The sequence below is a fragment of the Myotis myotis genome, unplaced genomic scaffold, assembly GCF_014108235.1.
Source record: "Myotis myotis isolate mMyoMyo1 unplaced genomic scaffold, mMyoMyo1.p scaffold_m19_p_4, whole genome shotgun sequence".
In the NCBI taxonomy this organism is placed as follows: domain Eukaryota; kingdom Metazoa; phylum Chordata; class Mammalia; order Chiroptera; family Vespertilionidae; genus Myotis; species Myotis myotis.
This window is the reverse complement of record NW_023416346.1, coordinates 42,060,547-42,132,635: the sequence shown is the minus strand read 5'-3', so window position 1 is coordinate 42,132,635 and position 72,089 is coordinate 42,060,547. Positions and strand designations below refer to the sequence as shown.

Here is a 72,089-nt window from a genome sequence, read left to right as displayed (position 1 = left end):
ATCACTGCTCTAGAGAAAGGGACGTCTGAAAGTGAGCTTTTATGAAGTGCTGCTAAGTCTTTTCCACAACAGGTTCAGAGAGTCAATTTCAACACTAGGTGTTTTTAGTGCCCTCCAAAATCAATAAGGACCACTTTGCCACATAGCCTCTCAATCCAAGAATGTAGTCATAAAAAATGGACAGGCTGCCCAGCCAGTGTGGCTCAGTGATTGTGTCAACCTATGAACCAAGAAGTCATGGTTCAATTCCTAGTCAAGGCACATGCCCAGGTTGTGGGCTCGATCCCCAGCGGGGGTGTGCAGGAGCAGATGATCAATGATTCTCTCTCATCATTGATGTTTCTATGTCTCCTTCTCCCTTCCTCTCTTATAAATAAATAAAAAATATATTAGAAAAGAAAAGGAAAGAACTCACCCTTATGAGGCTGCTTCTAAATAAAAAACAAAAAACGACAGACTTCCAGGCTCCAGAGACAGCTTTTTTTTTTTCTTTTTCTTTTTTTTTTCCCCAGGACAAAACTTTGGTAACAGTTCATACACACAAAACAGGCAAGATCAGTGCCAATGTTTTAATTGTTCCAGATGTAGTCATTAATGAACTATTGTGTGGGTGCTTCTGAAGTATCCCCATGTGTTCCAAATGCAAAAAGTAGAAGCACATAAATGTTGAAGATAAGGCATAGGCTCAACAACCTCATTCTTCATCCTAATGATGCCCTAATGTGCTGTGCCAGTCTTCCCCAACTTGTTATTGCAGGGCACCTGCTGTAATCTACTCTTCACAACAGACTACAGCCATGTAGTAGAAAAAATGCTATAGTACCGATGAGGGGCCTGTACAAGTTTTCCTCTGATAACTGCATGGATACTTTTTAAATCCAGTTACTTACACATCCATTTGTCCAGTAATTTACACTATATCTTTGGGATAGTAGTAGGAAGATTGTGGACTTTTCTGTAATAGGGGAATTACAAAATTGTTGTGGAATGATATTTAAAATTGAACAGACCCTTAAAAACCATCTAGCCCAATGTCCTCATTTTTTTTTTAAGTGAATAAACTAAGGTCCAGCGAGATTTTTCACTTACCCAAGGCCATTATGTGTATTTTGTGGCAGAATTAGAACTATAATCTAGGACTCTTGACATCCAGTTCAGTGATTTTCCCAGGACAGTATGCTACTTTCTATTGTAATGACATTTGTTTTACCTTAAATAATAAAAGCAAATACTTATTGACCACTTCCTATGTGCCAGCAATTGTGCTAAGCATTTAAGTGTATTATTGTATTTAATCCACAAAACAATGTAAGAGGTAGAGACTTACCAGTATATTTTCCCAACTTTATAGACAAAGAGATAGAGGCTTACAGAGGTCAAGTAACTGAGCCAAGATTACACATGACACCATATAACTCCTTTAATATTTAATTTACTGCTAACTGGCATGGCTCAGTGGTTGAACGTTGAACCATGAACCAAGAGTTCGCTGGTTCAATTCCCGGTCAGGGCACATGCCCGGGTTGTGGGCTCAATCCCCAATAGAGGTGTGCAAGAGGCAGCCAATTGATGATTCTCTCTCGTCATTGATGTTTCTATCTCTCCCTCTCCCTTCCTCTCTGAAATCAATAAAAATATTTTTTTAAAATTTTAATTTACTAAGCTAATCAATCCAATCCAAATAGAAGAGTTCTCAGACTACAGGGGATATGTACATTGACCAGAATCCATAAGGTAGAATGTCAGGATTATATGTACATTTGTTTATTTTTATACTGAGAAGGTAATTTTCTGCATGAACAATTAAAAATTTATTTCTGGGGGGTTATTCCCTTTTCTCAATGCTCTTACTGGCATTCACCATAATGTTCAGGAATGGTAATATGATGAACCTTTGCAAATGTGCGCAGGTTGGAATTAAAAAGGGGAAGGTGGTTTCCAGGGGCTGGGGCTGGGGCAAATGAGAAGTTACTTATCAATGGGCATAAGGTTTTTTAAACAAAATGAATAATCTCTAGAGATCTGCTATACAACATTGCACCTACAGAAGATAAATAAAATTTTGTTAATGCCCTAGCTGGTTTGGCTCAGTGAATAGAGCGTTGGACTGTAGACTGAAGGGTCCTGGGTTTGATTCCAGTCAAGGGCACATCCCCAGGTTGCAGGCTTGATGCTCAGTAGGGGAAAGGCGGGAGGCAGCCAATCAATGAATCAATATCATCATTGATATTTCTATCTCTCTCTGCCTCTCCCTTCTTCTCTGAAATTAAAAAATATATATATTAAAAAATTGTTAAGCCCAGCTGGTGTGGCTTAGTGGTTGAGTGTTGCCCGATTAACCAGAAAGTCATGGTTTGATTCCCAGTCAGGGCACATGCTCAGGTTATGGGCTCAATCTTCAGTGGGGGGCATGCAAGAGGCAGCAGATCAATAATTCTCTCTTATTGTTTCTCTCTCTCTCTCTCTCTCTCTCTCTCTCTCTCTCTCTCTCTCTCTCTTTCCCTGAAATCAATTAAAATATATTAAAAATAAAAATAAAATAAATAAAAACCACACTGTAAAAAAACATACTGTATGAACATAGGGGTCTCTATATATTTTCAAATTAGTGTTGTCATTTTCCTATTATAAATACCCAAAAGTGGAATTGCTGGGTCATATTGTAGATCTATTTTTAATTTTTTGAGGAACATCCATACTGTTTTCCAAGGTGGCTGCACCAGTTTACAAACCCATCAATTTACAATGCACAAGGGTTTTTTTTTCTCCACATCCTTGCCAACACTTGTTGTTTGTTGATTTATTGATGAGAGCCATTCTGACAGGTGTAAGGTGGTATCTCATTATAGTTTTGATTTGCATTTTTCTGATAATTAGTAATGTTGAGCATTTTTTTTCGTGTCAGTTGCCTATCTATGTCTTTGTAATAGCAACGATATGGAAGCGATCTAGGTATTCAGTGTAGGTGAATTGATGACAAAATCACACATATATATGTGATGTCAAAGAAAAACAACAACAACCCACAACAGGCATACAAAACAAAACAAAAACAGACTCATAGAAGCAGAGACCACAGAAATTATTGTCAGAGGATAGGGAGATAAGGGGATGGGTGAAAAAGTTGAAGGGGAATATAGTCAATAATGTTGTGATAGGTTTGCATGGTGACAGGTGATTACTAGAATTAGTGGGGTGATTACATTGTAAGGTATAAAAATGTCAAATCACTATATTGTACATTGAAAGTAATATAATATTGTATACCAACTATAGTTAAATTTAAAAAACCACACTGTATGGAATCCTATGTATAATATGTTAAAAAAATGAAACCACAAAGAAATGCTTGGGAACAAAGTATATGAAATGTTATATATAAAAATAAATATATAACCAAACACCCATAAGAGTGGCTAAAATCAAATATAGTGACAACAAAGAATGATGGTGAGGATGAATATCAGTCACTTGTAACAGGTGGGGATTTGAAGATATCAGTGATACAGAAATTCTCCCTGGAAGCCCTTCAAACCAGAAGTTGCCAACCTTTACATGCCTATGATTCTATGATTTTCCCAAATGTGGGAAAAATTATATTTGATTTGTGTAGACAACTGCTTGGCAACACTTCCCAGGAGAGCTGGGATTGCAGTAAAAAGCAAACACTTCTAGCTCTGTTTTGGGAACATCCTGGGTTGACTCCAATGGCCCTAAAGGAACATTGCACAACCCGCTTAAAATTAATTACTTATCCAAATTTAATTTATACTGAAGATAAATTAAACCATGAAATCCCCCCAAAAGAACTTTCATTTTACCTTCCCTTCTTCCTCCACAAACCCTCCCTATGCTCCCCTGACCCACGGTGAGCTCTTGCTGTGAAATTTCTCTGCATTCATGGAATAAGTTAATGTGACATTAGAAGAACTATGTCATTTAGCACATTCTTCTGTGTCCATGTTCTTGTTCTGCTTGTAATGATTTGCTGTCTCCAGGTCAGGTTGTACACTCCTTGAGAATAAGATTAGTGTCATATGCTTTAGTTATACCACCTCTTCTACCCCCTCAGTAGGTTAGCAGTTTGGCATAAAATGATGCTTCATGAGCATCAATTGCAATTTTTTCCTGAAAATTGTATTTAACCAGCTTGAAATTTGGACTCATCTTCCATGGGCCTTAAGCCAGAGATTACAGAAAAATACCAGCCTTGGATGTCTTACTGGGAAATGGAAAGACACTGTTCAGGTGTTGGTTGTAGAAACAGCAGCAGATAGGAGTCGGATTATCTCTGTAACTGAAGTGTGATCAGAAAAAAAGGAAAGTACTATGCACAGTGAATTGTAGGATTGTGATTTGTTGCTGAAAGAAGTCTTTTTTCTGTTCCTACAGCATCCAGTGAGTGCCTCTATCATTTCATTTGTTTAAGGTGAGCTGCTTCTGTGTCAGACATTTCTGGAATTATTTCTGAATTCTTAAAATGAAGCTAAGTGGTGGGTCTGTATCTGTAGCCCTCAATTACTGTAATGATAATGTCAATGTCCTTTAGCCAAAGACTACCAGGAACAAACATGCAGTGGATCAGGCCGGTTTTATTGCTTGTTGCAGTGAGGAAGACAGACACCATGGAGAACTGTAAGGCATCTAATGAAAAGGTTGTTAAAAAGACTTATAGGAATCAAGCTTGGGTTGGGTGACTTGAGGAAGGGTCAAAGGAAGACGCAGTTCACTCTAGGTTGGGTGCCATCAGAAAGCAGAGCAATTCTGTGATTGAGTATTTCAATAAATTTTATCTAGGTTGGGAGACAGAAGCTATAATTGGTAAAGAAGCAGTGGTTGTCATATTAGCTGGGAGAGAGAGATAATGGGTCATTTTTGTGGTTTGGACAATGTTTTTATTTTGTCTGGGTTCAAACACTGTGGGGTTGTTTTGTGTTTGCCTTGATCCATCATAGTCCCCAGCTTATTTGTCTGATAATGATGTCCTGTGAAGTTGCTTACGTTCAACAGAGCATCAAGCCTTAGTTTGGTGTTGTTATTGATGTCAAGTCTGCTTCTAGCAACACCAAGGCCTAGCTGTTAGGATAGGACTAGCTCTAGATGTTAGGAGATGATATTCTCTTAATTTAGTGTTTTACCAGACAAGTATGTGCAAGGGGCTTCCTTAAGTGCATTTCAAATAAGTTTGACCTCCCACTCCATGTCACAGGCATTTCCCTTGCCTCTACTGTATTACTATATCTCCACCTACCCAGCCCCTGGCATATTTCTGGGGCCTACCCCAAGTCCTAAATCTTTCATGAAAACATCTCTGATCACTCCACCTCAAAGGACTTTCTCGCTGTTCTGATCTTGGTGCCTTTATTGGTAGCTCTACTTTTTTGGCACTTTCAGTTTATATCAAGACTGTCTTTCTAACTATCATATCTTAGGGCCTAACACTACATGCAACCTATGCGTATAGTGATACATGGTGACATGCACTATTGCCTTTTACTGCATGAATCTTATCTATCCAATTGAACGCTAAGCTACTTGAAGGCAGGAATTGTGTGTTGATATGTCATATGTTATTTATGTCCCAGGCTCTGTTCTAACTTTTTACCTGTATTAACTCATTCAGTATTCACAACAAGCCTATGAAGTAAGTACTATTACCTCCATTTTCCAGATGAAAACAAAACAGCTCTTCCTAGCCTCTTCTGCTACCACATTTGCCCCTTCCCATTCAATTCACTCAGAAACTGGTTAATGATGTATTACAGCAAAAGACAAAAAAGCAGTGAATGTGGAGATTTCTCCCCCAAATACTATTCATGTATAATTTACTTTACATAATGCATGTTTCTGGAAATAGGCATTAGTAAAACTGCTTGCTTAGCTTTGGCTGGTGTTGCTCTGCGGTTAGACTGTCAGCCCACACACCATAGGGTTGCAGATTCAATTCCCAGTCAAGGGCGTATACCTGGGTTGCAGGTTCAATCCCCGGCCCTGGTCAGGGTGCATGTGGGAGGCAACCAAAAGGTGTGTCTCGCCCACATCAGTGTTTCTCTCTATATATATCACTCTCTCTCTCTTTTCTCCCTCCCCCTCATTTCTACTCTCTCTAAAAGTCAATGGAAAAAATATCCTCAAATGAGGATTTAAAGAGACAAAAACAAAAAATCTGTCCTTGCTTAAACAAAGCAGCTACCACTACTATGTAGATCAAGGTAGCATTGTTGTGAGGGTCTACCAAGATACCATATGCCAATTTGGCAGATAGTATTGGGCTCTCACAACAATGTTACCCTTATCTTCATTTTACAAGTATGAAAACCAAGACACAGCGTGGTTCCTAGAAAAAAAAAGAGGAAGACAGGATAAAGAGGTAAAAGAGAAGAGAAAGAAAAGCAGAGTTTCAAATTCAGTGCAATCCCTATTAAAATTACAGGGACATTTTTCCTTAAAAATAGAACAAATAATCCCAAGAATTGTGTGGAACCATAAAAGACCCTGAATGGTCTATGCAACCTGAGAAAGAACAAAGTTGGAGGCATCACACTTCCTGATGTCAACCTATATTACAGTAATCAAAATTATGGTACCAGCATAAAACAAGCACATAGATCAGTGAAACAGAAAAGAGAGCCCAGAAAAAAAACCACATCATATACAGTCAACTAATATTAGACACTGGAGCCAAGGTCACTCAATGAAGAAATGATAGTCTCTTCAATAAAAAGTTTTGGGAAGCACTAGCCGGTTTCGTTCAGTCGGCCTATAGACTCAATGGTCCCAGGTTAGATTCTGATCAAGGGCATGTGGCTGGGTTGCAGGCTCGATCCCCAGTGGGGGTCGTGCAGGACGCAGCTGGTCAATGATTCTCTCTTATCATTGATATTTCTATCTCCCACTCTCTTCCTCTCTGAAATCAATAAAAAAAATATTAAAAAAAAATTTTAAAAGTTTTGGGAAAACTGAATATTTACATGCAAGAGAATGAAATTGTACCCTTATCTTACACCTTTGAGAAAAATTAACTCAAAATGGATTAGAGACTTCAATGTAAGACCTAAAAATGTAAAACTCCTAGAAGAAAACGGGGAAAGTACCTTGACATTGGTGTTTGCAATGATTTTTTGTATGTGACATCAAAGCACAAGCAACAAAAACAAAAGTTAACAAATGGGACTACAACAAACTTTTTAATGCTTCTGAACAGCTAAGGAAACAATTTTTTAAAATGGAAAAGGCAACCCTATCTGGTTTGGCTCAGAGTGTTGGCCTGTGGACTGAGGGTCCTGGATTCGATTCAGGTCAAGGGCATGTACCTTGGTTGCAGGCTTGATTCCCAGCCCTGGTTGGGGTGTGTGCAGGAGGAAACCAATCAACGTGTCTCTCTCATATTGATGTTTCTCTCTGTCTCTCCCCCTCCCTTCCACTCTCTCTAAAAAAAAATGGAGAAAATATCTTCATGTGAGGATTAACAACGAAAGAGAGAAAGAAAGAAAGAAAGAAAGAAAGAAAGAAAGAAAGAAAGAAAGAAAGAAAGAAAGAAGGAAGGAAGGAAGGAAGGAAGGAAGGAAGGAAGGAAGGAAGGAAGGAAGGAAGGAAAGAAGGAAGGAAGGAAGAAAGGGCAACATATGGAATAAGAGAAAAATATTTAAAAACTATATATCTGATAAGGAGTTAATATCCAAAATACATAAGTAACCCATACAGCTCAATAGAAAAACAACAACAATGAACAATTTAATTTTAAAATGGGCAAAGGACCTGAATATACACTTCTCCAACGAGGACATATAGATGGACAATGGACATGAAAAGATGTGGAACATCACTAATTATCAGAGAAATGCAAGTTAAAACCACAATGAGATATCATCTCACTCCTGTTAGAATGGCTATCATTAAAAAAAAAAGACAAGCGATGACAAGTGCTGGTGAGGATGCAGAAAAAAAGAGAACCCTCATGCATTATTGGTGGAACTGCAAATTGAAACAGCCACTATGGAACACAGTATGGAGGTTCCTCAAAAAAATTAAAATAGAACCACCATTTGATCCAGCAATCCTACTTCTGAATATACACCGAGTGTCCAGATTATTATGGCCACCTGATGTTTGTAGGCAAATTAGCTATAATTTTGCACTGAAGTTGCTAGAGGGCCAGACCATTATAAATAAGGAAGCAGGTTGTTTACCACGACAGTAGAAGTGATTTTTTTCTGAAGATATGGGTAAACAACGCGATTTAACAGCCATTGAACGTGGTATATATTTGAATGTGAGTGGCCAGATTATTATGACCACCCCACCAGTACTTCATTGGCCCACCTTTTGCCTTCAATACTGTGGCGATTCTTCTTGGCATTGACTCCACTAGATGTTGAAAGGTGATGCGAGGAATCTGACACCATGCCTGATGAATAGCACTGTCCAGTTCTGTGAGATTTGATGGTTGTGGAACCAGCTGCCTGATGGCTTTTTTAACTTTGTCCCACAAATGCTCAATTGGATTGAGATCTGGTGATTGTGGGGGCCACCTAAGCAAGGTAATGTCTCCCTCATGTTCTTGAAACCACTCCTGCACAATACGAGCACCGTGGCATGGCGCATTGTCTTGTTGGAAGAAGCCATCTCCATTAGGATACACCATCAACATGATAGGATGAACTTGATCAGCAACGATACTTAGGTATGTTGTGCTATTCAGACGTTGTTCCACATGAATTAAAGGGCCCAAATCATGCCAGGAAAACATGCCCAAACCATAACACTGCCCCCACCAGCTTGAAGGGTTGTACTCATACATGTGGGGGGTGCATGCTTTCATGCTGTTTCCGCCAAATTCTCACGCTGCCATCTGCATGATGCAACTGGAAACGTGATTCATTAGACCACATGACTTTTTTCCAATGCTCGACTGTCCAATCCTTGTGTTCCTGTGCGAATTGGAGACGTTTTATCTTGGTAACTGCAGACAACAAAGGTGTTCGAGCAGGCCTTCAGCTTCCATATCCCATAAGATGCAGTGTACGGCTAATTTGCCTACAAATGTCAGGTGGTCATAATAATCTGGCCACTCACGTTCAAATATATCCCACGTTCAATGGCTGTTAAATCGCGTTGTTTACCCATATCTTCAGAAAAAATCACTTCTACTGTTGTGGTAAACAACCTGCTTCCTTATTTATAATGGTCTGGCCCTCTAGCAACTTCAGTGCAAAATTATAGCTAATTTGCCTACAAACATCAGGTGGTCATAATAATCTGGACACTCAGTATATCCAAAGGAAGTGAAATCACTAACTCAAAGAGATATCTATACTCCTATATTCAAAGCAGCATTATTCAGAACAGCCAAGACATGAAAAAAACCTAAATGTCCATTGATGGATGAATGGATTAAAACATGTGATTATATATGTATTAGCAGAATATTATTCAACAATAAAAAAATAAGAAAATCTTTCCATTTGTGACAACATGGATGGATTTCCTTGAGGGCATATGTTAAGTGAAATGAGTCAGACAGAGAAAGACAAACACTGTATGACCTCACTTATATGTGAAATCTTAAAAAGCCATTTAACTCATAGAAACAGATAATAGAATAGTGGTTATCAGTGCTGGGGGATGCAGGTAACAGGGAGATGTTCATTAAAGGGTACAAACTTCCAGCTACAAGATGAATAAATTTTAGGGATGTAATGTATAACATGGTGACTATAGTTAACAATATTATATGCTTGAAAGTTGACAAAAGAGTAGATTTTAAATATCATCATCACAAAAAATGGTAATTATATGACATGATAAAGATGCTAACTAACCTTATTACATAATCATATCACAATAGATACATGTCAAACCATCACTGTTATATACCTTAAGTTTACACACTCTTATATGTGGAAAAGAGTAGAGAGAAGGGTTGGAGCTGAGAGGATGGTGGCAGAGCTTTGTGGAAGTGGGTTAGAAGAAGTAAGGGAAACTTTAGGCAGGTGTTTTTTTATTGAGTACCTGGAGGAATAAGGAAAAGAAATCAGGACTGGAACTTTCTTTGAGGCACTGCCCAGCCAATTCTCCTAGAATGAGAAGATCTGAAGTCAGAATTGTCAAAACATATGTCTGAGATTTTGCTGCCTGTGGATTCCTCTAATATTTTTATGGTTTCCCATCTTATGTTTAAGTCCTTTATCCATTTTGAGTTTATTTGTAAGTTGGTGGTCTAGTTTCATTTTTTTTAATGTATCTGTCCAATTTTCCCAGCACCATTTATTGAAGAGACTGTCTGGACTCCATTGTATGTTCATCCCTCCTTTGTCGAATATTAATTGAGCATAGCGGTTTGGGTCTACTTCTGGGTTCTCTATTCTATTCCATTGATCTATATGTCTGTTCTTGTGCCAGTACCAGGCTGTTTTGAGAACAGTGGCTTTGTAATACAGCTTGATATCTGGTATTGAGATCCCACCTACTTTGTTCTGCTTTCTCAGGATTGCTGCAGCTATTTGGGGTCTTTTTTTATTCCAGATGAATTTTTGGAAATTTTGTTCTAGGTCTGTGAAATATGCCATTGGTATTTTAATGGGGAGTGCATTGAATCTATAGATTGCAAGAAACTAGAAACACCAATCAGAAAGGATATATGCACCCCCTATGTTCATAGCAGCACAATTCATCATAGCTAAGATTTGGAAACAGCCTAAGTACCCATCAGTAGATGAGTGGCTAAAAAACTGTGGTACATCTACACAATGGAATACTACCCTGCGGTAAAAAAAGAAGGAGTTCTAACCATTTACAACAGCATGGATGGAACTGGAGAGCATTATGCTAAGTGAAATAAGCCAGTCAGAGAAAGATAAATATCACATGATCTCACTCATTTGTGGAATATAATGAACAACATAAACTGATGAACAAAAACAGATCCAGAGACAAGAGAAGCATTGATCAGACTGTCAAACCTCAAAAGAAAGGTAGGGGAGGGTGGGGGTAAGGGAAAGAGATCAACCAAAGGACTTGTATGCAAGCATATAGGCCTAACCAATGGACACAGACAACAGGGAGGGTGAGGGCATGAGTGGGGGTGATGGGGGGTAATGTGGGGATAAGGACACATATGTAATAACTTAATCAATAAAAAAAGTTTTTGTATGCATGCATATAAGCCAAACCAATGGACAGGGACAACAGGGAGATGAGAGTATGAGTGCGGGCCGGGGGGGGGGAGGTTGGGGGTTAATGGAGGGATGAGGACACATTTGTAATACCTTAACCAATGAAGAAATTAAAATAAATAAATAAATAAATTTTTTAAAAAAGAATTGTCAAAACAACTATCTATAACAGTGATGGCGAACCTACGACACGCGTGTCAGAGGTGACATGCGAACTCATTTTTTTGGTTGATTTTTCTTTGTTAAATGGCATTTAAAGATATAAAATAAATATCAAAAATATAAGTCTTTGTTTTACTATGGTTGCAAATATCAAAAAATTTCTATATGTGACACGGCACCAGAGTTAAGTTAGGGTTTTTCAAAATGCTGACATGCCGAGCTCAAAAGGTTCGCCATCACTGATCTACAAGAATAAAAGTGTAATATGCTAATTAGACCAGACAACCTTCCTGACAAAGCAGGGGCTGCAAGGGAAGCCCCGGTCCCGGGTGCCAGAGGGAAGCCGGCGCCGGCAGCCAGGGAAAGGAAGGCCTACTCTTGTATGAATTTTATGCATTGGACCTCTACTAAAATCATAAAAGCTTGTAATTTATCTTTCTGTAGCAAAGCCTGGTTTCTATTGTAAAACACAATCACACTGCTCCACCCAGTGGCAGATGTAGTGCACTGAGAATGTCTGCCAGAGCCCCAGACGAAATGAAACCTTGACCTGATGGGGAGGAGTGACTACCACACCTTTTTTTTTTTTTTTTAATTCCCAGGGAATTCTGATGTGCTGCTGTATTTGAGAATGGCTGGCTGAACTTGGGACTTTCCTTATGAAATGAAGACTTTTTGTGATGCCAATCAGGATGGCAAGAGGCACCTGAGCAAGGTGCTAAGCTAGACCCTTCTCTTTATTTTTGCATTCTCTCCTCAGGAGTTTTTTTTTTTTCTCATCAACTGACACTTCTCAGGGGGTGATTGTGTATTAGGTGCTGGAAATACAGCATCCCACAAGACAAACAAGGTCTCTGTTCTCATGGAACTTACAGTGAGAAAGACAGACAAGCAAATCTATATTTAGAGATGGTGATACGTTCTATGAAGGAAATAGACATGGTGTTGAGATAGAAAATGACTGAGGTCAGAGAAGGCCTCTTTGATAAGGTGACATTGAAGTTGAGACTCAAAGAATGAGAAGTCAGCTATGGGAAGAGTTGAAGCAGGGCCTCTGCCAGTCCTCAGAGTGCCTTTGTTCTGAAAGAAAAATTTACTCCCCTCTCAACATACATAGTCCTTGTACTGAGTGCTCACTGGCAAGAGATTTCTTTCTCCAGAAAATTATAGCCTCAAACCAGGGTGCAAAGCTTTGACAGCAGATTGTTAGATTTCATCGCACTTTACCATTGTGTTGAAAATAATTCACACAAGTTTACATAGAAGTAGGGGCTAAGGATTCCGGTAAAACTCTTCCCAAGGCTGACTTCAAGCATATGGAATCCCATGGGTAGGAAAGAACTTCATGTGTTCTAGAAACTATGAGACCAGTGGCAGACAGAGGCCAGATTACACAGGGTCTTATATGGTAAAAGAAGGAATATTTTAGTTGTATTTCCAGTTTGGTCCTGGGAGAATGTCACTGTAGCTTCCACTTACTCTGTCACAATTTTTTAAGACTCTCTTTTTTTCTTGACGAGTCTAGTTAAAGGCTCATCATTCTTGTTTATCTTTTCAAAGAACCAAATCTTGGTTTCATTGATCTTTGGTACTGTTTTCTAGACTCTATTTCATTTATTTCTTCTCTGATCTTTATTATTTTCTCTGTTCTACTCATTTTGGGTTTTGTTTATTTTTTCTTATTTAGTACCTTTAAGTGCAAAGTTAGATTGTTTATTTGAGAATTTATTTCTTGAAGTAGGCCTGTAATACTATGAATTTCTTTCTTAGGGTTGCTTTTGTGTCCCATAGATTTTGGGTTGCTGGATTCTCATTTTCATTTGTTACAAGGTATCTTTTTATTTCTTTCTTGATCTCATTGTTAACCCATTCATTCATTATTTAGTAGCATGTTACTTAGCCTCCAGGTGTCTGAGTGTTTTTCAGGTGTTTTTTTTTCCCTTGTGATTGACTTCTAGTTTCATACTATTATGGTCAAAGTATATGCTTGTTATCATTTCAATCATCTTAAATTTATTGAGATTTGTTTTGTGCCCTAACATGTGGTCTATCCTAGAAAATGTTCCATATGCACTTGAAAAGAATGTATATTCTGATGCTTTTGGATGAAATGCTCTGAAGATATCAATTAAATACATCTGGTTTAGTGTGTCATTTAAGTCATAGCCATAGTTTTTCATTGGCAGCTTCCTAATGAGCTTTTTCTTGGGATGCCAAGTGGCAGAGCTATGGACTTACTTCACGAGATTTGAGAGACATCCAATTAGAACTTTTATTTTCTTTGGGAAAGCTGAGTCTCAAGACTTGCCTGAGATTGTCCTGGTAATACTTGCACTGCCTAGAAAAAATTTCATACTTGTTATCCCAGGAATTTGGTGGTGACAGGAATGAGGAGACCAGGACTGAGAGGTGGGTAATGAGTTTAAAGTGACTGAAGAATTAGTATCTATGAATAGTCTGCATGGATCTACTCTGGGGAGAATATTTTTTAAGAAATTGGAAAATAACTGAGTGTAACCTGAATTGGTATCTGCTAAGATGTGTTAAAACTGATGGTAGTACAAATATGTGTGGAGCAGAAAAAGGTTCATGAACAAATATACAAAACGTGTGAAAATGTAAGGTATTTAACTATTATGATTATTAATTGTATTATTTATCAGCAGTTGCATTGCAGACAATATTTGAATCTCTCATGTGTTATCCAACCAATAGTATCAATGGGAAGCTTCTTTCACTTTCATGAACTTAACTACCAAAGTTCTGTGAACTTCTGTCAGGAATAGAAGCTGAATATTCTTACTTGCCCTATCACAGAGCAATTATATTGCTTTATAGTGGTAAAGCTGTGTGTGTGTGTGTGTGTGTGTGTGTGTGTGTGTGTGTGTGTGTGTGATATTTTTTAGCTCAAGGTGGAGAATGAATTATTTAATTGACAAAATCCCCTTCACATATTATCATGTATAACTGAATGACTTTAGAAATAAGCTTTTATTGTAGGTTTGATAATATTTCTTAATCAATTCAACCCACAATTACAAGGCAAAGAGTGCTTATATACAAAAGTTATACTGTGGTAGAGTCATTTCAATGACAACTAAAATCATTCAAATTAAAGTACTGTCAGGTTGTTTTATATGCTTCGCATGCTGCCAGAAGTTAAAATAAGGAGCGAGATCTCTATTTCCACCCATAGTTGCAGTGGATATATATCCAAGCTCAGACAATAGTTCCAGCAGCTTTTTTCAGACCTCTATGAAAGTGCAAAGGAAATTTCCATATTTCACACTCACCTAACTGTGCAATTGAGCAGCTTCCACATAAACTTCAATTGGAAGTGACTAATCCTATCTAATAAAAGAGAAACATGGTAATTGGCGTACGACCACTACACTTCCCATTGGCTAATCAGGGCAATATGCAAATTAACTGCCAGCCAAGATGGCGGCCGTCAGCCAGGCAGTTTGAAACTAACATGAGGCTTGCTTGCTTCAGTGACGGAGGACTCCAACATTCCCCGCCTGCCGCTGCAGGCCTGTGAGCTGCAAGCAACTATGTAACAAACATAGAAGCTAAACAAAACCCCAGGAACCTGCCGGGCTTCAGCCAGCAGGATCGCAACATTGTAAGCAAAGGCCAGAAACCTACTTTCAGCAGTGGAGGCCTAAGAGCTGGAGCCAAGCCTCAAAGCTAAAGCTGGCCCAGAATAAAAAAGAAAAAAGAAAAAAAGGAGCAGTTGGGAGCTTCAGTCACCCCCAGCCTGAAAACAGCCCTCAGCTCCTCACCCAGACTGGCCAGGCACCCCAGTGGGGACCCCCACCCTGAAGTGTGTGTGATCAGCTGCAAACAGCCATCATCCCCTCACCCAGGCTGGCCAGGCACCCCAGTGGGGACCCCCACCCTGAAAGATGTGTGACTAGCTGCAAACAGCCATCATCCCCTCACCCAGGCTGGCCAGGCACCCCAGTGGGGACCCCCACCCTGATCCAGGACACCCTTCAGGGCAAACCAGCAGGCACCCACCCATGCACCAGGCCTCTACCCTATATAGTAAAAGGGTAATATGCCTCCTAGCACCGGGATCAGTGGAGCCGCGAGGCCTCCCGGCACCGGGATCAACATGAGAGGGGGCAGCGCCCAAACCCCTGATCACCCTGCGGCTCTGTGTGACAGGCTGCGGTGCCCCAACCCCCTGATCGGTCCTGCTCTGTGTGTGATAGGGTGCAGCGCCCCAACCCCCACCCCCACGGGCCCTGCTCTGTGTGTGACGGGGTAGAGCCATAACCTCCCCATCAGCCCTGCCCTGAGTGTGAGAGTGGTGGCACCCCAACCCCCTGATCGGCCCTGCTCTGTGGGTGATAGAGGGCAGCGCCCCAACCCCCTGATTGGCCCTGCTCTGTGCGTGACAGGGTACAGAGCCCCAACCCCCCTGATGGGCCCTGCTCTGTGAGTGACAGGAGGAAATGCCCCAACCCCCTGATTGACCCTGCTCTGTGCATGACAGGGGGTGGCACCGCAACCTCCCCATTGACCCTGCCTTGAGTGTGACAAGGGGATGGTACCCCAACCCCCCAATCGGCCCTACCCTGAGGGTGACTGAGGGTGGCATTGCAACCTCCCGATCGCCCTGCTCTGTGCATGACAGGGGGCGGCGCCCCAACTCCCCAATTGGCCCTGCTCTGAGCCCGACCAGGGGCTGCACCTAGGGATTGGGCCTGCCCTCTGCCACCCGGGAGCAGGCCTAAGCCAGCAGGTTGTTATCTCCTGAGTGGTCCCAGACTGCGAGAGGGCACAGGCGGGCTGAGGGACCCCCCTCCCCCCCAAGTGCACAAATTTTTGTGCACTGGGCCTCTAGTCCTATATAATAATAGACAAACATGGTAATTAACCGTAGCTCCGACACACTTCCCATTGGCTAATCAGGGCGATATGCAAATTAACTGCCAACTAAGATGGCGGCCAGCAGCCAGGCAGCTGAAGTGAACAGGAGGCTTGCTTGCTCCAGTGATGGAGGAAGCCAAGGTTCCCCACCTGCCGCTGCCGGCCTCTGAGCTTGCACTCTAAGAAACAATGTTGCAATTATAGAAGTTAAACAAAACCCAGAAACCTGCTTCTGGCCAGCCGGGCTTCAGCCAGCAGGATCACAACAGTGTTTCAATTATAGAACCCAAACAAACCCATATCCCTGCTTTCAGCAGCCGAGGTCTCAGAGCTGCAGCCGGGCCTCAGAGCTAAAGCTGGCTTTCAGCTCCAGTGACAGCCATAGAAGGTAAATAAATCCCAGAATAAAAGAAAGAAGAAAAAAAGGAGAAGTTGGGAGCTTCAGTCACCCGCCAGCCTGAAAAAGGCCCTCAGCCCCTCACCCAGACTGGCCAGGCACCCCAGTGGGGACCCCCACCCTGAACGGGGTGTGACCAGCTGCAAACAGCCATCAGCCCCTCATCCAGACTGGCCAGGCACCCCATGGGGACCCCCACCCTGAAGCAACAAGATGGTGGCTAATTTGCATACTGAAGGCGGGCGGCAGAGGGCAAGGCTGTCCACAGTCCGGGACCAGATCTGTGACCCTGCCAGGCGGGGGGCAGCGCTTGAGGCTGTCCATGGTCCGGGACCCGGATCTGTGACCTGGCGGGCGGGGGGCAGTGCTTGAGGCTGTCCACGGTCCGGGACCGGATCTGTGACCCTGCCAGGCGGGCGGCAGCGCTTTAGGCTGTCCGCGGTCTGGGACCCGGATCGTGACCTGGCTGGCTGGGGGCAGCGCTTGAGGCTGTCCACGGTCCAGGACCGGATCTGTGACCCTGCCAGGTGGGGGGCAGCGCTTTAGGCTGTCCGTGGTCTGGGACCCGGATCCGTGACCTGGCGGGCGGGAGGCAGCGCTTGAGGCTGTCCACGGGACCAAGACATGGATTTGTGACCCTGGCGGGTGGGGGCAGTGCTTGAGGCTGTCTGCAGTCCCAGGACCCGGATCTGTGACCCTGCCGGGCGGGGGGCAGTGCTTGAGGCTGTCCGCGGTCCCGGGACCCGGATTTGTGACCCTTCCCGGCGGGGCAGCAGCTCGCACAGGAGCAGATCGGCCCGGGTTGGGCAGGGGAGGACGCCTGGCTTCCGCCCAGCCCCAGTCACTCTGGGCAGGTGAGCAGCGCAGAGAGCCTCTGGACAGGGGAGGCAGGCTGGAGGAGGGCAGCCTGTACTCCCCACACGGCGGTGGTGACAGCTGTGAGCGCGCCAAGCGGAGCCTGCAGGCTGAGCTGAAGTAGCGCCTGCAGGCTATCAGCGCCCAGGAGTGGCTGTGCAAGATCCGCCTCCTGGCCCAGAAGGTGCAGGATCGCAGGAACAGCCACCGTGGCGGGCCAGACTGACGTCCTCCTGGCCACACCACGGGGGTTTGCAGATCTGCAAAGCCAGTGGTCTCCTGTGTGCACATCCCCCCCTGGCTTGCGAACATCCCCCAGCACACTGTCACCCTCCCACGCCTGCAACAGTTCCAAACCAAGGCGTGCACAAGTTCCCCCCGCCTCTCCACCGCACTTCCATCAACCCGGCATGCCTAACACCCCCACAGGATGTACACACATCCCCTCTGATGCGCTCACATCCTTTGGAGAGTGTCTGGGTGTTCTGGGTGCTGAGGGTGGGCGCCTGTGAGATGACAGTGAGAGGGCAGAGTGGTGATGCCCTGTTCCCACGGAGGCCAGTGCAGCTACGAGATCACCTCTGGGGGGTTAATGCAGGTGCTGAGGCGGGAGCAGATGCAGACAGACACACCTGGTGGGCCCAGGCAGCCCTCGTTGAGGTGCCTTCGGTCAGCATTCAAGATCAAGAACCCAGAGGTGGAGAGGAATTCCGTCCTCTCCGTGAAACAGTGGGATAGTCGGGGCGACTGTAAAGGAGGAATGTGCACTTTGGGTGCCAGCACCCATGAGCGAAGGCTGCCCTAACTGAGCCTCACTTGCTTGGGGCCTAGCGCACTCCTGCTGGGCAGCGGGTGACAGGACGTGCTTGTCCGAAGTAATGAGAGAAAACGTTGATTCTCCTGCTGCCACGAAGGTGGAAAGTGAAGTGGGGAGACATGTGGGGAGTGAGCGAGGTTCCCTGTCTGGGGGTTCCAAATCTGCTGCTGGTTTCTTTCACTGCTGACTAGAGAGATACAGGGTGTCCCCACCAAAATGTATACACACTTTGAATACCTACTAATTCCAATGGTTTTAAGCATAAGAAAGAAACAACAATGGAGCTGTTATCTGTTAAAAGTGTGGGCACAAACAGGTAGTTGGACATTCCCTGAGGGGTCTCAGATTGAAGAGGGTGAAGGCCAGACTGAGGGCCCCTCCCCCCCCACCCCAGTGCACTAATTTTGTGCACCGGGCTACTAGTCCTATATAATAAAAGCCAAATATGCAAATTGTTCTACTGGGAATTTGACTGCTCACTATGACAGGCACTGACCACCAGGGGGTGACAATGCAGCACTGGCAGTGGGCAGCAGTAGAGGCACTGCCTGCTCTGATGGGCCCCGACGAGAGTGGGACCATGGGGGGGGGGGGGGATGGTGGAGCAGGTGAGCAGGCGGCACCTGGCTAAGGCAAGTGCAAGCACGGCCCCATTTGCCCCTCCAATAGTGACCAGTGGTGGCAGTGGGGAGGTGGGGCTGCCACCCAGCACCAACTGATCACCCCACAGATGGCGACCAGCAGCAGCAGCAGGGGTCAGGGCCACCACCCGGCTCCCAGGTGCTGAGGGAGCTGGGCGGGGGGCCCGGCCCTGACCAATCGTCCCGTAGAAGGAGACCAGTGGCCGGCAGGCCCTGATCGCCAGATTGAGACTGGACCCTGGGCTGGGACAGGGAACTGGGGGTGGGTGGCTGGTGACCAACCTCCTACAGCTCCTGGGCAGGGGGCTGACACCTCTTGCCGGCTACCTGGGGGCAGGAATAACTGGGACAGATGTGCGGTGAGAATGTGAGATGTCCACTGAGATCACTCTCAATCTCCCTGGAACCCTCTCCAGGGAGGCCAGGGCTTGCATCAGAGAAGCCCCTGTGCTCAGGTGCTGGGTGCCTGCGAGGAGCCCACCCCACACCTGTGTGGCCTGTTCTAGGTGAGCCAGGCCGCAGCTGCTGGGACCACAGGGGCTGGTCGGACTCCTGGTGGGTTTGCGCAGGAGCCAATCTGCGAGGCTGGCCAAGAGAGAGTGAGCTGCCTGCCTGGCTTCTGTGCAGAGCCGCTGGGCAGCCCAGAGGCCCACGCTGCACCCCAGCCCACAGCGTCCAGCTGTGTTCACTGCATCTCCATGTGGGGACTTGGGTGCCAGGACTCAGGCAAAGGGGGGCATGTGGGGGCCCAGGGGCCCAGGTGCTGCCCAGGGCCTAGAGGTCAGCTGAGACCTGCCCTTCCATACCAGACGCTCACGCTTTGATCACTGGCCAGGCCTAGGGACCACACCCATGCATGAATTTCGTGCACTAGGCCTCTAGTCTATAATATAATGACATGCTAAAAGGCAAATATTGAGAGAAAAATCTAACAGAATTCTATAAATGTTTTCCAAGATATAAATATGCTCAATTAAAATCACATGCTTGTGTTAAGTGAGATAAGTCAGTCAGTGAAAGATAAATATATGATTTCATTTACATGTTGAATCTAAAGTACAAAACAAACAAACAAACAGAACAGAAATAAACTCATAAATACAGAGAACAGACTCATAGTTGCCAGAAGGGGACTGGGTGAAATAGGAAAAGGGATTAAGAAGTGGAGATTGATAGTTACAAAATAGTCATGAGAATATAAAACACAGCATAGGGAATAGAGTCAAAATATTGTAATAACTATGTATGGTGTCAGGTGGGTAGTGGAAATATCAGGAGGAACACTTTGTAAAATATATTTTACATGACCTAACCACTATGCTGTGCACCTTAAACTAATAACAAATAATATTGAATGTAAACTGTAATTGAAAAATAAAATTAAAAAAAAACATATGCTTGGAAATACCTAGCTCATGGATTGATATCAATATTTGCCAACATCTGTGTGAAAAAGATATTTGCAAGATAAAGTATGTAAACCCCTTCTACATGGTCACATTGAGCTAGTGCTGCAGCCTGGAAATAGGCTGAAGCCTCAGCCTCACCTGTGGCCTTCCTCAGCTTCATGACCATAGACCTGTGCAAAGTGAGGGAGCTTTGGGCCTGGGTGTAAATGTGTAAGCAGGATCCAAGCATTCTGCATACTGAGGAAATGCCTTCTTGGGGGAGTGGATGAGCAGCATGGGGAGGTGTAAAGTACTACCTGTTACTCATAAAACTAAATCAGAGGAAAATATTAAGAAGGAAAAAACAGATAGTAAGAAGGTAGCAGAAAATGTAAAATCAGAGGAAACATTAAGTGAGAAAAATGATCTCGGAATGACCATGAAGGTGTGATTGAACCCAATTCTGATGCCTCTCAAGAAATGAGAGATGAAAGTGTAGAGATAACTGAGGCCATGATGGATCAGGCAAATGATAAAAGTGTGGCTGCCATTGATGCCCTAAGTAATGGTGAACTACAGAAAGCCATTGACTTGTTCACAGATGCCATCAAGCTGAATCCTCTCTTGGCCATTCTGTATGCCAAGACAGCCAGTGTCTTCATCAAATTACAGAAGCCAAATGCTGCCATTGGAGACTGACAGAGTTATTGAAATAAATCATTATTTAGCTCAGCCTTACAAATGGCGAGGCAGAGCACACAGACTTCTGGACCACTGGGAAGAAGCAGTCCATTATATTGACCTTGTGTGTAAATTGGATTATGAAGATGCTAGTGCAATGATGAAAGAAGTTCAACCAAGGGTCCAGAAAATTGCAGAACATTGGAGGAAATATGAGTGGAAACCTGAAGAGTGAGAGGTCAAAGAAAGAATGGAAAGGGTTAAGAAGACTCCTAACAAAATGAGAGAGCCAAGAGGGAGGAAGAAGCCAGAGGACAATCAGGAGCTCTGTATGGCTCATTTCCAGCTAGCTTTCCTTGAAGAATGCCTGGTAATTTTTTTCTGGAGGAATGCCTGGATTGGGAAGAGGCATGCCTGAATAGTAGGAATGCCTGGGCTCAATGAAATTATTTGTGATCCAGAGGTTATTGAATCCATGCAGGATCCAGAAGTTATAGTGGCCTTTCAGGATGTGGCCCAGAACCTGGCAAATATGTCAAAATATCAGAGCAACCCAGAGGTTGTTAATCTCATCAGTAACTTGTCAGCCAAATTTGGCGGTCAAGTGTAATGCCCTTCTTACAAATAAAATCCTTGCTGGAGGAAAAGCAACCTAAATCTCCCAAATGGATGTTGCAAAATACAAACCAGTGTACCTCTGAACTTCTCATGAAGAAAGCTTTGAAGAGAATCCTTACCTCTCTGCCCAACATAAAGCTGTAATATTTTATAGTGATTTTCCATTAGAATGTTCATTCAGATAATGTTCTCCTACTAGGAATTACAAACTTTAAACACTTTTAAACTTTAATATTTCAAAACAAATAAAAAGGGTGTGTTAGCCCGGTTAGTGTGGCTCAGTGGTTGAGCGTCAACCTATGAATCAAGAGGTCTCGATTCAATTCCCAAACAGGGCACATGCCCAGGTTGTGGGCTTGATCCCCAGTAGGGGGTGTGCAGGTGGCAGCTGATCAATGATACTCTCTCATCATCGATGTTTCTCTCTCTCTCCCTTTCTCTCTGAAAATCAGTAAAAAATATATTTTAAAAAACCCTACATTTTTGTTTACTAATTATTTTGGTGTTTTCCTTTGAATTAATTGGGCAAAGAAGATACTTCAGAATGGAAAATTTATTGCTCAGTTTGAGTAAAATAAAGGCTTATTAGTGGGAAGAAAAATGTAACATTTAAATAGATAAAATTTGATTTGAATACAAAGTTACTGAGGCATTTTGATTTGTCTTTTTAAATGCTTTATATTTAAAAATGATTTATTTTCATAAAACTACTGGAACCACCAGTATTGTAGTAGGAACTAGGTAGGGGCAGAAATTACTTGGCAGGGCAGCAGCAATCTTACTACATTTTAAATAACGTATCCTTATACAGAAGCATGTAAATCTTACACTGTGGTGAAGAGCTGGTTTATATTTTATTTGTTTTTTAACTTTAAACAAATTTTATTACACAAAGTTTCACATAATTGGATATTTCTCTATTTTTTACACAATTATTCTTACTCTCCACAGAAAGACTGCTTCTTAACTTCTCATCAGGTGATGGCAAGCACTAAAATCCTGATTTTAACAGAATAGTAGTAAAAATGACTCACTGATTTAAACTGAAAACAGTTCATTGGTATATGACTCTTGCATTTATTGGGAATGTACAAATGTATTTTTATTCAAAAAATACAAAATAAGATTTCCAGTCAAGATGGTGGAATAGGTAAAAAATGCTTCCTCTCACAACCACATCAAAATTACAACTAAACTACAGAATAATCATAATTCAGAACCACCTGAAATAGAGCTGAATGGAAGGCCTACAACTAGGGAATTAAAGGAGAAGCCACATAAAGACTGGTAGGAAGGGTGGAGGCATGGAACAGGTTGGTTCTACACTGACATGTGTTGGATAAAAATCAGGAAGGATATCTTGACTGTGGAGGTCCCCTCTGAGGAGTGAGGTGTTCCAGTCCCACACCAGGCCCCCCAGCCCAGGGTTCCAGTCCCAGGAAGAGAAGTCCCCATAACTTCTGACTGTAAAAACCAGTGGGAATTGAGGCTGAGGGAGGCTGAGGCTACTGGAGTCCCAGACACTTCCTCTTAAAGGGCCCCTGTACAGATTTACTTGAACTCACTTGCTCTTAGCTACAGTGTGGGGATAGCAGCTTGAAAGGCACCAGAGACATATGGGGAGAAACTGAATTGTTTGGCATCAGGGCGAGAGCTGGAGGGACAGCTTTCTCCCAGACAGAAGTTTAGGCAGAAGCCACTGTTCTTTGATGAGCCCTTCCCCTACAGAACCAGCAGGCAGGGGCCATATGAGACTCCATCAACCTGATCACACTGTCTGCCCCCACGTGATTATTCCCTGAGATCCTGCCTCTCCCACCTTTGGAGCCCACCCAAGCTGTTTCCAGTGGCTTTACCATAGGAATGGCCTGTCTAGGCTCATGTAAACTTCAGATTTTCCGAAAATCTCTCAAACAAGCAGCATTTGGCCTCAGCAAGCCCCATACCTCTTACTAAGTGGCCCCAGGCCCAGCATTAGCAGCAGCCAACCATGGTTAACAGCTTGGCCTCCCCTGGCCATCTCCAAGCCCAACACAAGAAGCATCCATCTGCAGATCACTTTGTAGCTTATGCCTGGTGGTCCTGGGCAGAACACAGGCAGTGACTGACCTTGGCCTGGGTAAATCCTTCCCATTGACATCAAGTTGCTATAAGAGTGTATACAGACCACACAGGTATGCACCTTGAGTGTCCAGCTCTGGTGATTGGGGAGGCTGTGCCACTGGATCCTACAGGATGTCTACTATATTAGGCCACACTACCAAGCCTGGAAGATGCAGCAGCTCTACCTAGTACATAGAAACAAACACAGGGAGGTGGCCAAAATGAGGAGACAAAGAAACACGGCCCAAATGAAAGAACAGACCAAAACTTCAGGAAAAAATGAAACAAAATTGAGACAATCAATCCAATAGATGCAGAGTTCAAACATTGGTTATAAGGATGCTCAAGGAACTTAGTGAGAACAACAGTATAAAAAAGAACCAGTCATAAATGGAGGGTACACTAACTGAAATAAAGAATAATTTACTGTGAATCAACAGAATAGGTGATGCTAAGAATCAAATCAGCAATTTGAAATATGAGGAAGCAAACAAACAAAACATCTAATCAGACCAGCAAAAGAAAGAGGAATTTTTAAAAATGAAGATAGTGTAAGGAAACTCTGGTACAACTTCAAGCATACCAATATTTGCATCATGGGGGTGCCAGAAGGAGAAGAGAGAAAGCAAAAAATTGAAAACGTGTTTGAAAAAATAATGACAGAAAATTTCCCTAACTTAGTAAAGGAAACAGACATACACATCCAGGAAGCCCAGAGTCCCAAACAAGATGAACCCAAGGGGCCCACACCAAAACACTTCATAATTAAAATGCAAAAGGGAAAAAACAAACAGAGAATCTTAAAAGCAGCAAGAGAAAAGCAGTAAGTTACCTACAAGGGAACTACCATAAGACTGTTAGCTTATTTTTCAAAAGAAACTTTGCTGCCCAGAAGGGAATGGCAAGAGATATTCACAGTGATGAAAATCAAGGACCTACAATGAATATTACCCTACAAAGTATCATTTAGAATTGAAGGACAGATAAAGAGCTTTACATACATGAAAAATCTAAAGTTCATCACCACCAAACCAGTATTATATGAAATGTTAAAGGGTCTTATTTAAGAAGATAAAAATATGAACAATAAGATGGCAATAAATACCTATCTGTCAACAGTTGAATCTACAAACAAAATGAACAAGCAGAACAGAAAGACTCATATATACAGAGGACTTTTTGTTGGTTGCTACATGGGAGGGGGATTGGGAGGATGGGTGAAAAAGGTGAAGAGATTACGAAGTACAAATTGGTTGTTACAGAATAGTCATGGGTATATATAGTACAGCATAGAAAATGTAGTCAATAATAGTCTAATAACTAAGTGTGGTGCTGGATGGTTTCAGGATTTATTGGGATGGTTAAGTATTAAATTATATAATTTCTGGTCACTGGGGTGCATACCTAAAACTAATGTAATGATGTATATCAACTGTAATTGAAAATGAAAAATTAAATAAATAAAACAAAAATACAAAAATTATCGGTAGGCATGGACAATGACAGCAGTAGACCATTGTACATTGTCAACTGAAAGCAGTAGCTGATGGTTATAGTAATTTTCTTAAGCATCAGCCAGCCTTGTCTTCAGTCATTTCCTTCAACCTACTTCTCTGAAGTTATAGGTGAGGAGCACTGCCTTGAGCTTCCTTTCACAGTTCTCATTAATGATGGTAAAGCACTATTCTAGGATTAGAACTTGCCATTTCTCATACCACCTCCCATTCTCATGCATTCCAGGGTCTTTCTCTTCTTTAGGAATTTCTGTGACTAAAGCTTCTGCTGTTGTTAACAGAGAGGCCACTCCAGCAGTGTCCAATAAAGCAGTTCTTATAGCCTTTGTTGGATAAATTATTCCTTTTCCACCAAATTCACAATCTCCAAGCATAGTATCATAACTAACTTCTGAGGAACCTTGCATAATTTGCTCAACTATCAGTGATCCCTTGACACCTGCATTCTTAGCAATAGTCATTGCAGAATTTTTGAATGATTTATAAATAACTTCTATACCAATTTTTAAAACCTTCATTAGCTGGAATTAATGAGTCCAAGGCCAGATGCACCAAAGCAGGGCACAAGCCCTTCCAGGAACAATGCCTTCTGCAACAGCAGCTTATGTAGCATTGAGGGCACACATCTGTTATTCGTTCTTTTCATTCACTTCAACATCACTTGTCCCACCAACCTTCAGCCCAGCTACTCCATCTGAGAGTTTTACCAGACATTCATTTAGGTTTTCCCTTTTCATATTCATTAGTTGTGATATTTAACTGATCAATGATTTCTTGAGTATGTTTTCCCCTATTTGAGCCTTGTTACCTTTTCCTTTCAAGAGCATGGCATCACCTTTGATCACAATGACCTCTCCAACTTTTCCCAAGTCATGAAACTGAACATCTTTAAGATTTCGAGTCAATCCTTCTTCTCCAAACACTGCTCCACCAATATCAATAGACATGACTTTAAGCTGGTTCTTTCTATTGTCACCCAAACCTGGAGCTTTGACTGCTACAACGTGAAGGCCAACTCTTAGTCTATTCAAAATGAGTGTACTTAGAGCTTCTCCATCAACATCTTCAGCAATTATGACTAAGGGCTCATGGTGAGCATTGGGAGTTTCAAGAGCAGGTACAAATTGTCTGAATACTAGAAATTTTCTTTTCCCTAGATATAACATAGGCATCTTAGAATTCACTTTTTTGACTTTTTGGTGTATTAATAAAGTATGGAGAAATATAACCCACATCAAACTTCATGTCGTCAATAATTTCTAATTCATCATTCAGTGTTTTACCATCCTTTACTGTGATGACACCCTTTCTTCCAACCTTTTTCATCACATCAGAAATGATGTCGCCAATTTCTTTGTCTCTGTTTGCAGAAAGTGTAGCAATCTGAGCTATTTCTTCAGGGGTTGTCACAGGTTTAGACTGCTTTTTAAGTTTAGAAATTATAGCACCAACAGCTAACATCACATCACTCCTGATCTCCACTGGATTAGCACAGTCACTGATATTCTCAGAGCCTTCCTTGGCAAGATAGTGTGCCAGTACAGTAGTAGTGGTAGTGCCATTCCCAGCATCTTCATTTGTATTATTGGCAACAGCTTGAAAAAGTTTAGCACCAATATTTTTATATTTATCTCTTAAGGCAATGGACTTTGCAAATATCACAATTTCTTTTGTTACTTTGGGACTGCCCAAACTCTGTTTAATAATAACTGTTCTTCTCTTTGGCCCTATAGTAATGGTACAGCATCAGCTAAAAGGTCTATACCTTGAAACACTGAGGCTTGGGCACCTGTGCCAAAATTTACATCTTTGACATAAGCCTGAGTGAGATGAGAAGCCAGTGCCCTGGAAACTGGCCTAATCTGACAAAGGACTTTGTGTAATCAAGGCATTTATGTGGGGTAGCTGCAGTGCAGGTGAGCTGTGAGGCAGGCCATCAGTGGTGAGTAAGGGAACAGGATATTTATAATGCTGCAGTAGAGTTGAATTACTTAATTCTGTTCTCGTCTGATATATAAAATGTTTCATATTATTAACATACTAGTGGCCCGGTGCACAAAATTTTGTGCACTCGGGGGGAAAGGGGAGTGTCCCTCAGCCCAGCCTGCACTCTCACCAATCTGGGACCCCTGGAAGGATGTCCTACTGCCAGTTTACAGCAATCGGGCCTAAACTGGCAGTCGGACATCCTTCTCACAATCTGGGACTGCTGGCTCCTAACCACTCACCTGCTTGTCTGCTTGCCCCTAACTTGCCCCCTCCCCCCCGCCAGCCTGATCACCCCCAACTGCCCCCTGTACCAGTGTGCTCACCCCAACTACCCCCCCCTGTCGGCCTGCTTTCCCCTAACTGCCCCCCCTGCTGGCCTGCTTGCCCCCAACTGCCCCCATGCTAGCCTGCTCACTCCAAATGGCTCCATCTTCTATTCCATTTGTGTCCTTTCCACCCCTAAGCTAATGTCGTGTCCTTAATATGTGGCTATGAGATGTCTCTGTGACTGAGCTGGGAAACCTTTCACGTTTCTCTTTCCTTTCCTTTCATCTCAGGATAACTGAGCTCTGCGGTTTGTGTGGGACCAAAGGCTCTGGGAATACAATGCTGAGCCCTCTGAACTCATTTTATTCTTTATTGTATTATTTGATTCCTGGGGCTGAATTAAACATGAAAGCAGAAGAAAATATACCCTTAGATATAGAATCTGAGTCATTACCCAGAGATTTCTGTGGGAGTTGACACTGAGGCATGAGACACATGTGTTTATTGGTCAGTTTCCTCAACTATGGAACGGAGGTTGATCCTGCCCCTTGCTTCCTTTGGAGGTTGGATATGATGCATCCAGAGGGATTAACTGGCAGCTCTGAGAGTAAGATCAGAAGTCAACAGACACTTGTTTCCTTTACCCAGACAGTTAGAAAAACACAACTCCTTTTATCATAACAGCAGCAAGGGCCATGCCTGTGGGAGGAGGAGCAGGGAACCAGTGCTTCCCCCATGCCCCTTCCCCGCCCTCCCTCCCTGCACTGGTCCAGCTGCTATCACTATAGTGGAACCCATCAACTCAGGCTCTGGCCCCGCCCATGTCACAGGAGGATCATGTGTAGTTTCTTGCAGACACAGAAGCAGCTGTGGAGTAGGGAGGTGGCGGTTTTTATTCCCCTGAGCAGGTGCTGAAGGCCTTGTTGAAGTCTCCACTCCGAAGCCTGCGAGTCCGAGTCCTGGGAGGTGGCACAGTGGAGGCGCCACACTCCTTTCAGTAGAAACTGAAGATCCATAGGAGCCTGCTGGCTGAGGGGAAGGACCAGGAGGTCTGCCTTGCGCCTATTCACCAATCCCCAGTCCTGCTTTACTGATCGCACATCCTAAGCCCCGGGCCAGCTGGGGCTGCACACGGGGCTGGGCTCCCACGATTGCCGTGCACCGCCTGAGCCCTGCCTGGATGGCGGTTCCCACTGTCCTGCCCTGCCTACAGTATGCAAATTAGCCGCCATCTTTATTGGTGGTTAATTTGCATATTGCTCTGATTGGCTGGTGGGCGTAGCAAAGGTACAGTCAATTTGCATCTTTGTCTTTTATTAGATAGGATAGAAGGATTAAGGTAATATTTCCCCTTTTATATTTCTATATTTAAAATTACCTTTCCTCATCAGAAAATGACCAACTCTTTGTTGGCTTCCTACTTGTTTTCACATTCTTCCCCTTATTCTTCTTGGGTTAATGATAGTCCTTTTTCACTAGCATCATCACTATTATATAATTCACAGCATAATTGTGCAAGCATATTTAATGCTAGGTTTGATTTAATATGTAATACAGTGGGGTAATACCACTAAAAACTGAAGTTTCTTACTTGGCCAAGATATTTCATTTTTAAGTGTTAGATTTCGACTTTGGTGAAATCATATCAATAGATGTCAGAAGGAGGAATTCCCTTTGATGTCTGATCTTCTACTTAGGGAATACCAATTAAATTGTCTTTGTATTTTGGAGGGTATGGGGTTTGAATTAATTGAGATACATAGAGGGGAACCTAACTTCTGATAGAGCATGAATTATAAAATTGATGAGATACAAGGTTGTTCTTCATTGTGCAGTTGTTGTTGGCATTATGAAAGATTTATTGTTCTCTTATTCAGCTCTTAAATACTGCAACCATATTTCCACCTCTCCTTTCTCTCCTTCCCTCTGCTCCAAGGATAAAGAAAATGATAATTTTTTCATTGTACATCCAATTCCTATATTAAATAAGACTAAGTGCAGGCACTGTACCAGGAATTTCTGATTTATACCTGTATTTCAATTAAAATGCTAGTGTTTAAAAACAAATTCAAGGAATGATATCATCTGCTTTGCTTATTTAAAGGATCAGTGGTAGAAGCAGTTAAGTAAATTCTATGGAGTACACTTTTGAAATAGCACATCTCTGAAGTCATAAATTGATTCAGATTCTAACCCTTTGCTGTACTCAAGCAGATGAAAATGCATTTATTATATAAATGAGAAATAGCTGTATGCAATTGAGCATGCTTTTTAAACCCTTTAAAAAACACTCACCATATTTTTTAAAAGATAAATTATGTAAAACCTCATTACAGTTCAACAGATGAACATATGCAATCAATTTTGATAGATATCACTAACTTTGAACCCCAATTAAGCAAAATGTTATTCTCCCAAAAGACTTACACTCTTCTTATTAATAGACCTTTATTATAAATATTGTATTCAATTAGCATTATATTTTTAGTTTCAAGAATAAAATAGTTGTGGACATTTGTTTTCTCGGTTGTTAAATGAGTATCTACATAGTGGTTTCAAATGTACCTCTGAGTTACCAAACCCAAAATTTTTACTCTCTGCCCTTTACAGCAGTGATTTTCAACCTTTTTCATCTCATGACACCCATAAACTAATTATTTAAATTCTGTGGCACACCAAAAAACATATTTATTACTGATTTAAGAAAAATAGGTACAATATTGATTCATTCACAATAACAGCTAGTGTGTTGGCCAGGGGTCCTCAAACTACGGCCCGTGGGCCACATGCAAATACAAATATTGTATTTGTTCCCGTTTTGTTTTTTTACTTCAAAATAAGATATGTGCAGTGTGCATAGGAATTTGTTCATGGTTTTTTTTAAAACTATAGTTTGGCCCTACAACGGACTGAGGGACAGTGAACTGGCCCCCTGTTTAAAAAGTTTGAGGGCCCCTGGTGTTGGCTGTCATCAATTTTTTAAATATATTTTTATTGTTGATAGTATTACAGATATCTCCCATTGTCAATATTTTTATTATTTTTTAAAATGTATTTTATTGATTTTTTACAGAGAGGAAGGGAGAGAGATAGAGAGTTAGAAACATCTATGAGAGAGAAGCATCGATCAGCTGCCTCCTGCACACACCCCACTGGGGATGTGCCCGCAACCAAGGTACATGCCCTTGACCGGAACATGGGACCTTTCAGTCCGCAGGCTGACGCTCTATCCACTGAGCCAAACCGGTTACGGCTGTCAATTTTTTTTAAATGGGAAAAGAGATCAGTGCCCCTAACTAGTCAGGTATTGCATGTTTTTAAAGGTCTTATGGCACTGTTGAAAATTGCTGCACTATAGATTTCAGACAATTGCAACATTGAAAGAACAGGACTAGTGTGGACTTGAAGGTAGCTCAGCACCCTAAGGCCTCGTAGAAAAGAGAGCTGATTGTGAGCCATCCTAGAAGCTAAGGGCCTTTGCCATTGGACACAGGGCATGTCAATCCTCGCTTCCCAGCCAATGAGCTTGGAGCTTGTAAGGCGCAGGCCCGGCCCTTTGTTGACGCTCGTGGCCCCACCCCCCGTGGTGTGGCGAAGCCTTGGTGGGTGGGTTGGCCGTCCACACCTGCCCATCAGAGGCCGTTTGCCAGTGGACAGCCAGTTCCTCCTCCGCCCCGCCCCTTCCGGCGGGCCCTGTCAACGGCCTCCGCTCCCGGGCGCCATCTTGGCCGTCGACGCCACAGCCCGCTCGCTGCCTGAGGAGGTACTGTCCGCTGCTATGTCCGACAGTGACGATGGGAACCCGGCCCCAGGGGGCCGGGAGAGTCCCGTGCGAATGGCGGGGGCCTGGATAGGGGCAGATGGAGATCAGGATGCCCTGATCTTCAACTCCATGCCCCAGGGGGGCGGGGGGGACGCAGCCGCCGCCATGGTGGCAGCAGAAATCTCAGCGGCCATAGAGAGCCTGAGGGAGGAGGCCGGGGCAGTGGGAGACCCCGAGGGAAGTACCAGTGAAGAGGATTCTGACATTGGCCCAGCTGAGGAGGAGGAGGAGGAGAAAGAGGAGGAGGTGAAGGAGGAGGAGGAGGAGGAGGAGGAGGAGGAAGAGGAGGAGGAGGAGGAAGAGGAGGAGGAGGAAGAGGAGGAAGAGGAGGAAGAGGAGGAGGAGATCGTGGTGCGACCCCACAACATACTGCTGGACCCCAACGTGTTACCCTTGGCGGGCTTCCACATCATGTTCCTGGACCTGGTGCGCAGAATGCTGCGCCGTCTGTACAACAACGACCACATCCTCCTGCGTCCCAACGCCTTTCGCAGTGTCATTCTGCCCAGACATCACCTGCCAGGTCAGGCGGCCCAGGTCCGCGTGCTCTCGGAGCCAGATGCCTCTGGAGAGGGGGCTGCAGCTGTGCTGCCCGAGGGCCTTGGCGACAGAGCCGTAGGCTCTGGAGAGGGGTTCCTGACCCCAGAGCCCGAGGCCAAGGTGGAGGAGGAGTCTACGGCTGGGGAAATGGTGGAGGAGGTGGAGGAGCCCACGCAGGAGGCCGAAGCCCCCCAGGGTGAGAATCTGGGGGAGCGGATAGGGGATAAGGTCGGGTCGGGTCGCGAGGTGGGGGGGGGGACGGAGGGGCGGGGGGACGGAGGGGCGGGGGGGGGTCGCGGGGGTTGGGGGGGCGGGGGTCGCGGGGGGGGCGGGGGGCGGGGCACGGCGGGGAGGGGGCGGGCCGCCTGTGAGCAGGTGGTGGGCACAGCTGGCGCACCGGAGGTCATGCTCACTCGGGTGGGCCGTGCCCTCAACACACCGCAGGCCCAGGAGAAGCCCAACCCCCCCATTATGGCTTCCCCGCCCCCCCCCCAAAAGTCCTTTGCTCTCTCCTGCCCTCCCTCCGCTGCGCCCTCTCCCGCCCTCCACTAAGACAGCGGAGCTCACCAGTGCAGTTCAGGCCCACAGACCCAGGTCCGACTTCCCAGGGGGAGGGGCTCAGGAGGGAGCCGGGAGGAAGGGGAGGGGAACGGAAGGAAGAGCACGAGCAAACGGCATGCCTGGTGCTGGCTCTTGGCTTCTGAAGGCTTGATCCCCACACTTTGAGAACTGATCCCGGGGACTTTGTAAAAATGAAAGATTCGGGGGGTTGAGGGGCTAATGAGCTTCACACAGAATTTGTCGCTGAGGCAAAACTATTTCCCCAAGACAGTTCTGACTAGAACATACAGGATACCCTGGCTATTCAGATCCCTTTTCTCCGCAAGGCCAGAAGGCACCAGCAGCACAGACTTACTACGAAAAGGGAAGTAATGTCACCGTGCAACAATTGAGCAGCAGAAATGTGCGGGCCACGGGGGTGTTGCCGCAACTAGTAGGAAGGTGCCCAGCTCCTCTTCTCCTAGTTACTTCCATCCTCCTGCTTCTCCTGGCGGTTTATGTGTGAACCCGTTCTTTACGAACTGGGATTTTCTTCTGGGAATGTCTGATCCCAAGGTCTGTCTTATTCTTCACTAAAGAAACAACTGAAGAAGGGGCCGAGGGTGCTGAAAGTAAGGAAGACAGCGAGGAGTTGAACCAAAAACAGGAAGGACCTGAAATGGTTGTGGATCCAGCAGAGAGCAGAGCCAGCAAATCCAGGTATCTGTGTGTCGCTTTGAATATCACCCAACCATTCCTGGCATTTACCTGTTACTGACAGCTTTATTTTTTTTTAATTCTCCCAGTAAATTAATTTTAAAAATGTTGTTTAAAATTAGTTTTGAAATTCAATTTTAACTACTTAGAATGTTCATAGACTACTCATACACCTAGTAATATAAAACACATTATGTACTGAACTATACTTCATGGCTACTCATTTGTTCTCATGAGGTCTTCTGTCCTCTATCTGTAAAGACTAAGGAAATCAGTACCTAAGGCCAGTATTTGTTTAGAAAGCAGTTACTAGATGCAGCAGCTAAAGTAGCTGGGCTGTGTGGTTGGGCCTTCATTGCTTGGCCATAGAAATGCAGTCTGATTATTATACTAAGTGAAATAAGCCAGTTAGAGAAAGACAAATACCATATGATCTCACTTACATGTGGAATCTAATAAACAAAATAAACTGACAAAATAGAAGCAGAGGCATGGATACATGGAACAGACTGACAGCTGTCAGACAGGAGGGGGGTGGAAAGGACTAGATGAAAGAAGGTGAAATGATTAGCCAAAGAACATATATGCCTAACCCACAGACACAGCAAACAGGTGGGGATGGCCAGAGGGAAGTGGGGGCAGGGACTGGGTGGAGGTGGGCAAAGGGGGGTGGTAAATGGTGGCATCTGTAATCATGTCAACAACAAAAATAAAGTTTAAAAAAAGAAATTCGTCTCCTATAAGAACTAGGAGACAAGGACAACTTACAAATAGCAAAAAGATAACAATTTCAAGTAGGACCACATTTAATGATTAATACCTAAACTTTTGGTTGTAGATTTTTGTATTTCATGTGACAGTTAAAAGAAAAGAAGCTTAGTCATAGTATGATTATTGTTAATCACTGAATTGGTAATTAAGTCTCAAGGTTTATCTTATCTTTGACTATATTTAAATGAATAACTTTCTCTCTTTTATGGCACTTTCATAGCTGCATGTTTTATAATAGCCTCTTATATGGGTGATATGGAAACTGAGGGTCTGGGAGTGTCACTTATAGAATGAGCACAGGCTTTTAAGGTGGAGAGATTTATTTAAATACCAGTGTGGGCTCTCAAGGGAAAGAAAAGGCATTTGGGGTGCTAGGCAAGAGGGAGACAAGTTGGTATGATCACAATGGAAGCCATGGGTTATAGAAGCATCCTATACCCAAAGGTGCAGGTAACAATTAGCAGATATGTGGTCCTGTCCAAAAGTCCACAGAGACATTTGGTCTATGCCAAAAGGTCCTTGATATTTAAATTATGCTTTTCTGCAAGATTGAAGCCCTGAGCTGTCTACCTAACCCCATGTGCCATTACAAGCTAGGCTACTGAGGCAAGAAAGGTTACTATTGGCAATAAGACCAGAATACAATTATTGGACCAATAAAACTTTATATTTTTATGTATTAATCCTATAAATCAGAAGTGTATATAAACATGATGGGCTTTTTGAACCCAGGATGTTTCCTAAGCATGGGCATTCTGGATAGAACCAAATATCAAGGCATTTTAGTGTGGACCAAATGTCACAATAGATCTCTTGGACAGAATCAAATGATCTGCAAGGCAGGTTACAAGAGGGAAGCGTGTTGTTCTCTCCTTGTTGGGATATAGCGCACAAATGCAGCAGGTACACACAGGGCTATTTTCTTAGATTTAGAAGTCATTGGAGCTGGTTAATGCCTTGTAAGTGTTAATTTTCTCTCATTTCATCTTGCAGTTTGGAGAACTAGAAAGAAGATAAAGAAGAAAGAATTTCTTGTTCACTCTTCTTAGGTTTTTCATTTTCATAAATCCATGTTAATTGTATTAAACACTCATATCATTTCAAACTTCATCACCCAAAAAGTGCTATCCAATGACATCTTTTATTTCTTATAGCTATATTTGACAGCATTTGTTTTAATTAAAAATAAGTTTGTTTCAATTAATAAATTGAAATGCAGGCAGAGTTTAGTTAGATAAATAATCCCAACTCATATCTCTTACCTCTTTGTTTTGAAAGGTATCACTTTCCACCATTTTGTACGCCTGCTTTAAATTATTTTATGGCAGTCCAAAATAAATTAAAATGTCGAGTTGGAAACAATTTTTGATGTCAAGCCTTTAGAGCTGCTCTGTCTGATTTGAGATGTGCTTAACTATAAAAGGTGTCACCGCTCTCACTAATAAACTATTTACTGATTACCTGTTTAAATGATAACATATTGAATTAAAATATACTATTAAAATGAATTTTGTCAGTTTCTTTTTTGACGCAGCTACTAGAAAAGTTAAAATTACACGTGACTTGCATTATATGTCTGCTAGACAGAGGGGCTCTAGAACAGTTTCGAAGGAAATCTCATAGGTGGCCCAGCATGCCTGGAGGCCAGATGGTGCTGCTGAGCCTGGGCCCAGACATTGATTTGGAACAGTGGTTCTCATAGTTCGATCCCCAAAACAGCACCATGAGCATCACCCAGGAATTCTGGGGTTCCACCCAAGACCTACTCAATCAGAAACTCTAAGGGTAGCCCAGCAGCCTGTGTTTAGCAGGCTCTGCAGGGGATTCTGATGCAGTGCAGGCTTGAGAAGCACTAGTTCAGGGGGCCAGTTCACTGTCCCTCAGACCGTTGGAGGGCCAGACTATAGTTTAAAAAAAACTATGAACAAATTCCTATGCACACTGCACATATCTTATTTTGAAGTAAAAAAAACAAAACGGGAACAAATACAATATTTGTATTTGCATGTGGCCCATGGGCTGTAGTTTGAGGACCCCTGCACTAGTTTAAAGGTATGAGAAGCACTATTAAAGCCACAGGGGAAGAGGCTGAGACTCACCCAAGGTAGGACCTGCCTTAACTCACTGGCTTGGAACTGTTGCAGGTAAACTGAACAGGATGGCAAGGGCTGGACTGCGGAGACCAGAACTCACGGGGGCTGAGAGATAGGGGGGCTGAGAGTGGGTGATGGCAGCAGAAAAATGCATAAGGGGGGAAAGCTGGTTCCAGAAGGATACAAACATAATACCATGTACATGAAGTCTAAAACCATGCAAACTGATCACCATACATTGATTGTGGATACAAGTATCTGGAGTAAAAAGCATGCTCATGGGAGCTGTGTGCCAATGTGGCAAGTGCAACAGCATGTGTGGGAAAGATAAAACACTTCATTTAGGATGATGGTTATGTCTTGGAGAAAGAAAGGGAAGGGGATCTTGCTGAGGAGGCTTCAACAGTGGGCTTCAACTTAAGAAATGTAATGTTACATATCTAAAGCTTGGCGGTACATACATAGATGTTGATAATATTATTCCCTATATCTTTGTGTAAGTCTGAGGTATTTCCTAATAAAAATGAGAAAAATAAAAAGAGGAAAGGGAGAGAATGTGTTTAATCTGTGGACTCTGTCTAAAGGGGGAAAAGGTGGAGTCCTATTTGACCAAAGCATCAGAGAAGGGGCAGGGCTCTTGCAGTTGAAACTAGACAGCCTCATTTTTGCATTTAGTTAAGGTTTCCTAAGCGCTTTCTTGATTGCACTGATACCTTCTCTTATATTCTATGGTAGCACATCTCATATTCTAACTTATATTGTCATTCTTTAATTGAGGTGAAATTTACATAAAACTAACCATTTAAAAGTGAGCAATTCAGTGACAATCACAATTTTGTGCATCCATCAACTCTTTAGTTCCAAAATATTTTCATCACTCCAAAACCCTGTTCCCATTAGTCATTCTCCATCTCCCCATCTCCCTATCCCCCCAGCCCCTGACAACCATCAATCTGTTTTCCACCTCCATGAATTTACCTATTATTGGACATATTATATAAATAAAATCATATAGCCGACCTTTTGTGTCTGGTTTCTTTCACTTAGCATAATGTTTTCAAGATTCATCCACATTGTAGCATATATTTGTACTTCATTCCTTTTTACAGCTTAATAATATTCTATTGTATGCATGTACCTCAATTTGTTTATCCATTCTTCTGTTAAAGCAAAGCAAACTTCACATGCCCACAATTACTTTTTGTGTGTGTCGATGTTTTAAAATGTATTATGTATTCCTTATGGCTGGAACCACATGGTGAAACAGTGAGGCACAGGCTCCTTGTCATCATTACCTAAAATGAAAGGGCAGGCCAGTAGACATTTTTTCCATATAGTGTGATTTGAGCACCTCCAAATTGTTTTTGATTTTTCAGTGCTTACATTGTATACTAGTAAGCTGATAGTATAGTCTTGCTCTTAGACCCAGGCAAGAGGAATTTCTGTCCTGAGCTCCGTGCTTTAGAGTCCCCACTTTTGTCCTCTTCCAACCATGCCCCTCCCTACAGGGCCAGGAGCCCAGCCCCTGGAACAAGGGGTGTGCCCCTGCTAGCCCATGTTTCAGGTACCTGGCACCCCTTTTCACTCCCAAGTCTGCTGCCAGGGCCTGTGTACTTCTCTTGGAGCTGTCCTTGGAAGGGCTGACTACATTGCTGGGATTTGTGCTCCCAGGCCTAGGGGGTGGTAGTATATGCCCAGAACTGGGGATGGGTCTGGTCTAGGTGATTGGGAAGGGGGGCAGCTCTTCCTACACCATTGGAGCAGGACTTAGGGGAGTCAGAATTCTAAATCCCTGCTTGGCTTTTCAGGGGTTATGAAGGTACATTTGTCATAAAGAAGATACAACTTACTTTACTTAATGGTTTATTTGTTATTTTAAATATTTTCATACATATGGGTATGAGGGTCCCTAATTGAACTCTTTTTCTGAACCCAAAAAATTTTACAAATGCTTCAGAAGGGCCAGGTTAAATATCTGATCTATCACCCCTTTCCCTTGATTACTCCATGTTACAAGTTGTTACCTAAGCACAGCAGGGCCCTTTCCTTTTGATAGTGGCTTGTTCTAATAGCCCATATTGCTTTAGGACTTGGACCCAGTCCCTTGGGCAGGCTGGAGTACCAGCATCTTGCCCCCTCCCCCACATACACACTCATCCCCATCAGCATTCTTTCTCCTACCAGTCTCTTTGCTCCCCAGGTGTTTACTCAGATGAGCACCTCTTCTTCAATACCACCTTCCCCTGTACAAATACCCAACTGGAGGCCATCAGCTTGGTCAGGCACAACTTGGTTATGCCATACACAACTTCTTAAGATAATTCTGCTTCTCTGATAACCCTCTGGTCTGAACAGTCAATATTTTACTTGATTTCCTTCCCCATGTGACAGACAGAGACAACTACAGAACAAGCTTTATTTATTTTATTTGCTTTGCATATAGCCAAAATCAAGAATGCTAAAAACTGAAAACTTGTCAAAATGTGTCTACAGGCATTAAAAAAACTTAACATCTACTTTAAAACAGAGTTTTGTTATTACCTGTGGAAAAGAAATTGTTAATGGAGTGTTCTTAGAGTGAGAATAACCTAATAGTGGTCCACCCTGAGAAAAGGGGGAAGGGAGGTATAGCAACTTATCTACATGATTACCTGGGTAAAAGGTATCTATCTTAATGAACTATTCACTATGGGAATACAAAGAAAATCAAAGCAAATCAATCAAAAACCTAACATTATCAAAAGGATAAAGATACAATACCAGGAAAAATAGTTTTATAGAGAAAATACAAAATCCAGCATATGATTATACAATGTCACACTATACCATCAGCAAAACCAAGCACTGAAAGCATTGAAATTAGCTCTAGCATCTCACTGCCCATCTGAATTTCTTTTCCATGAAGCAACATCCCACTCAGAACTTAAAGGTGCAGTTGTATCTATCCCTGCATTTCTCTTTAAACAAAGTAGCCCTGAGGTGGTAGAGGCAGACCCAGTGAAAGTTATAATAAGACACTTCTGGGTCTCCTAAGAAAATGAGCTAGATGCTGTACAGGCATCCAAATGGAGCTCCCCCTTAGTGTTTGATATATTTGGAGAATGGAATAGGAGGGAAGGGTGAGTCACTCACTGAGGAGGTGAGGGCTGTCAAACTTTTGAGATGTGTGTCTTCAGGAAAGAGGGCAGGAAGAGGCTGATTTAATCACTCAAGGCTTCCAGTTACCAGAAATTTAACTGTTCTATGGCAGTCTTGCTTTGGGCTAAAATCTTGTGAAACAGAGTTTTCTGAGGGGAAGGGAAAAGAAACTAGGCTATGCAGGAGTCTTCACCTTCAATCTGGAGCCAGGGGGTAAGGCATCTCTCCAGTGGTCCCAGACTTCCTTCATGGAAGGTATTTTGACTAAAAGTATATGTTTTGGCATCTACAGAATTTTGAATTTCAACAGGGTCTTTAGTGCTTATAAAATAGGATATGGGCCTAGCCAGTTTGGCTCAGAGGATAGAGTGTCTGCCCATGGAATGAAGGGTCTCAGACTGGATTCCGGTCAAGGGCATGTACCTCGGTTGCAGGCTCCATCCCTGGTCTGGTAGGGGCGTATGCAGGAGGCAACTGCCAATGTGTCTCTCTCAGATTGATGTTTCTCTCTTTCTCCCCCACCCCTTTCACTCTCTCTAAAAAAAATCAATGGAAAATATCCTTGGTTGAGGATTAACAACAACAACAAACAGGATATATATGATATCTAGTACACTTCTGAGCAACTGGAGAGGGTCACAGTGGCATTGGGGAAAGCAGTCAAAGACTGGTGAACTAACCATCCAGAGGAGCATGATAATCTCCAAGAAATATTCTGCCTCACAGGAAGGTACTCACTGCTGCCAGACCTGTGACAGATTGATATGGTGAATGTGTAAAGAGAGAGCTCTGAATAAATTGCAGGCATTGAGATTTCCCAGGTATACAAAGAAGGTGTTTTAAAGGGCAATGGGCTGACTGAGGGATGGGCTGTGCAAAATTTTTCTTGGAGACCCAGGATTTTCACTTCCACCACCTCTTCTAGGGGCCTTGGTAAAGCTTGGAGCAGCAACCAAAAACTAAAGCACTTAACTAGGCTCATAAACCTAAAAGCCAATCCTTGGGCCAAATGATCTGGACATTTCCACTAGAATTAATTTATTTGATTAAGGGAAATGACCCCTATCTTAGTTGCTCCAACAAAATGTTTTTGCTTTTGTCCTTCTAAAACACATTGTCCAACGTTAAAGATTTCAAAATTCTATAGTACCGCAAACATTTTACATAGTTTTTATAGAGGAAATGCTGGGTTTTCAGATGCTGGCAGTGGCTGAACTAAACGTTAGGCATTTGTGGCATTTGTCTCACTCACATAATTATTAGCTTTAATTACCATTGTAAGGCTTTTTTTCTTATTAGAAAATGGTTACATATCTAAATAATTCAGTGCATAGCATTAATAAAGCTCTTGGAAATTATCATTTGAAATGCTGATGCTCCACCCAGGAGCTATTTATTGCATGGTTTCTGTTATGTGGCTCCATGCTTTGGCTTTCTTCTTGGCCATGGAGAACCAGATTGGCTCATCTGGCTCTTGGAACATGGCTGGATGAGCTGAAGGTTTTCTGGTTTCTTTTCTCATGGCAAGCACTTCAATTATCTCCTCATTTTCATATCCTACTGGAACCACAGCAAATAACACAAGCAGTAAGAAGCCCTAGAGGTACTGAGCTATGTTTAAAGAATACAATAAAATTTTCCTTCTTTCATGTTTATTCTGTTTTCTAAAACTTAATGTATGGAAAATGCAATGGGTGGTGTGGCAAAGGGGTAAAATCAATATGGCTATGGCACAGGGATGTGGACAAGGGGAGGTCTGAGAGAAAAATGCTTACAGCTGTAACTGCCAATGTTTGGGTGGTTATTACTGGATTGGCTTATACTTTTGAATTGAGATCAGAGAAAAATCATGTTATATGGTATCTTCAGTTTTTTAAATTTCCAATATTATTTTTCTTTCTCTAATCTATGATGTTGTGTGACATAAATGATGATAAAGTAGCTCAACTCTGTAAAAGTCTATGCTAAATAACACTGTACCAACTACTCTGACCAAGCAGACTTACCTCCCTATTCCCCAAATCTACTCCTTTCCTCATCCTGTTTTATGGTTGATTAACTTAGTGGCTTAGACTCAATCAGTGCTTCTCAATCTTGGCTACACATTTGAATTTCCTAGAGCTTTTTAAATATACAAAGGCCCAGCCCTGGCCAGCATGGCTCAGTTGGTTGGGCATCGTTCAGTGCACCAACGGGTTGCCAGTTCAATTCCCGGTCAGGGCACATGTTTAGGTTGCTGGCTCAATCCCTGGTGGGGGCATGCAGGAGGCAGCTGATCGATGTTGCATTCTTACATTGATGTTTCTCTCTCTCTCTAAAAATCAATAAACTATTCTTTAAAAAAAATAAATAAAAATACCAACGCTTATGTCATTTCCTGAACTAACTGAATTAGGATTTCTAGCAATGGAGCCAGGACCATCTGTAATTTTTTTTAATTTTTTAATTGCTTAAAATATTACAAAGAGTAGTACATCTGTCTCCTTTTTTTCCCTCCTTGACCTTCCCCCAGCCTCCCCTACCCCTAAAAGCTTACCAGTGAGCTTTCTAAAACAGTGACTTGAGAACCACTTGGCAGGAATATAGTGTCCATGAGATTATTAATAACTATGAGCAGGTCAGGTGCTACTATTTTATGGCCAGACAATGGGTTACCAAATTCCTAGTCTAATTCTTCATGAGGGGGACTAAAGAAAAGGACAAAGATAATTCAATATAAATCCATTGTACTGGGCCCTTGTTCTTGCTGAAAACAACAACAACAACTCTCTGGCATATAACTCTGCTGATGAAATCACACTCTATTCTATTCCATCATAATGTTTTTTTCCACTTTCAACATTTCCCCCACCTCTCATACCTCTGTTTAGAATATAGAGGGGCTAAAACAAGCTTTTTAAATAGTTTTAAAAAAACAATTCAATACCATTGGATCTTTAGAGTGGATTATTCTTAATAGTTTCATTGGAAATAGAGAAGATGAGAACACACTGCTTTCCTGTGAACTGAAAAGTAACTTGGTTCTTTCCTCTTGAATACTAGCCTCAGAAACATTTTAGTACATGATCATAATTTTGTACCTACACAATTTCCTCAATAGGGTAAAAAAAATGGAAGCTATTCTGAAAGTTATACACTGGACTTATAACAGCCATAATGATTGGATTTTCCTAAAACAAGTAAATATCTGTACCTAATGGAAGAGCCATGAGAGACTCCTGAAGCTGATTTGGAGTTGGAGGTGGGAAGATATATATTGTCAGAGCTTGAAAATGCAAGAGTTTCACAGCATTCTTCCAGGGCTGTTTGGGGGAGGGGGTTAGGTGAGTGTTTTTACCTGCTTTGATAGAGTCAGGTAACTTCATCTCTGCCTTCTTCTCCTGTCTATTGACGTTGGAAGTGGAAATCTCTCTTTGTTGGCTTTGTTTTGCAAGGTCAGCTCCCTTTAATACAAAAATGAAAACAGGAAGCTTGTAAGGCCTAACATGAAAACAGCCAATTACTTATTCAGATGATCACAGGTATAAGCCCTGTCCTTGGGTATTATGAGGCCAAAATTAATAAAAAGGAAAGATATGGAGTGATAGAGATAGAAAAAGATAAGGAAAGAAATAGCAGTGAGAGCCCTCTTGGTTCAGAATTTAGGTTCACAAACCCTAAGCTGGTTCAAGTTTACCACTTTTCAGATCTGGAAAAAAGTTTGTCTAATCACACAAATAGTGTAAACAGGTTGACATGAGAATTATTTATCTTGAGAACAACCTTTTCCCTAGCACTTAACAGCAAACTAACAGAATGTGGTGGTTACAAACAAGTTTTATCAATTAACTGAAGTGAGTTCCATAGGATTTCTATTGAGCAAAACTTGTTGTCATCTGACTTGCACTCCTTGCATTAGAAAATAATATAATTATAGGTCTTTTCAAAATTGTCTAGTGTAAGCTTTTCAAATTAACCTCTCCATACTGATCTAAATTAGTGTGTGTGTGTGTGTGTGTGTGTGTCTAAAATATCTGTAAGAATAGTTCTTCAACTTTCACCCCAGTCATAAAAAACTTTCACTCTAGTCATAAAAAATCTTTTGGGATTTTTTATGACTTACTCCTTATTTCTCAACCAATTTCATGGAATCTGCTTTAGAATGTTTAGGACAGGATTTGATTTATAGAATCTTTTCACATTCATTACTTTCACACACTCTTTAAGAGCACAAAGCGGGGCACATTTGTTTGAGTACAAAGCAAGTCTTTTCCTTTGAAGAGTCCTCCTGTCTTGATTAATGCAAAGAAGTGGGGAGATGTATGCCTGGAAAAGTTTCCAGTGCAACCTGTGGGAGTGTTTTGTGGGCTTCCCCAGATCCTACCTCATATCTAGGCACCTTAGTGTCAGCCTTTGCTCCAGCTATATTCAGCTCTTTCGTAGGAGCCTGGGTCGGGGAATTCTTCTCCTTCTGCTTGACCCTGGTTATCCAAGATGGGTCTAAGGTGGCATAACCTGATAGTTTACCAGGAGCCTTTCCTGAGAAAGGAATTAAAAGAGTTAGAACTGGAAGAGGCAGGCAGAGTCTTGAGGCTGGCTGGGGCCTACCCATAATAATGTCCCAATGGGATCCTTGTGAATTGCCCAGTGAAAAAATAGATCTCACATAGAGAAGAGCCCCCTTCTTTTGTACCCTCCACAAAACCTAGTAAGGAAGGAGTTCTTTGGATAGATAAGAAGCTGTACTTCAAAGTTTACATACTGTTCTCTTACTGGTACCTTTCCCTTCCTTGTCCATCCCTCTTCCTATCTCCAAATCATGATAGGACAATGGTTGCCAGGCGGGTTGGAAAAATTCCTAGGAGGCCAGAGGTTCAGGTCATTGACCATTAATGCCAATCCTCTAACTCCAAGGAAATGCTTACAGCATTTGTTACTTCATAGATCCCTATGCAAGTGTGTAGGTACATGGGTGTGGTTATAGGCATATACATGACTATGTGATTGTGAGTTGGAAGATGCAAAGACTTTGGGAGAGATTAGTGCTCAAAAGATCACCTAGATCTGGATTCTTAGACATTTCAGGAGAGGGAAGAAGCTCTGGAAGTACAACCACTTACAGTAAATTAAGATTTCAAGCTGAGAGTCTGAACATAGTGTTCTATTAATGAGCTGTCTTTAAAAATCCACATGGTATGTGGGGGGGCATAATACATGTAAAAGTGTTTTGAGAAAATCATAACATTTTATCCAAATGTAAAGTGTACAGAGAGTGGGAGAGAGGGAATGGGAAGATGGTCATGTGTCCATTAAAGAATCCCTTAATCTAGAATGGGGCACTATCCTGTCCCTAAATCAACAAGCCAGCCCTATCAAAGGAAAAACTCAGCAGGCAAGGCTAGAACAGACTTCTTCCCATTCAAGACTGATTTACAGTTCTTCCCTCCACTTGGTACCTAACTGCCATCTGGAAAGATAGTCTCACCTGGGATCTTGTAATCAGGTTTCTTCTTGAGCATGCTGTCAGATTTGGGCTTGCTCTCTTGCTTCTCTGCAATGTCAGATGTTGTGGTAAGGTTCTTGGAGATGCCCAGGAGCCCTTGGGAAGCACTTATGATTTGTGGTTCTCTGTCTGTGTAAGATGAAACTGGGTCTAAGGAGAGTGAAGGAAGCTTGGTAGAATGGTTTTGTTCCTCACTCTTGTACTTCTCTAAGGAAGGGATTCTCTTCAGTCGAACTCCAAAGAGGTTTTCAACATCAGCCTCACTGTTGGATAAATTTGAATAGTCGTTATTTTGATCACTACTCTCAAGAACATCCTCCTTAGTGTAAGTGTCCCCAGAAGTGGATGGTGGCCAGGCAGGAGCAAGGGCGAACTTCACAGATTTGGTATCAGGAGTCAAAATGTTCTTAAAGAGGTCTTCAGAGTCTTGGCTGTGTCCCCTAGTTTTGCTTGGAGAAGCTGGACCTCTTGGAAGGGCTTGGCTGCTAGGATTGCTCTCAACAATGATTCCCTTGGCAGCAATACTCATGGAACTTGAATAAACTTGTTGCTTATATTGAGGGTCTGCAAAAGCCTGAAAAGGGTGTCTGGGAGGCAACCGATTCTCAGCACTGCTCCTCTCTACAGATACACTGACTGAGCCTGATGAGGACATCTGTGGCTGGAATTCAGCCCCATCCTCAGCTTGGATAGGGCCTCTGGAAGGCAGCTGCTCTTCAGAACTCTTCCATTCTTTAAGAGAGCTCTCAGAAACTGTGGAGACTTCTTGCTCACACTTAAGCTTCCCCCATGCCTCGGAAAGGTATCCAGGATGCAGTTGCTCTTGGGGATAGCTACACTTAACAGGAGCATTTTCTGAATATGAGAAAACTCCTTGTGGGTCTTCAAGCCTCCCCGAGGACTGTAAAGGGCATTTTGCAGGCACCAGCTTTGAAGAAATGTCTCCCTCGATATCAGCACTCTCACAACCTGAGAAAACTTGGTGCTCAACTGTAGGCTTCAACAAATATTTGGAAGGTTGATTAGAAGACAGAGGATCCACATAAACCTGCTCCTCCATATTAGGGCTCTCTGAAAAGACATGCTGTGCCATAAATTTCACAAATGACTGAGGACACTTGGGATGTAGTGATTTCTTAGACATGCCTCCTTCAACAGCAGTGTTCTCTGGATGTAAGGATATTTCTTGAATGCTAGGCTTTGAGAAGTGGGTGGGATATTCGATAGGCAGTGGCCTCTCAGAAATGCACCCAACAACAGCATTCTCAGAAGTTGGCATCATTTTCTGGATTTTATGTCTCACAATGGACCAATGTCTGGGAGGCAGCATCTCTGTAGAAGTGTCCCCCTCAATGGCAACACTCTTTAGACCTGCAGAGATTGGTTGTTTGACTACTGATTTCATGCAACACTGTAAAGGCTCTGGACCTGCATTGGTTTGTTGCTCAAATTTAGGGCTCACCCAGTGCTGCAAAGTGTATAGAGAAGACTTCAGCTGCACAAGACCACTCCATTCTTCAGAAGCGCTCATCGAACATGAGAAGACTTCTTGCTCAGCAACTGGTCTCCTTAGGGACTGAGAAGACATTTTGGGAAGCAGTGGCTCTGTAGGGTTTCCCCACTCCACAGCAGTGCTCTCTGGAATTGCAGAGGGTTGTTCAAAGCTGGTGCTCACCCAGGAGCCCATTATGTGTCTGGGAGGCATCAGCTCCACAGGATCGCTCCATTCTGTGGAAGCACTCCCTGGGTTGCTGGAAATAGTCTGTGGCTGGAAGTTAAGCTTCGCCAATGTCTGGACAGGGTAGTCTGGAGGCAGGGGTTCCACAAACATGTCCTTATTACCAGCAGTGTTCTCTGAGAAGACATGCTGGTCTTGAGGATTTGTTGAGCATTCAGGGAGTGTTATCTCCACTAAAATGGCCTTATCAGCACCCTCTGAACCTAAGAACACATTTTGTTCAACTTTTGGGTTCATTATGGGCTGGGCAAAAATGTTAGGAAAAGGAGGCTCCATAGAAATGCTCCCCTTAACAACTGTGCTCTCTGGACCTGCAGAGATTTCTTGTTCAGCTATTGATTTCACTGGGTGCTGAGAATTATTTCTTGAAGGCTTCAGCTCTGTAGACATGATCCCTTCAATAGTAGCAATTTCTGACCCTGAGGAGATTGGTTGCTCAACTTTACGCTTCATCAGGCGCCTTGAATGCACTCGGGGAGGCAGCGGCTCCATAAAAATGCCCCACTCAGGAGCAATATTTTCTTGACCTGCAGATGCTTCTTCCTCGGATGTAGGGCTCAGCCAGTGATGGAAAAAGTTCATGGGAGGCGTTGACACCCAATCTGAAAAAGCATTTGCTGAACCTGAGGCGAGTTGCTGCTGAACAGATGGCTTCACAGAGGGCTGAGGAAGGTGTCTGGGAGGAGTCTGCTCCACAGATACAACCAACTCCTCCTCAAGTGTATTCTTTGAAACTGAGATTTCCTGTTGGGCTGTGGGCATCCCTAAGGCTGGGGAAGGATGTCTGGGAGGCATATCTTCCTCAGAACTGCTCCAATCATTAGGATTACTGTATTTTTCAGAATTCCTATTTGATTCTGTGGGCACTTTGTCTTCAGGCTCCTCCAAAGCCTGGGAAGCACATCTGGGAGCCAGCTGCTCATGAGAACTGCATAAGTTCCCAAGAAAACTGTTAGAATCTGGGAAGGTTTCTTGATCATCTTTGGACTTCATCATGGACTGGAAAGAATATTCAGGATCCAGCTTCTGTTCAGAACCATTGCCCTCCTCTGAAGAAGCACTCTCTGAATCTGAGAATAATTCTTCATCTTTGGGCTTCCTTGAAGACTGGAAAACATATCCAGGAGTCAGCTGCTGATAAGAACCACTTTCCACCCCTGAAACAATGTCTGAATATGAGGAGACTTCTTCAGCTTCTGGCTTCTCCAAAGATTGGGAAAGGCTTCTGGGAGGCAGCCTCTTTACAGAAATTCCTCCCTCTGGCAAAGCACTTGCCATATCCAAAACACTTGCTGGAAAGGCCTGGATGACATTTCCAGAAGGTGTTTCTTCGCAGATAGTTGAGTTATCTTGAGCTGACTTCATTTCAAATTGGTCATTTTTTGAATCAAAGCTGGAAGCATCCTCTTCTGACTGAATATGAGAAGGATCGATATGCACCTGAGCCTTCTCTGTCACTGAAAACATGATGACTTCTTGGCTATAAGGGTTTTCCACCACTGATGAAAGAGAAGTTATGGCTTCTGACTTCTTAGTTCCATCTTCGTGGTATTGTGATGGACCACTAGCCATGGACTCTTTCATGTCTTTAGGTCTGAGATATGATAATGATGCTTTTCTTGTTTTAAAATCTAAACCAGCCATTCTCCTTCTCATGTCATTTTCATCTGAAAGCAACTCATGAGGAGTAGCGGTTTCTACTTGTGGAGCTCTGGGCTGCTTCATGACTTGTCTCTCCAAGGAAAAGCGCCAGAAAGGGCTATCCCTGGCAATCTTATCAGCAGATGAGTACCCAGCTCTATTACCTAAGCTAGGCCTTCGACTAGGTTGTATAAAGCCCCATCCTTTGGATCCACACTCATTCTTTTCTGAAGCACTTGATTCTTTTTTTCCACACCGTCTCCCATATGCTGCTGGCCATGAGTAGCCCGGACTCTCAACAGTATCTGCATTTGCAGCCTGGTCTGTTGTCTTATAAATCTCAGTTTTGATGCTCTGTTCCTGACTTGAGGGACCTGTACCAGATAGAAATAAGAAAAGGAAAAATATGTGTGTTTTTGACTTCCCAAAATAAGAACAATTTGCCTTGGTCTAATGGGTACCTATTTGGTATTGAATTTTCTAGCATGAAGAAGTAGCTAATCAGAAGCTAGAGCAACTGGTCACTAAAAGTGAAGTAAAATCCCAGTTTTATAAACTGATTCTAAGTTTGGCTCATTATCATTATATCATTATTGCCCACCATTAGGAGTGAGACACATCAAAAGAAAATTTTTGAACTTGCAGCAATGATTATCTTTTAGGAAACCAACTGGAGCAGGGCAAGGGGAAATTTTACTTTCTAATTAGTATTTGTACTTTCTACTTAATTCTACTTAATTTTCATATAATATGCCCTGACTGGGAATTGAACCCATGACCTCTTGGTCCCTGGGTTAATGCTTAACCACTGAACTACACCAGCTGAGCTCCTTGCTATATTTTTTACTAAGGAATTCAGCTTGATGCCCAGGTGGGAAAACCCTCACTGCCTTCCCTCCCCCGTCATCCATTGCATCCCTAGCTCCATCTGGTGGTTTCATATCCAGCATACAGCACTGAGCATAGCTGGGTTCACTCCAAACTATTTCCATTATGTGCAAATCCAATCAGTATCTGCCCCCATCAACATTGAATCAGTTCTATCCTCTGTGCATAAAAGGACAAATATTAAAAGTAAATATGAAAAAAACAATAAAAAGAAAGTAAAAAGGAATTACTCATTTCTTTCTCTGTTTTTCTCTCTCTGCAGAACAGTTTTGTTAGTTTCCATGAAAAAATTTGTTTAGGAATATCCTATCTTTGAACTCCTTTGTGGAAAAATATGAAATAATTGTTTGACTTAATTTATGGAACTGGGATTTTGTTTTATCAAGTATTGCTTGAAATGAGGTTGCCATCAGCTGGAGCCAACATCCACCTATACACACACACAGAGATTTTCACTCCCATGGTATTATTTGGGGATTTGGTGGGTGTCAACTATAAAACACATCTGTCTGCAGCTGCCCTAGCCCTCTTTGCCCATGGATATGGGAATTGGTCTCACTGTTAATGCAAGACCTTTTCTCTCTACAGCAGTGGTTCCCAACCTTTTTTGGACCATGCTCCACCTAAGCATCTCTAAAATCCTGATTCCCCCCCCCCGGGGCATATAATTCTTATTATTCAAAAAGTCAACTCTTATTAATGTGGAGGAAGCCTATAAGGAAATTAACTTGGTCTAAACAAGCTTCCAAGGAACATGGCATCCATGAAAGAGAAAATTTTTTTTTAAAAAGGACAGTTGAAGTACTAAGGAAGAAATCACTAAGAAGTTGTTTTTAAAAAATAATAATATGTAGTGACATGAAAAAATAGCAAATAAAGTTTCAAAACATACAATAGAGAACTGAAATGCATAAATATGTCACAATATATATTTATATACTGTATATTAGGTCCCTAGAACCATAAGAAATGCACAAAGTTCACTGTTAATAACTCATTCTCAAATTGCCCTCCTTAAAAATCAAATTGCCCCCCTTAAAAATCAAATTACCCCCCTGTGGGGCATGTGCCTCACGTTGGGAACCACTTCTCTACAGGAAGAGAAAAGCAACTTTCAAAAACTAGTTTTGGGCCTGGCTGACATAGCTCAGTGGTAGACCAGGAGGTCATAGTTCGATTCCCAGTCAGGGCACATGCCTGGTTGAGGGTTCGATCCCCACTGTGTGGCGTGCAGAAGGCAGCCAATCAATGATTCTCTCTCATCATTGATGTTTCTATCTCTCTCTCCCTTCTCCTTGCCTCTCTGAAATCAATAAAAATATTTTTTTTAAAAAAACAAACAAACTAGTTTTGGGCCAATTCTGTAATTATTATCTGGTTCTGTTGCTGAGGGGGAATGCTGAAGGGAAATTATTGGCTGCCCTCAAATATCTGAGCTCACTAAGGAACTCAGCATGTACAGTAGAGTTAGAGAGGATTGAAGAAACTCACAAACACAAACCACCTCTGGTTTTAAATTCATTTAGACCAGTGGTCAGCAAACTCAGTCAACAGAGCCAAATATCAACAGTACAACGATTGAAATTTCTTTTGAGAGCCAAATTTTTTAAACTTAAACTATATAGGTAGGTACATTGTTATCAACTTAATTAGGGTACTCCTAAGGCTTAGGAAGAGCCACACTCAAGGGGCCACAAAGAGCCACATGTGGCTCGCGAGCCGCAGTTTACCAACCACGGATTTAGACAAAAGAGGGATCCAGTATGAGCCCTCTGCAAGTGGCAATTGTATTAATTAAGCAGTTTAGATGGAGAAACCTGGACCACATTAGTATGCATCTTAAATTGCAAGCTCTCTGAGGACCAAGGACAGCTGGCCTGGGTAACTCCCATCACATAGCACTGTGCAATTAAGCTTGTGGTACATGCTTCTGGGTGAGGGTGAAGTGTGCCAACCTGCACTGTCTTTGAGCTTCTTTTGGGTAACTGCTTTTGGTTTGGTTTTCTCTTCAGAAACCAGTGGGAGGCCTGGCTCCTCCTGCTTTGGCTTCATCTAAAAGAGAGAAGAAAGAGCTTGAATAAGACTAAGGTGCTCACCCATCCCTATATGGTTGCCAAAGGGGGAAAAATCAGGAAAAAACATCTCTGATATCCAAATGGCTCTGCTGGGAACATAACAATACCATTAACAATGAAAATTATTAATAGCATTCATTACCTGGTGATCATTTTACCTATTGGAAGTGGTTCACCTACCTTTGAAGTGTCTAATCTCTTAGAGATATGCTGCAGAGAACTCTCTAAAACCACTGAAACACACTGCTGGGCAATAAATCTGAAAATGGGGTATTAGGCCTGACAACAATCATATTCTTGGCAACACTGGAATTATTAAATTTGCTTCATCACACCTGGGAGCCAAATTCAAATCCTGTTTGGCTTTTTCATCCCCAGGGAATTTAGTGAGAACATGAATTATGTCTTTCCGGCTCAAAAGAAGAAAGAGGATCAGGGTTTTTGTTGGGAAGGAAGAGAGGACAAGATGAAGGGTTCAGCATTTATACTGAAGGGGTTAAAAGTGGTTTAGAATAAACAAGGTTTTCAGATAATTACAGTGCAGCTTTAGACATGTCAGAGTAGCACTGTATTGAACAGTGTCCAGAATTTGCTTAACGTAAGCCTTTATGACATGCATCTAAAGACAAAAATACAACTCTTTATGTTCCCACTTGACATGCCTGTCAGGCTCAGTTCAAAATTACTTCTGAGTAAATGTGGTCAGAGACCTGGGTTCAAATCTCTGCTCCATCATTTACTCTCTGTAGATCCCTGGACAAGTTATTCTCTAAATCTCCGTGTCCATATCTATAAATTAGAGATAAGGGAAACCTCCTATGGGACTTGAAGACCTAAGAAATTCTAAAGCAGAGAGCAAGTGGCAGCAGCTTCTGCGTCATATATGATCCTGTACCCATTTATATTCATTTGAGTGTCAGGTAGAGAGTCAGAAAGAAGAAGTAGATGTTCCAGCCTTTTTAAAGAGTGATACCCAGGTCTTTCCTCAATGAGGTGATGCAGAAGGAAGTCAGAAGGGTCACACTAAGTTTCCCTTAACCAACATTCCCCATCTCCCAGGTTTGTGACGGGTCAAGATGATAATGCATACACAGGGTTTAGTGCGTAGTAATTGGTGATTCTCTGCTTGACACTGAACCAAGGAAATTCTCTCAGGTCCACCAGAGGCCCCCTGGGCCTGCTGCCCTGCCTACTGTTCTTTCAAGTTGTATTTGTTCTTTTTCTAAAGCTAAATTGAGATGTCTAATCAAGGAGCAACATGGCGGGGTGAAAAGAGTACTGGATTGGAAGTCAGAAGACTGGGTTCTGGCCTTAGCTCTGCCACCAATAGGGTGTTTGACCTTGGGCAACTATTTGTGCTTTAATTTCCTTCCTGTAAAATACTAAAACTATGAAATCATTTAGACTCTTTCAGCTTTGATTTACAGCCTTATACTTATAGCCCACTGTCACTGAGAAATTAGTGTTTGACCAAAGTGAATCAATCTTCCAGCTAACTGACACATCCTTATAAACATTAGCATATTTAATTCTTAGCTTTTAGTAAAAATCTTTCCCAAAGACATTACTTTCCTACCTTCCTAAACAGAGATCAGGGAACATAGTTTAACTTTTCTTGATGACTCAGGCAAATAATGAACATGACCTATTACATTGGATTATGATATACTGTGGCCCTGAGGGACTTATAAAGGTGGGCAAGGTTCTTGATCCCTGTACTAAATGGCCCCTCTCTGCTATCAACTGTTACTTTTCCTTGCTGTCAGATCTCTGAATCTGAACTATGGCCATGTTTTTAACAGAATTGGCTCACTAAGTGTAGCTCTATCTGCTTGAAAGTCGTAAACAGTAATTTGTGACATCAATATGATACTGAGAGATCTTGGGGGGGGGGTGTTAATAGCTGAGTTTTGAATGCTTTGAGTTATCCCAAATGAGTGGAACAGTGCTGCAATTTGTAACACATGGGTCTTACTTGATTAATAATTAAAAGAATCCTAATTTTGGGCTATGGTTGAATATCCTCTACAAAAAGTTGAGTGAATTCCTGATGCTAATACAATAAGCAGTTTCTAGGAATTTAGATTACTGTTTCTATTTTCTTCAGTCTCTTTTATGTAAGTTCCACATGCATAGGACATCCCAATCACTAAATTTAAGTTTGGTCACCTCCCTGGGGGTGTAAATCCTGGGACAGTACCCTTGACTTTACCACCTCTACTTAGCCTATGGATCCTCCAAATCATACCACTTCCCTAGGTGTAGTTTGCAAAGCTTGGAACTCATCCTTAGTCACATCGGAGTTTATTCCCAGGCCTCTTGAAGGACTTACAGTCGCTTGAAGGTACTTCTTTTGTTTTCGGGGGTTTAAAGCCATCTTGTGTCGAGCAGCTGAAGAATCCAAACAGCCCTGGGTGGTAGCTGGGGTGCTGAAACTAACGGATAGCTGGGGACTGCTGGGAGAGGTGAGCGTGGCAAATGTTGTCAAGGACTGTGCACGCATGGGTATAGATGAGGGCTCAAAGGAGCTCTGAAGAAAGTGGAAGAAAAGAAATGAGTCAACTCCATACACTATCACTGGTCTCCAAAGTTGGACATCCCTCTGGCTGAAGAATTCCTAAAGCAGAAATCCTTCATGAACAATTGTCTCTTTTTACTACAGGAATATTGACACTTCAGGTCAATAGGCTCATTAGTGGCAAGGGGAACAATTTCTGATTGTTCCCTGGTAGGTGAAAACAAGAAACAAGAAGTTCAGGTTGCTCCTCTACTTAGAAAGTATTCAGTGGCTCCCTTTTGCCCTTGGGACAGGAGCCCAACCACTTAATGGAGTTAACAAGGTGACAGGGTGTGCATGTTCTCTTGCCTTGTACCCCTGTTTTTTTTATTTATTTATTTATTTATTTATTTATTTATTTAAATATATTTTGATATATTTTATTGGTTTGGGTTTTTTTTACAGAGAGAAAGGGGGAGAGATAGAGAGCCAGAAACATTGATGAGAGAGAAACATCGATCAGCTGCCTCCTGCGCACACACACCCCCACCCCACTGGGGATGTGTCGGCAACCAAAGTACATGCTCTTGACCGGAATCAAACCTGGGACCTTTCAGTCAGCAGGCCGACGACCTATCCACTGAGCCAAACCGGTCAGGGCTGTACCCCTGTTTTATTAACAGGAGGAGCTGATAGGGATGAAGGCACAATTGGTGTCAGTAAAACCCATCAGCATTCTGGTATTTCTCTATAAGGGGGCTCAGTGGAGGGCAGAAAATCAGGTTGGAAGAGGCCTATAAGCTAAGTTTACATAAACAACACACTACCTTTACTTATATTACTGTTAATGGATACAAAGCTGATGGGAGCACCCTGAGGAACTGAGTGCTCCCACCCCCAATGGTGTGGGTATGGAGCATGTCTCCTTGTCCTCATTATGGCTAGCTTCCACCTCTGCAAACTATCTGATCCTGGAGCTCCTAGTTGGGTTCCTCTGTAGGGGATTCAAAAAAGTATCCTCTGGGATTCCTGACATAGCATTTTTCACACCTCGAAGATGCACCCCAGAGCAACTCTCATTCCTAAGAATCTCCAGATATTTGTGTTAGCAGAAGCCCCTTTGAAGGCCAAGTGATTAACTGTCAGTTCCCTTAAAACAGAAACCAGAAATATCTGAAACCCCTTTGGGAAGTAGGGCTCTTTCTAAGGCCCTACCTTTTCCTTTAGCCATATTGGTTAGGAGAAACCTAGAAAAGTTACCACAGGAGCCAACCATAGGATTTTATGAGCTATTTAGGAAAAGCAAACAGAATCCTTTTCTGGCAGGTTTCTGAAAGAAAATTGAGGGAAGGAAATGGGATTCCTTTCTCTACTTTTCCTCCCGCACCCCTCCTACAACCCACTCCTCCATCCCTGCATGCTGAGAACCAAAACACCCTCTATGTACCCAATGTAAAATGTTTTCATTCTTTCTCCTGTGTTTTCGAGGGAGGTTGGCACAGACAACTTCTGGTTAACAGCTGGAGTTAAATAAGGTCCTTTCACCTCAACATCTGTGAGATGTACCAGGCCTGGCGCCTACTAACTTGAATCTTTCTGGGGGAGGAATCAGGATTAGGCCTTAGGCCAGGGGAAAGGGTCCGTAGCACTGGTTGATAGGGGTTCTGGACACTTCTTTGTTGTTAATTGGGGTAAGGCTGCTCTTTGGAAAAATAAAACACATTTTAGTATTTTCCCCCTTCTGTCATGTTTCTAGACCCAGTAAAATATAGTTCAGTCAACAATACACCTGGCCCTGGCCAGATAGCTCAGTTGGATAGAGCATCATCCTGATACAATGTTATGGGTTCCCCAGTTAGGGCACATACAAGAATCAACCAACTAATGCATAAATAAGTACAACAACAACTCTCTCTCTCTCTCCATCTCTCTCATCAATAAAAATTTTAAATTAAAAATAAAATAAATTTTAAAACTTACTACAAAGCTACAGTAAGTAGACAGCGCAGTACTGGCATAAGGAATGGAACAGAACTGAGAGTCCAGAAATAAACCCATTCATCTATTTATTTGCACCAAAGGTGCCAAGACCATTAAATGGAAGAAAGAATAGCCTTTTCAACAAATGGTGCTGGGATAACTGGGCAGTTATATGCAAAAGAATGAAGTTATGTAGACCATGTCTCACACCATATGTAAATAACTCAAAATGGACTAGAGACCTAAATATAAGAGCTAAGACTCTTAGGAGAAAATGAGGTAAACCTTCATGATATTATATTGGCAATGGTTTCTTAGATATGACTCAAAAGCATAAGTATCAAAAGAAAAAAAGTAATAAATTAAACCTTACAAAATGTTTAAAATTTTGACCAATTTTGTTCTCTTGAATAGAGTTTAAAGACAACTCACAGAATAGGAGGAAATACTTTCAAATCATATATCTGGTAAGGGTCTAGTATCCAAAATATATAAAGAGCTCTTACAACTCACCCACAACAACTATAACAAAAACAATTTAAAAATGGGCAAAGAACTTGAATAGGCATTTCTCTAAAGAAGATATACAAATGGTCAATAAGCACATCAAAAAACACTTAACATTATTAGTCACTATGGAAATGTAAATCAAAATCACAATGAGATACCACTTCATACCCAGTAGGATGACTATTATTTTTAGAAGAGGAAATGAAAAGAGTTGGCCAACATGTGGATATATTGGAACCCTCATACATAGCTGGTGGGAATGTAAGGTGGGGTATCTGCTAGGGAAAACAGTTTAATGGCTCCTCAAAAAGTTAAACATAGACTTACCATATGACCCAGCAATTCCACTCTGAGGTATATACCCAAAATAATTGAAAACAGGTGTTTAAACAAAAACTTATACATGAATGTTCACAGCAGCAATATTTATAACCAATATGCAGATATAGATGAATAGCTAAACAAAACATGGTACATTCATACAATGGAATATTACTCAGCCATAAAAAGGACTTAAGTATTGATATGTGCTATAACATGAATGAACCTTAAAAACATTATGCTAAGTGAAACAAGCCAGACTCAAAAGACCACATACTGTATGATTACATTTATATGAAGTGTGCAGAATTGACAAATCCAGAGAGGAGGGAGGAATGATGAGTGACTGCTTAATAGGTATGGGGCTTCCTTTTGGGGAAACAAACTATTTTGGAATTAGATAGTGTTGATCGTTGCAGAATGTTGTGAATATACTTAAAGCCACTGGATCATACGCTTTAATATGAGAAATTACGTTATGTGAATTTTACTTCAATAAAATTATCTAATTCAATCCTTCCACCAATTCAGACTAAATGTCCCGTCATCTGATTTTGTGATATTCTGCAGGAAAAAAAAACTTATAATCATAGCCTAAATCCATAAATCAGTGAGCATCCATCTCCCTACCGCCAGCCTGTGCTTTACCTTTGGTCCTAACCTAATTGGTGTTTTGTTTTGTTTTGGCTTTTTTTTTTTTTTTTTTTTTTTTTGGTTGACATATTTAACTGAAGGCTACTTCTCGCTATAGAATCTTTTAACATCAAAACATAGTTTTTTGCTGACTGGCCAATTATCTTCATTATAAATTACCTTTCTGTTTACTTTTTAGTTCCCAATGTTAATTGTTCAAAATTCTACTTCACTTTAAAAGCCCTCTCAAGTTCAATAACAAATTAACTACACATTAGTTTGAGAATAGAAATGTTCATATGGGCACAATCTATTCATATTCCAATTGTTGATGAATATTATTTGGTTGACAAACTTAGGTATATGAAATACACATGCATGCCCTCTCATATGTCAAATGATTTTTTTCATATGGATATATGTCTCTCAAATAATACTGCATGCCTTAACCTTAAAATTTTGGCATTAAATCTGTAGAGGCTTTACTTCCATCAAAATCTCCATTGTTTTCTTCCCGAAATAACTGAAAACATCTGGAAACTATTTTTTGTTCAGATATGGCCTATTGCTTATAACTTGAAGACTAATTATTTGGCTTTTAGAATTGGATAGAAAATGTAAATGACCATGTAAATAAATAACCAAGAATGGCCTCTCCTTCCCCACTAATCTTCCTAGTATTGAGCTACAACAGGAGAAAATAAAACTCAAGAAGAAACTATGCCTCTGACTTGTGCTCCACCTACCACTACCCCCACACAACCTGCCACTTAGGATGGGGCTAACCTTTTCCGTTGTCAACATCGGTGGAAAAGCCTTTTGTGGGGTCTTAGGTGACTCAGCAGCAGCAGAGATTTCTTCAAAGTCCTTAGGGATTGTGTCAGATCGTATCAGGGTTGGGTTGATGGGCTGGCATGAGCGCAGTGGTGGAATCTGTTAAGGAGGAGTATAAAAGGAAAAAAGTTAAAACTTGGGTACTTTCCTCCAAATTATGCATGTTTTCTTGTTGCTTAATGGTTAAAGGACTAAGAACCCGAAGTTAAAAAAACATGCCAAAGAAAGAATCTTCTACCTCCCTGTTTTCACTTCTAGTACCTATTCAAACCAAAGACCCATAGCCTTAGCTTACACACCAATAGCCTTTTCTCTCTCTCTGTCTCTCCCTCCCTCCCTCTCCCAAATCAATCAATCAATAAAAAATAAACCCAAGTAACCTTTTGCCAAATATGGAATAATCAGCTCTCCAGTGGAGAAGGGTCTCTTCCCTGTGTGGCCTTCCCAGAGATGGAGGGAGGGAGAGACATGGATTTGTTGTTCCACTTATTTCATTATTTGATTATTCTATGTACCTTTACTGAGGATTGAACTCACATGCTGCATTTTGTGGAGACTAAATGCGTACCCTTCTCCCTGTTGAAGCAGGTATAAAGAAGTTGAGCATCTTAGAGACTGTGCTAATGGAAAGACCACGTGTTTTAAAGTCAACACAACTGGATCAGATTTCCAAGTCTATCACTTACTATCTGGGAGATCTTGAGCAATTTCTTAAACCTCTATGTGTCTTTATCAATCCTCACAAGCAACTTTTTGAGGTAGATATTAATATTATACCCAGTGTAAATGAGGAAAGGAAGGCTCATGGAGGTTAAGCAATCAGTCCAAGGTTATAGAGCCAATAGGTAGCAGATTAAGAATTCAAGCATAGGTCTGTCTGTCTGTTTGACTCAGATGCCATACTTTGAACAATTCTACTCTATTACCTCAGTGATCTTGGAGCCTCCAATCCAGATTCCACTTCTGTGCACGTAATGGGGTATAACTCCAAGCAGAGTTCCAGAAACAGGTCTATGCACACTACTAGTGATAGACAGAGTTCTGGAAATATGAGCTCTCTGTGGAAGAAAGAAAAAACATGGAGGTTAGAATACTTGCACGTTAACAGTGTGATGTCACTGTAATAATACTTAAATTCTTGGGTGTGTCAAATAAAGTGAATATGGTAACACTAGTCAACACTATGTGACAAGCACTAGGTAAGCACATCATATATTTAAAGTACATTCTCTCATTCAATGTTTACAAGAGCCCTGTGGAGGTAGAATCAGCAGAGAAGGCGAAATTCATCCCTCCTTTTTTGGTGGGGTAGGAATAGGAAATGGAGGAAGAGTAGTCCAAATAGGCACTGATATTCAAGTTCAGTATTACCTTCAGAGATCTGCCACTCTGGGGCTCTGGAGAGGGGTATATTTTACGTTCTGGGCTTTCAAGCTCAGACTTCGACCTGAAGACGCTTTCATGGGAAAGGGATTTGCTCATGTTTCCCCTGACCCTAGAAAAGAAGGAAACAGTCTTGTAAAAGCAGCCCAAGGGCCATAGGAACCAAAGACACATGTATATCTATAATATGGCTTATGACAGACATCACGGAAGGAGGGTAGAGATGAATAAATGCTGAGACAAAAAGTTGTTCATGAGATATTAAATGAAATTCCAGCTGCCTTTAAGCTTTTTTTTTGCATAAATGGACAAGCTGATTTTAAAATTCACAGTGAAATGCAAAAGAACAAAAATAGCCAAACAATCTTGAAAAGAAAGAAATTTGAAGGACTCATATTTGCCACTGTCAAAACTGACTACAAAGCTACAGTTTGGCACTGGTCTAAGAGTAGACATAGATCAATGGAATAGAACTGAGAATCCAGAAATAAACTCACTCACCTCTGGTTAACTGACTTATAACAAGGGTGCTAAGACCATTCAGTGGGGGAAAGAATAGTTTTTTCAACAAACAGTGCTGGGACAACTGGATAGCCACACGCAAAGAATAAAGTTGGACTCTTATCTTACATTGTATAGGGTATCCCCCCAAAATGTATAAACACTTTAATAGCTGATAACTCACTTAATTTTCACTCTTTTTCAGGTTTAACTGATTTTAAATAATGGGTAAAGCCAGACTAAGTTTTGAACAAAGAAAATTCATCCTAAAGTGCCACTAAACTTTTTTAATAGGGATTCATAAATAATACAGTTTACAGTATAAAACTGGCAACAGTCAATGAATTGAGGGCACACAAATACTGAACAAAATGATTCTTGATGTTTGAGATTCCATTGCTTTGTTATCAGTAGTGCCTGGACCAGAACAGTCATCAGTTTGAAAACAGGCATTGACAAAAGAAATTATTCATTTTGATAGATTGTTTTAAAAATTTTAAATGAACTGTATGTTCATAAACACTGACTTTATAATTATTCAAAATGTATATACATTTTTTGGACAGCCTTTATATAAAAACTAACTCAATATTGGTCAAAAACCTAAATATGAGAGCTTAAACTCTTAGAAGAAAACATAGGGGTATATGTTCATTATCTGGATTTGGCAATGTATTAGATATGACACAAAAAGCTTAAGCGACAAAAGAAAAAATAGATAGATGGATTTCATAAAAATTAAATACAGTAAAACCTCAATATAACGGACTAATTCAAGCAAAAGGATGTCCGCTTAAGCAGAAAGTCCATTATATAATAAAGTTAGGTTTTCCAAATGCGCATGTTAAAAATTGAAAATTCACCTGTTTTTCTTATATAGATATGTTTGTGTAATCAAAATTATGAATGTATGAAAAGTTTAATTTCACAGAAAAGTTTTCTATATGTATTACTATCATTTTAAATTTATACTGTATAGGCCTAGTAAATGTGTGCATTCACCAGTCACTGAGATTAGCAAATGCACATGGCTGGGGTGTGGCTTAGCATCTGTGAAACATCTGCACGCATTAAAACTGCTGCAGAAAGTCACATCACGCAACAACAGAACCAATTACTGCTGGAGATGCTGTGTAATCACATATTAATCATTCTCCCAACATTGTTTACAAGCAAGTGACTCTTGGATTTCAATATGTAGACTATATATAGTTGAGGTAAAATTCACATAACATTAAGCAAGAATCTGGGGTCAGGAGTAATCCTCAGACCTCCCACATTATATTCAATTAATTTATGCTCCTTGCAAAATAAAGACTTATCTCAGTTCCTTAGAAAAGCACCCTTACTCATACATGAGCTCGCTCATGCACTTATACGCACTCCCTTTCCCTCTCATTCTCATTCTCTCTCCTTCCCTCCTTTCCCCACCCATCTCAGAGAGATGCACCTGCACACACCTTCTTTGTGGAGAATGTGGCAAACTAAATGGACCATCTTGGAGGGGGAGGGGCAAGTAAGAAGGGGAAATATACAATTTTAGTAGAGACAGCCCTTGCCAATTTGTAGAGACAGCATGGAGTCAACCCAAATGCCCTTCCCCACCCCATCCTTCTGTTTTTAGCAGGGCTTGTCTTAGCCTTATTTGGAGCTATAAGACCATGGTCTCTAATGGTATGATTTTTGAGGTATGAAACAAGCCCCTGTCCAAAACCATCTTTCCCACTAGCAAAGCTATCTGAAATTCCTCATATTCATTGCACTCATTAAGGTCCTCCTTAAGGACACTTATTTGCTAGCTGTTAGGGGGCAGTATAACATGTTTGCTAACTGTACCATCACCACTAAGCAAAGCCTTGAGAGAATGAGGAGAAGCACAGGTGAGCTCTGTGGGGAGTTCAGATAAGTCTAGAATTTAAGGTCAGGAGAACAGGCCCAAGTGGAACTCCATAGAGGGGGATCCAATTGAGCTAGGAACAGCTGATGGTACTGGGTGTCCAGATTTTCAACAATAGGATATGGAAAATGGGGCATCACAGATGAAACTTTGAATAGGGGTGGCAGGGGCAGAAACAATCTTCCCCATCCCTTCTGTGAACAGTTATAACATTTCCCCTAGTCTCCTGGGACAGAGGGAGAAATGGATTTGGGTTCTTTGTTTTCGTGCTTATTTGTTCATTTTTACATTAATACAGTGACTTCACACTTATACCCCCAACTCAGCTAGATGGCTTCACTGATACTTTATTTACGTATTCTGAGATCTAGCTCCCCTCACCCAGTAATCACAGAGTTACAGTCTGAGGGCCAGGCAAACAAACCAGACCAAGCTTCCTGAATAATGTAGGCTATTATTACCTTATAAAACAGAGGCCTGCAGCTCTAGTGGTAGACCCCGTTTCTCAAGTTCTTGTAGCTATGACAGGGGAAGGTTTCCTTGATCTATTGTGCCCTCCACCAAGAGCTCTTGGGGAATGGGTTGTGCATTTATCATGTTCCAACCTATTGAGCTGTGCGGCCCAGACAAGTCTACACGTGAGCACAGAGAAAGGACACTGAGAAATGGCTGCATTGACAATGGCCACCAACCCAGCCTCCACAGGCATGGAGGCCAAAAGTCCCTGGAACCGAAGGCCCACCAGTGATTGGCTACAAAAGGGGGACCTGAGTCTAGCAATCTGTCCCCATCCCCCTCTAACCCCCTCACACCAGCTCCCGAGAGCTTACCTAAATGTAGATTGTTGACCTTCCTGAACCAGATTCAGAGAAGAGCTGTTGATGCTGCTGTTGGACGAGCTTGGTTTCAAGCTGCTTCCTCTTCTCTGGATACCTTCAGGCTCTTTTCTCTTCTTCTTGCCAAAAAAATTCTTGAAGGCTTTAAATTTAGATTTCTTCTTTCCTAGAAGTTAGGAATGAAAGTGATACATAGTGTGATGGTGGGAGGGAAGACAAGAGAGGAAACAGGGTCTCTGTGATATGAAGAAGGACTATGATTCCAGGTGCCCTGCAGATCTTGGTTCTTGCTACCAGGGACCATAGCACCATTCATTTGGTTTGTTCTTTTTTAAAAAAAAAGATATGCTTTTTATTAATTTTAGAGAGAGGAAGGGAGAGGGAGAGAGAGAAACATTGATAGGCTGCTTCCTGCTTCCTGCTTCCTGCACACCCCCTATTGGGAATTGAGCCTGAAACTCGGGCATGTGCTCTGACCTGGAATCGACCTGGAAACTTTTTGGTGTGACAAAGTATCTGAATTGCTGGTAAGTGCAGAAGCTCAGGCACGAGCTTCTGTGTGGTGTTTGGGCAGCCTCTGTTTAGGTCTCACTCACTAGGCCAGTGGTTCTCAACCTTCCTAATGCCGCGACCCTTTAATACAGTTTCTCATGTTGTGGTGACCCCCAACCATAAAATTATTTTCGTGCTACTTCATAACTGTAATTTTGCTACTGTTATGAATCGTAATGTAAATATCTGATATGCAGGATGTATTTTCATTGCTACAAATTGAACATAATTAAAGCATAGTGATTAATCACAAAAACAACATGTAATTATATATGTGTTTTCCGATGGTCTTAGGCGACTCCTGTGAAAGGGTCGTTTGACCTCCACAGAGGGCGCAACCCACAGGTTGAGAACCATTGCACTAGACATTCACTTTTCTCTCAAGTTCATGCTTCTCTCTGCATACTTAAAACTTGAGTGTTAGCACCAAAAGAGCATTTGTATCTGAATGCTCTCTAGTCTGCACATTAATTAGTTCGTTCATCTATTCAACAAATATTTATTAAGATCAAGCACTTACTACATTTTGTGTATCATGTGAAAGGAATAAGATATAGTTCTAAGTCTTAGCTACTGTCCCCTCATCAAGGTTGTAGGCAGGCCCTCTTTAAAACCCCTTTAACAAGTAGCACAGTGCAAGGCAAGCTGCAAGATGCCAAGTCTTAAGCCTCCTCTGGATTAGGAGACCTCCCCATCATGAACCACATCAGACTCCATGTATGGAGACCAACCCTGGGTGTGAGCTACAAAGCTGGGAACTGTCCAAATGCTATGTTACTTTTGAACCCTTAATGGAATCCGAGACAGTTGCCATGTATTAAAATGTATAAACTGGTCTTTCAAGCTTTCTTTGTAAGGGGATGCCTTTAAATTGCCAGCAGCTGAGTCCTGTGAGGGTTGGTTTCAAGATTTGCTAAAAGTGTAAGGGTAGATAGACCTATACAGCAGATTTGGGTCAAAACGCACACTTGTATCCAGTAATGTTTATGTAGGTCACCTATACACTGGGTACTTTATGCCCCATAAGGTACAGCAGTGGTGGTCAGTGAGCTGACAACTGAGAGCTGACAGCTGTCTGGACTTCTACAACTAAGCCATTCATTTCCCTATCCAAGCCTAAGGACTATATATTCTCAAACAGGCAGTAGCTTTCAACATCCTCATCCAATGAGGGCCTGCAGTGTGTCACATGCCAGAAAATGGCCCATGGCAGGCAGGTTTTCCCCCAGAGAAGAAAACACCATTAAATCCAATGATGGAATCATTGCTGCTGAGTTGTATATTTGCTTATCCACCATGCACACAGGCAGCTCGTCTAAGTTGAACTTAGCTTTAAAAATGCATCACATAATGGTGACCTTGTTCTCTTGCACTGCTGCTTGGAAAGAAAACATTTCTAACTAGCCTTTCTTCCCTTCAACCTCCCAATAACCACCTTATTCTCTGGCTAGCAATGACTAATACTAAAAATGTACTCAAATGTTTAGTCTTTTAAAAAAATCTTAGGGCCATGGCCGGTTTGGCTCTGTGGACAGAGTGTCAGCACTCAGACTGAAGGGTTTCAGGTTTGAATCAGGTAAAGGGCATGTACCTCGGTTGCAAGCTTGATCCCTCGCCCTGGTGGGAATGCATACAGGAATCAACAAGCCGATGTCTCTCTCTCATATTGATATTTCTCTCTGTCTCTCCCTCTCCCTTCCACTCTCTCTAAAAATCAATGGAAGGACATTATCGGGTGAGGATTAACAGCAAAAAATCTTGGGGATAGGGAAAAGGCATTTCCTTACCTTCATTCTTCACCAAGCTGCATTGCATTGCCATCTTCTTTTGTAGGCTTATATCTAGCTCATGTACAAAAAGATAGGTCAGTTGGTTTAGTGTTTGGGGCTGCCTAGGTGAGGAGGACTATCATTCATTTATTTAATTCATTCTTTATAAATTTTGAGTGTCTAATCACTCTCTCTGAGGCCCAATACTAAACAATGGTGACACAGAGATGAATACCCAAACTCTCTCCTCAAAGATCCATGTACCATGCTCAGTATCCTCCACCCCACATCATCAGTGAAGTCTGGCCCCCAGGAAGCCCCAAGAAGATTACCCTCTCTCTATCCTTCCATACCAAGTCTTTCTACACCATATACTACTAAGAAAGTGCAGAAAAAATTGAGAACAACTCAGTGAGTTATTAAAGCCAGTTTTGTCTTTAAGTTCAATATCTCATTTCAGATATTAGATTCCTCTTTTTCCTTTTTTTAGTGTCAATAAAGTTTAATATTTTTTAGTAACTTTTGCATCCCTTTCTATCACTCATGGACACCCATCACTCATAGTTGGCACCATAATTTAGGCAATGATAAACATCTGAGTAAGTTTTGCAATAAGAAAATGTTTTAATTGAATCCTATTTAACAGAAGCCTATGATGGCATCTTTTGTTTCTATCTCCCCTTTACTCTTGGTTAAATCTGGATTACTAGCTACAGTAAAGCCTCAGTTGAATCTCTCTGATCATGGGCTGTTCTGATTTTTTTTCCTGATTAAACAGAAACACTTCCCCTGCCTTAGTAAGTAGAACATATTAACAATCCCCAAATAAGATTGCAGGGCCTCAGGCAAACTTTTTGAGTATCAGATTGGAAATGAAAGTGAAGAGGTTAGAAGACTAAAAAGTAAATGTGGACTGAGCCTAATGTAAGAAATTTGATATGAACTTGTTTGCTTGTGACTTAATTTTCTTTCCTAGGGTTGTTAAACATAGTAAATAAATCTATTTGTAGTTATCAAGATTTTATGGAGTTACTTACCCTCATGTCTGGCCTCCAGAACTTCCAGATTGGCAGAAGCTTCCCTTAGTGATGCAGCCATAGTAGGATCAACACTAAAGTAAAATATAGAGTAAAAAAGCAAAAGATCATCATTTGAAAACTTTAGACAATAAAAAAGGCATTTTCTCAGAAAAAAATCATTTGATATTCAGAACATAATATAATCATTTTACCCTACTCCTTATCCTTCAGTTAGAGCAGCGATTTTTAACCGGTGTACCACAAGAATTTTAAAAACATGCTATACCTGACTAGTCAGGGATACTGACCTCTTTTCCCTTAGATTGTCAAATTAAAAATTACAGCAGTAATCACAACAATAACTGTCCTGTGTGAATGCCCTGTCTTGAATTATAAATATATAGGTCATATAATAGAGTTGCATATTATTAGTCACATCACATAATAGGGTTGGGTCTGATTGGTTAATTCTTGGTACCAGAAATCCTTATATACAAGTATAGGTACCTTATTTTTTTAAAGCCACTTTGTAGCAAAAAAAAAAGGTAGATTATTATTTTGTTGTAAATCAATTAAAATTATACCTATTTTTTTTGTCAGATCAGCAAAATGTATAATATACAACTGAGCTACCCAACCAGAGCAAATGGTTACACAAATCTTTGAATATGTTAAAATGCATTGATTTTATACCTTAAATGAATTAATTGTGTAGTATGTGAATTATATCTCAATAAAGCTGTGACCCACCCCCCAAAAAGACAAATGTAAAAAATTTGATCTAGCCCTGGCCAGTGGCTAAATGGTTAGAGCATAGGCCTGTGAACCAAAGGATCTCAGGTTCTATTCCTAGTCAAGGGCACATACCTGGGTTGCAGGTTCAATCCATGTACCGTTTGATTCAGTATCATCACTGCTAGTACTTTACCCTGTGGATATACTAACACTTGTATACAAAAATATACATGCAAGAATGCTTATCACAGCATTGTTTTACACAACCAAAAGTGGGAAACAATCAGAGTGATCATCAAAAGAAAAATTTCACCTTTACTGATTCCATGTTGTGGGAGAATTATCTTTCCTTAAGCTCTTTTCCATAGTGCAGATATACAATTGAGAGTCAACTGTAAATTTTCAACTCAATCTAGCCTTCTAGCAAAAGCTAGGAATGATAGGTCTAGGGAAGCATGTCAGTTGATATTCAAACTTTTATAAATCAATGCTGACATTTTTATGGGAGTTTTTGGGGGGATATGAAGGGCACCATAACAGAGAAAGGGTGCTGTATTCCTACACACAACAAGAGGGCTTGTAGAGAGGCAAGTGCCATCAAGTGGGGTTAAGTAGGTTCTGGAGTGCCACCTCTCCAGATCTTCTCTACTCCCAGGCTGTCCGTGCAGCTTAATGGATGGGCTCCAGACCCATCTGTGCTGCTGTTTATAGCCATAAGCCCCTTATACACCTCTGGAAGTAGAGAGAGGTGATCACAGGCTCTGAGGTTAAGGTGAACTTGTACGGTCACCCAGTGAGAATGACTGAGGCTCTGGTGTCAGGATGGCTTCAGACTCTCTCACTGAAAAGGCTTATGGTGTGAATTATTTCTCGTTGCAATGAATAATAAACCCAACTTGTTCAACAACAGGTGTGTTCCTGGTGGGCTTTGGCTGAAAGATGTTATTCAAGTCACTCAAACTCTATCAGCCAATATCACAATTCTGCCTGAAGATGACTAAGCCCCAGACTTATATAGTGCTCACTAGTTTACACACACATACACACACATACACACACATTCCATCTGGACATCTGGAAGAAGCAAAGGGGTAGGGCAATTCAGAAACCCCTCAGAAATTCAGAAGAACAGAAAAGTTGCTTGGACCATCACTGGTGAGTTTCTGGACCATCTTAATAAATATAGCAGCACCCCACTCCTGCCCTAAGGAAAGCTTTTTATTTTCATTTTTTCAGAACTATGTTTTATTTTTTAATTTATTTTTATTGTTGAAAATATTACAGATGTCCTCTTTGTTTTTTCCCTTTGACCCCCTCCACCCCGCCCCTGCCCCTCCCAGGCCTTCAGCACACTATATTCTGTGTCCATGGGTTATGCATACATGCATATAAATTCCCTGGATAATCTCTCCCCTTCACCCCTCTACCCCCATCTTGCCTCTAACAGTTATTAAGCTGTTCCATGATTATATGTCTCTGGATCTATTTAATTCATCAGTTCATTTTGTTCATTAGATTCCACATATAAGTGAGATCATATGATAGTTATCTTTCTCTGAATGGCTTATTTCACTTAGCATAATACTCTCCAGACCCATCCATGCTGTTGCAAATGTTAAGAGTTAAGGAAAGCTTTTCAGACACTGCAGAAATAAACTATCTCTGAGCTTTAGAGAAGTACATGAAAAAGGAGCCTGTTTTCCAAAATACTGGGCCATAGCAAATTAACAGTGTCCTTGATCCACTGTCAAGAGTAAAAGAAAGGGAAAAAACAACCAAAGAGAAAATATATAGGGTGTGGGGGGGGGGAGTAGGTTTGCAGTTATTTATATGGAAAATAATGCAATAATTAACGATTACTTATACAAGAATAAACTGTTTCTCGTACTCACAACCAAAAACCTACTTTTGCCCCACCCTGTATGGAAGACTAAAGGGAGAACAAAGAAAGGGGGCATCTTGGCAGCATCGGAATCCCTAAGCACTAATAGAATAATTCAATTTAACTATCATTCCATTTAACTAGCTCTTGAGTTTAGACTGTCTCAAATTTTTTTTGGTACACTTGCCTTATTTCCCCAACTGACTCCTGGGGCCCCCCGAAGACAGCACCACCATCTGCTGAGCTATCTCCCCTTCTAAACAAACAAACCAACAACTACAACAAAACACACAAAGCTCCCCTCGATGGGATATCCTCTTCCTGTTACCACCCCATTTCTCTGCATCTCTTTAAAGCAAAATTCAAGAATTATCTATACTTACTATATTTATGTCTCCACTTATTCACCTGCACTCTCTCCAATCAGGCTTCCAAATGGAATGGCTTCTAAACTACCTCACCAAAACTGCCCATGTTAAATTCAACAGACACTTATTTGACATCATAGCAGCAGGACACTCCCTCCTTTTGAATAATTGTATCACTTGCCTTTATCATGAACAGCACTCCTCTAGTTTTCCTCATTGGCTGTTCCCTCTTAATCTCCTTTGCTGGCTCTTTTTCCTCCACTAAATTTGAAATGTTGTAGCACCTGAGGGTTCTAACCTGGGCCTTCCTGCTAATGTATCTACAATCACTTCTTAGACCCATGTCATTATATGAAAATATTACTATGAGCCACATAATTTGTAATTTTAAATTTTCTAATAGCAAAAAGAAGCAGGTGATGTTACTTTTAATATTTTATTTAACTCAATAGAACCAAATTATTGTCATTTCAACATGTAATCATTATAAAAATAATATAAGTGAAATGTTTTACATTCTTTTCTTACTAAGTCTTTGAAATCTGGGTTGCATTTTAAACATATAGTACGTTTCAATTTGGGCTAGCCACATTTCAAGTGCTCAATAGACACATGTGGCAGTGGCTACCATATCCTAGATCAGTGGTCGGCAAACTGCAGCTCGTGAGCCACATGCGGCTCTTTGGCCCCTTGAGTGTGGCTCTTCCACAAAATACTACGTGCAGGCGCACATGTACAGTGCGATTGAAACTTCGTGGCCCATGCGCAGAAGTCGGTATTTTGTGGAAGAGCCACACTCAAGGGGCCAAAGAGCTGCATGTGGCTCGTAAGCCGCAGTTTGCCGACCACTATCCTAGATTATCTCATTCAGGCTTTAAATTCTACTTATATTCTGGACTCCAAAATCTCTCTGTTGAGACTAGACCTCTTCCCTGAACTCCATATTCCTATAACCAAATGCCTAGCCACCATCTCCACCTCACAGTGCATATCAACTTCTTGTTTCCCCTCACACTGTCTTCCCCACATTTTCCTCATCTCAAGAAATGCCACTAGCCAGATCCTCAGACTAAAGCCTAGCAGCATTGATTCCTCTATTTCCTTCCCATGCTACATCTAATCCAACAGTAAATCCCGTGACTCTTCCTTCGTTATATTTCTGAAATGCACCTATTTCTTTCCATGTTTGAACTACCATCCAGTCTCTCATCACATCATCCTTTATTAATATCTTCATAGCACTCACCACTACCTAAAAGTATGTTCTTTACTAATTTCATTACTGGTTTCTTGTCTGTCTCCTCTACCAGAATGTAAACTCCATAAAAGCAGAGACCTTGCGTATTTTGTTCATCACTGATCTCCTAGCACCTAGAATGGTACTTGGAACATAGCAAGCACTTAATAAATATTTATTGAATGAATGCCCAAATTCAATAAAGGAAGGGGAAGTAATAGAAGAGCCATCTTTGTGGTCAGCAATTTCTTAGAAGTAGAAGCATGCTATGGAAGGCAGAGGAAAACTTGTCCTAGAAAAGGAACCTCCTTGTTTTCCAACTTAGCAGGACCTGTCTTCTCTCCCAGCAAGGTGGGCCCTGCCCTAAGATTATTCACTTGTGCAGAACTTGGGCCTCTCTTGTCCTTGGTTCATAGAGTCCATTCTCAGGTGTCCTAGCCATGAGACCCTCTTGGTGTGGAGCCCCACTCAGGTGGGCTAGGTGCTGACTCTTATGGAGGAGGTTTCAGGAACAGACACCCTTACCTCCTTACTTTACAGCCACCATCACTGGCACAACCTCTTTCTGTTTGCCCACAAGCTGACTTTATCAACCAGAGCTTTGCTTCCCAAGTATCTCCTCATAGAGGCACCACTTATATTCCTTTCATGTGTCTCACCGTGGCTAATAAAAGTTCAAAGTTAGTTTGCTTTTTAACTGTACCAGGGCTCTTTAAAAATAGCTTTTGGGTTGCACTTTTATTTATTATATTCAGCAAAAATTACTGTCACCTCACTGGTATCTCAAAAAAAAAAAAAGTTGCAATGTTCTCTCCAAAATACCAATCTGACCATGAGCTTCCATGCTTAAACTAGCTCACCAACTGCCTGCAGGATGAAAGCCAAGTTCTTAACACTCAAGGCCCTCTGCAAACTGTTGCTTCCTGCCCTCCTACATTCTACCAGCAGTCCACCCCCACTCCCACCCTCATGTTCTGATCTCCCAGACTCACCAGTCATTCCCTAAACACACCATGTTCTTTCGCATTCTTTGGTCTCTGAACAGGCTGTCCACTTCATCTGTAATACCACCCCTTAGTCCCTTGAAATCCTAGACATTCTTTAAGACCAAGATAAAAAGTTACCACCCATGCTCCATGCTTTCAGCTCTTTTCACATGTCTCTGTCATAACTATTATCACCTTGAAGACAGGGGCCACATTTTGCTTATCTAGATATCATCAGCACCTATCCTGGATACCAGGCATGCAGAAGGTGCTCTCTAGGTGTTTTTATAGATGGATGAATGCAGGGGTGGGCAAGAGGGGTGAAGTGATGAATAGGGATCGGTTGGGAAAGTAGTCCCTTTTTAAAAACAATTTGATACACACTTTAGTAAAAGATCTCTCTGCATTAAGCACCATGAAAAAGCTGGCAAGCTGAGCAAGGAAAGAGGAAATAATGTAGGTTTTTATCCAGTGATGAGAGGCCTTCAGAACCACTTCCAAAGAGTATAAAGTCATATAATAATGGTCATCAGAAAGTCTGGCCTAGCAGATACATAAAGCTGCATTATCAGTCATTATTTAAATGCTTGCTCGCTCACTGTCAGTCAACCCCAGATGCTTAAGACCCAGAGTTGCTTTTTTCCTTCCCAGATTGTCTGACTTGAGGGCTCAACAAGAGTTCTAGGAGAGAGAGAGAGAGAGAGAGAGAGAGAGAGAGAGAGAGAGAGAGAGAGAGAGAAAGGCCTGTCTTCCAAGGTTGTTGAAAAATTTTAAGCATAGTCTGGTTCAGGTTCAAGGATTCAGAAGACTGCTTGACAACTTTGCTGACTTCCCAGAATGGAGAATGCTAATGGAAAACAGCTGGTCTCATTTTTAAAAAATCTATGATAGTCAGAATTCTAAGATGGCTCCTAAGATTGTTGCCCACCCCCAGTGTGCATGCCCTATAAATCCCTGGCCCTTGAGTGTGGGTGGGCCTGGCCTAATCAGGTGAGCTCTTTTAAAAGAGTATCTAGAGTTCAGATATATAAGTTAGAGAGATTTGAAGCTATAGCAGATACTTTCCTGTTGGCCTTAAAGGAACTGCTAGGTTGCAGAGAGGACCATGTGGAAAGGAATGGCAGGTGGCCTCTAGTAGCTAAGGGCAACCCTGGGTTGACAACTATCAAAAAAACAGAGATCTCAACCCTACAACCTCAAAAAATTGAATTCTGAC

General features: G+C 41.9%; 2 protein-coding genes and 2 pseudogenes across 2 annotated transcripts; 2 read left to right on the top strand and 2 right to left on the bottom strand.

Moving 5' to 3' along the window:
- Positions 1–20,197: 20,197 nt before the first annotated feature.
- Positions 20,198–21,961, top strand: LOC118654081 (annotated as a pseudogene).
- A 3,437-nt stretch (positions 21,962–25,398) lies between these two features.
- Positions 25,399–27,123, bottom strand: LOC118653382 (annotated as a pseudogene).
- Positions 27,124–30,734: 3,611 nt separating this feature from the next.
- Positions 30,735–35,348, top strand: LOC118653381 (cancer/testis antigen 47A-like). The gene is made up of 4 exons (XM_036304125.1): positions 30,735–31,544; positions 31,611–32,046; positions 32,990–33,110; positions 34,872–35,348. The coding sequence occupies exons 1-4, from the start codon at positions 30,984–30,986 to the stop codon at positions 34,882–34,884; spliced, it is 1,131 nt and encodes a 376-aa protein (XP_036160018.1). The 5' UTR covers positions 30,735–30,983; the 3' UTR covers positions 34,885–35,348.
- A 5,116-nt stretch (positions 35,349–40,464) lies between these two features.
- KIAA1210 (KIAA1210 ortholog) lies at positions 40,465–65,744 on the bottom strand. Its single transcript, XM_036304124.1, has 12 exons — positions 65,684–65,744; positions 62,320–62,491; positions 59,080–59,203; positions 58,635–58,766; positions 57,661–57,807; positions 53,266–53,463; positions 50,814–50,910; positions 47,494–48,344; positions 44,574–47,391; positions 43,473–43,627; positions 42,447–42,552; positions 40,465–40,669 (listed from the first exon to the last, which is right to left on the bottom strand). Exons 1-12 carry the CDS (start codon positions 65,742–65,744, stop codon positions 40,503–40,505), a joined length of 5,028 nt encoding a protein of 1,675 aa, XP_036160017.1. The 3' UTR covers positions 40,465–40,502.
- Positions 65,745–72,089: the final 6,345 nt, after the last annotated feature.

Excerpts from the sequence above, each read along its gene's own strand:
- LOC118653381 (XM_036304125.1), top strand. The coding sequence starts at position 30,984 with ATGTCAATCCTCGCTTCCCAGCCAATGAGCTTGGAGCTTGTAAGGCGC. Across the intron at positions 31,545-31,610 it reads CTGAGGAGGAGGAGGAGGAG|GAGGAGGAGGAGGAAGAGGA; the intron begins AAAGAGGAGGAG and ends GAGGAGGAGGAA. Across the intron at positions 32,047-32,989 it reads GGAGGCCGAAGCCCCCCAGG|AAACAACTGAAGAAGGGGCC; the intron begins GTGAGAATCTGG and ends TCTTCACTAAAG.
- KIAA1210 (XM_036304124.1), bottom strand. The coding sequence starts at position 65,744 with ATGGCTGCATCACTAAGGGAAGCTTCTGCCAATCTGGAAGTTCTGGAG. Across the intron at positions 59,204-62,319 it reads GGTCAACAATCTACATTTAG|GGTCAGGGGAAACATGAGCA; the intron begins GTAAGCTCTCGG and ends CTTCTTTTCTAG. Across the intron at positions 58,767-59,079 it reads AGAGTGGCAGATCTCTGAAG|AGAGCTCATATTTCCAGAAC; the intron begins GTAATACTGAAC and ends TTTCTTCCACAG.